At 45.2% G+C, this 72,089-nt stretch overlaps 1 protein-coding gene across 1 annotated transcript; it reads right to left on the bottom strand.

The window, feature by feature from the left end:
• Positions 1-31,945: 31,945 nt before the first annotated feature.
• LOC308323490 (lysosomal alpha-glucosidase-like) lies at positions 31,946-65,331 on the bottom strand (the record flags this gene model as incomplete). The annotated part of the gene is made up of 20 exons (XM_080775218.1): positions 31,946-32,011; positions 33,078-33,230; positions 34,757-34,921; positions 35,772-35,870; positions 36,894-37,035; positions 37,758-37,906; positions 38,731-38,882; positions 39,739-39,872; positions 41,018-41,135; positions 41,340-41,424; positions 52,927-53,040; positions 54,797-54,907; positions 57,626-57,757; positions 58,238-58,356; positions 59,715-59,834; positions 60,928-61,024; positions 61,746-61,911; positions 62,925-63,073; positions 64,233-64,681; positions 65,202-65,331. 20 exons carry the CDS (start codon positions 65,329-65,331, stop codon positions 31,946-31,948), a joined length of 2,850 nt encoding a protein of 949 aa, XP_080631344.1.
• Between the last annotated feature and the right edge of the window lie 6,758 nt (positions 65,332-72,089).

The following is a 72,089-nucleotide window of genomic DNA, read 5'->3' as shown; positions in this document are numbered from 1 at the left end:
CAGCTGCACATAGCGGTGGATGGTTAATCCGGCCCTGAGGAGGAGGATAACGAACGGCAATGGGCAGGAGTATATTGGACGTGATTTCTCTTAAAGGGATTGTGACTGTTTTTTTTTTAGCTTTGCCTCCACTCCTGTGTCTGTCCCTGTGTCTGTATGTTTGTCCCTGTGTCTGTATGTCTGACTGTCTGTCCCTGTGTATGTCTGTATGTCTGACCCTGTGTCTGTGTGTCTGTATGCCTGTCTCTGTGTCTGTTTGTGTATCTGTATGTCTGTCTCTGTGTCTGTATGTCTGTCCCTGTGTCTGTATGTCTGTCCCTGTGTCTGTATGTCTGTCTCTGTGTCTGTATGTCTGTCTCTGTGTCTGTATGTCTGACCCTGTGTCTGTATGTCTGTCCCTGTGTATGTCTGTATGTATGCCTGTCTCTGTATGTCTGTCTCTGTGTCTGTATGTCTGTTTGTGTATCTGTATGTCTGTCTCTGTGTCTGTATGTCTGCGTGGGGGTCCCCAGGGTGCGTTCCTCACTTCACAAGGGTGTGATTTTTTTTACTAGGTTTTCTGAGCTCAATTGCACCCAAAAACTTTTAATATTCAGTAGATGTTCTTTGGTCTGGGGTTTTCTGGCTCCAACAAAGTGCTCTGATTTTCCTGATGTTTGTGATGTCACAGCCTGCAAATCCCATATATGTCAATGGGATTTGAATCGACTGCACTTGTTCTGATGTGCCAATAGATGTTAGTATAGGGATGTGGGGTGTCAAACCTCCCTGTACAACCATCATATTTGTTTAACCCATTCTGACCTGAGATCAGATTCATACGAGGTTTCCACTGGACACACACTGGTCTGATTAACCCATTCTGACCTGAGATCAGATTCTAAAAATGTCAGTCGTTCTTCGATTTTTCAAAAATAGAAGACCTACAAGCTCGTAGCGCGCCACTCGGTGGCGCGCTATGACCTTGTAGATCTGCTATTTTTAAATAGCTAAAGCATAACATGATGCTAACACCAAAATGGGTTCCCGTTCAGAATGGGTTAATAGACATTTGTTCCCTTCATAGAAAGTGCTGTGCTTGGATGAATGAGTCATGTCTCCCCTGGATGAATGAGTCATGTCTCTCAAATAATTAGAAAGAAGAAAATGTCACACTTTTTTTTCTTGTTTTTCTTCTTCGTAATTATTTCGTCCAAGATATTGTGTTCATTGTCATAATTTGTCACAACTCGAGGTCTTTAAATAAAAACATTTTGAAATGTCTATGGGAAAAATGCATTGGGAATTATTTCCTGGGCCTGGCGTCGTCATGAAAGGGGGCGGGACTGGGCCTGGCGACGTCATGAAAGGGGGCGGGACTGGGCCTGGCGTCGTCTATGATACACAAAATTAGCAGGGACCATTTACCTGGCGTAGACCCGCTGTTGGGACTTTAATCTGCTATTTTCGACAATGATATTTTGTGTGTGCGTGTCCATGCGTGCGTGCATGTGTGCATGTAGGCTCCGTGCACTCCAGCCCCTTGGCCGAGGTGAAGGTGGATCAAGGGAACTGTCCAATGTCCTGGTTCAGCTTTAACGCTCGCTGCTACAAGTTCATACCTACACGCCTGACCTGGAACGACGCAGAGAAGATCTGCCAGTCTCAAGATGCCCACCTGGCGTCCGTCCACAGTGGAGAGCAGCACGACTTTCTCCTGACCCTGATCGGGAACGATGCCCAGCCCCCCCCCCCTCCCCCAACATGATCTGGACCTGGATTGGACTGAATGACCTGTACGTAGAGGGTGAATGGAAGTGGTCTGACGGCTCCCCCGGGGGAGCCCTTTGTGTCTCATCCTCCGCAACACCCATTCTCATACACCGCTATACCTTTAAGTATGTTGCGGTAGAGAGAACGTCTGTTTCGGTAATGATAATTTATTAATGTCAGACTATATTTTTAAATAAATCGTGTTTATATTTAAATCAACTATTAATTTAAATATTATTCATTAACTAGATATTTTCTATTGAAAATAGTTATAGCCAATCGTTTTTTGAATTTTAGATTTTTTTTTAATCCTCGTTTTTCATCATTTTGGACCATGGGCTATAGCCCATATCGTACGGCATACTATAGCATGCCGTTTTTCATCATTTTTGAGGATTTGAAAAAGATGAAAAAAACGATGGGTTATAGCCCATCGTTTTTTTTTTTTTTTTAATATATTTTTATCCTTGTTTTTCAACATTTTGGACCATGGGCTATAGCCCATATCGTACGGCATACTATAGCACGCCATTTTTCACTACCTTAAACATGTCCATTATGATGGAGGCCCAAGAGGGTGCATGAGTGTGCATGAGCTCAAGTAAGTTGGGAGTGCTGTTGATTGATCGTACCGCCTCAGAGATACGTAAACATGTGAGTTGATGTAATCCAGGTTGTGGGGCTGACCACTCGTGTGTGTGTGTGTGTGTGTGTGTGTGTGTGTGTGTGTGTGTGTGTGTGTGTGTGTGTGTGTGTAAGTGCCAAAAGCCCTTGAATATGATGCCAGGGCTCTAGCAGTGATTCTCATTTTAATTTGAAGGATGCCCAGTTTGACATGCATTAGGCTACTACTGTAGGCTACTGACGCCATTTATATCTGGGATCTTTAAAAAAGTTATTTTTTTACTTTTTCTTGAAATTCTCCCAGGGGCCACAAGGGGGCACCCAACCCTAAGGTAAGCCCTAGCACACTAAAGCAGTAGTAGCCTACCCAGGGATAAACTAAACTAATACTCTTCCCTATCCCGCCACGTTACAGTGCTAACAAAACAAAGCCCATGAAATAAATCACATAAAAAATAACCAAAGAAATAACCAAAACAAATGTGGTTTATTTAATTCAAATAATTATTTAAGGGTATTGTTTAATTTACGTTTGCCGGAACCAAAAGCAGTGGGTAGGGTAGGGGTCTAAGGGGGACACAGTTAGTGGTGACACTGTCCCTTTAAAGAGCAGAAGCGGGCTCCGTCTTATGGCTCCGTCTTATGAGCAGATTTAGAACTTCCGGTCTGAGAGCTAGCAGATTTAAGACATCCGGTTGCTTTCAGAATAAAATAAGGTTATTTAATTCGTTAATTAAATATTTTTTACATTACATTATTAGTATTATTATTACATTACAGTTATTGTAAAGACACACATTATGTTTCTGTGTAAAAATAAGTAATTAAATAACATAAAAAAGTTATCTAAATGGATAAATGCTATTCACTGGAGTGCATGGACTTTATAAAGTGGACACTGGACAAAAGACGGCTCCGCGAGGCAACTATCTGGACATACCCACGCGTCCGGGGAGATGTCCTCTACCACCCCACAGTCTCCGCTAAGCGGGAGAGGTGTAAAATTCACAGCAGCAGAGCTTCTACTGGGGTCAATGCAAAAAAATGTACCGTTTCCGGACCCAGAATGGACACTGGACAAAGAGGCCTCCGCGAGGCAACTATCTGGACATACCCACGCGTCCGGGGAGATGTCCTCTACCACCCCACAGTCTCCGCTAAGCGGGAGAGGTGTAAAAATCAGAGCAGCAGAGCTTCTACTGGGGTCAATGCAAAAAAAATTACCGTTTCCGGACCCAGACTGGACACTGGACAAAGAGGCCTCCGCGAGGCAACTATCTGGACATACCCACACGTCCGGGGAGATGTCCTCTACCACCCCACAGTCTCCGCTAAGCGGGAGAGGTGTAAAATTCAGAGCAGCAGACCTTCTATTGGGGTCAACACTCAAAAAAGTGCCGTTTCCAGACCCAGAATGGACACTGGACAAAGAGGCCTCCGCGAGACAACTATCTGGACATACCCACGCGTCCGGGGAGATGTCCTCTACCACCCCACAGTCTCCGCTAAGCGGGAGAGGTGTAAAAATCAGAGCAGCAGAGCTTCTACTGGGGTCAATGCAAAAAGAATTACCGTTTCCGGACCCAGACTGGACACTGGACAAAGAGGCCTCCGCGAGGCAACTATCTGGACATACCCACGCGTCCGGGGAGATGTCCTCTCCCACCCCACAGTCTCCGCTAAGCGGGAGAGGTGTAAAATTCAGAGCAGCAGACCTTCTATTGGGGTCAACACTCAAAAAAGTGCCGTTTCCAGACCCAGAATGGACACTGGACAAAGAGGCCTCCGCGAGGCAACTATCTGGACATACCCACGCGTCCGGGGAGATGTCCTCTACCACCCCACAGTCTCCGCTAAGCGGGAGAGGTGTAAAAATCAGAGCAGCAGAGCTTCTACTGGGGTCAATGCAAAAAAAATTACCGTTTCCGGACCCAGACTGGACACTGGACAAAGAGGCCTCCACGAGGCAACTATCTGGACATACCCACGCGTCCGGGGAGATGTCCTCTCCCACCCCACAGTCTCCGCTAAGCGGGAGAGGTGTAAAATTCAGAGCAGCAGACCTTCTATTGGGGTCAACACTCAAAAAAGTGCCGTTTCCAGACCCAGAATGGACACTGGACAAAGAGGCCTCCGCGAGGCAACTATCTGGACATACCCACGCGTCCGGGGAGATGTCCTCTACCACCCCACAGTCTCCGCTAAGCGGGAGAGGTGTAAAATTCAGAGCAGCAGACCTTCTATTGGGGTCAACACTCAAAAAAGTGCCGTTTCCAGACCCAGAATGGACACTGGACAAAGAGGCCTCCGCGAGGCAACTATCTGGACATACCCACGCGTCCGGGGAGATGTCCTCTACCACCCCACAGTCTCCGCTAAGCGGGAGAGGTGTAAAATTCAGAGCAGCAGACCTTCTATTGGGGTCAACACTCAAAAAAGTGCCGTTTCCAGACCCAGAATGGACACTGGACAAAGAGGCCTCCGCGAGGCAACTATCTGGACATACCCACGCGTCCGGGGAGATGTCCTCTACCACCCCACAGTCTCCGCTAAGCGGGAGAGGTGTAAAAATCAGAGCAGCAGAGCTTCTACTGGGGTCAATGCAAAAAAAAATACCGTTTCCGGACCCAGACTGGACACTGGACAAAGAGGCCTCCGCGAGGCAACTATCTGGACATACCCACGCGTCCGGGGAGATGTCCTCTACCACCCCATAGTCTCCGCTAAGCGGGAGAGGTGTAAAATTCAGAGCAGCAGACCTTCTATTGGGGTCAACACTCAAAAAAGTGCCGTTTCCAGACCCAGAATGGACACTGGACAAAGAGGCCTCCGCGAGGCAACTATCTGGACATACCCACGCGTCCGGGGAGATGTCCTCTACCACACCCCAGTCTCCGCTAAGCGGGAGAGGTGTAAAAATCAGAGCAGCAGAGCTTCTACTGGGGTCAATGCAAAAAAAATTACCGTTTCCGGACCCAGACTGGACACTGGACAAAGAGGCCTCCACGAGGCAACTATCTGGACATACCCACGCGTCCGGGGAGATGTCCTCTCCCACCCCACAGTCTCCGCTAAGCGGGAGAGGTGTAAAATTCAGAGCAGCAGACCTTCTATTGGGGTCAACACTCAAAAAAGTGCCGTTTCCAGACCCAGAATGGACACTGGACAAAGAGGCCTCCGCGAGGCAACTATCTGGACATACCCACGCGTCCGGGGAGATGTCCTCTACCACCCCACAGTCTCCGCTAAGCGGGAGAGGTGTAAAATTCAGAGCAGCAGACCTTCTATTGGGGTCAACACTCAAAAAAGTGCCGTTTCCAGACCCAGAATGGACACTGGACAAAGAGGCCTCCGCGAGGCAACTATCTGGACATACCCACGCGTCCGGGGAGATGTCCTCTACCACCCCACAGTCTCCGCTAAGCGGGAGAGGTGTAAAATTCAGAGCAGCAGACCTTCTATTGGGGTCAACACTCAAAAAAGTGCCGTTTCCAGACCCAGAATGGACACTGGACAAAGAGGCCTCCGCGAGGCAACTATCTGGACATACCCACGCGTCCGGGGAGATGTCCTCTACCACCCCACAGTCTCCGCTAAGCGGGAGAGGTGTAAAAATCAGAGCAGCAGAGCTTCTACTGGGGTCAATGCAAAAAAAATTACCGTTTCCGGACCCAGACTGGACACTGGACAAAGAGGCCTCCGCGAGGCAACTATCTGGACATACCCACGCGTCCGGGGAGATGTCCTCTACCACCCCATAGTCTCCGCTAAGCGGGAGAGGTGTAAAATTCAGAGCAGCAGACCTTCTATTGGGGTCAACACTCAAAAAAGTGCCGTTTCCAGACCCAGAATGGACACTGGACAAAGAGGCCTCCGCGAGGCAACTATCTGGACATACCCACGCGTCCGGGGAGATGTCCTCTACCACACCCCAGTCTCCGCTAAGCGGGAGAGGTGTAAAATTCAGAGCAGCAGACCTTCTATTGGGGTCAACACTCAAAAAAGTGCCGTTTCCAGACCCAGAATGGACACTGGACAAAGAGGCCTCCGCGAGGCAACTATCTGGACATACCCACGCGTCAGGGGAGATGTCCTCTACCACACCCCAGTCTCCGCTAAGCGGGAGAGGTGTAAAATTCAGAGCAGCAGACCTTCTACTGGGGTCAATGCTCAAAATGGCTCTGCATGCAATGCACACTCACACACACACAAAAAAACATCACAATTTGTCTTAATGTGGACTGAGAAGCTACTTTAATAGTTTAGTAGTCACAGATTTGATAAATAAAACTTTGGAAAATAAACAAGTGTACAGACCACAGCTACTAGTATCAGTTTGTGTTATGAAATGAGGGCAACTGTCATAACTCTCATATCTAAATGTGATAGCCATACCTCTACCATGAATTGCAAAATACTGTAAGGCTAAGTATTTTTGCAGTGGACCAAATACATTAACCAGTTCTTGTTCAGGACTGAATCCATTAGAACAACATCCAAGCCCTTACCAAAAAGCAGTTTATAAAAGTGTACTAAGTATACTTAAGGTAAAAGGTGCTTGCTTTAAAGGTATTCAACTAATGTATTTTCACACACACATTGGCTTCTTTGGTTTTTGGCTTTCTAGTCTAGTCCCGTTCATATTTGTTTGGCAACGGTGATATATACAAAATGTCACCAACTATATTACCAACTCATAGCTGGCTGCATGCAATTGCAATTGCAAAGTAATACTAATTATTTTGGTAATTACTGGTGTTTGAACACTAATGTCAGCATGAATAACAATGTCATTCACTATGTAGATGGGCCATTAACAGTAATAGCTTATTTTTACAGTGCTGTACATTCCTGCCCCAGATATAGATGAGGTGACAACGATTGATCGTTGTATTACAAAAGTGATGAGATGTCTTTGTTCAATGATCAGCTCCCATTTGCTGTCATCCAAAATGGGAGGGTCCAGTTTTAATATAAATTGAGGTCACATAGAACCGACTTTTATTTCCAAGTTACTTGCGACATTGCGTGTAACATGGACGTTTTTGGCAAGCGTCACACAGCGCTTGAATGGCCATCCTCCAAGGTTTCCAAGAACAAGTCTCACAGGACAGTGATTCCCGCTTAGCGGAGACTGGGGTGTGGTACAGGACATCTCCCTGAACGCGTGGGTGTGTCCAGATAGTTGCCTCGCGGAGGCCTCTTTGTCCAGTGTCCAGTCTGGGTCCGGAAACGGTAATTTTTTTTGCATTGACCCCAGTAGAAGCTCTGCTGCTCTGAATTTTACACCTCTCCCGCTTAGCGGAGACTGTGGGGTGGTAGAGGACATCTCCCCGGACGCGTGGGTATGTCCAGATAGTTGCCTCGCGGAGCCGTCTTTTGTCCAGTGTCCAGTCTGGGTCCGGAAACGGTACATTTTTTTGCATTGACCCCATTAGAAGCTCTGCTGCTGTGAATTTTACACCTCTCCCGCTTAGCGGAGACTGGGGTGTGGTACAGGACATCTCCCTGAACGCGTGGGTATGTCCAGATAGTTGCCTCGCGGAGGCCTCTTTGTCCAGTGTCCATTCTGTGTCTGGAAACGGCACTTTTTTGAGTGTTGACCCCAATAGAAGCTCTGCTGCTCTGAATTTTACACCTCTCCCGCTTAGCGGAGACTGTGGGTGTGGTACAGGACATCTCCCTGAACACGTGGGTATGTCCAGATAGTTGCCTCGCGGAGCCGTCTTTTGTCCAGTGTCCATTCTGGGTCCGGAAACGGTAATCTTTTTGACCATTGACCAGAATGGACACTGGACAAAGAGGCCTCCGCGAGGCAACTATCTGGACATACCCACGCGTCCGGGGAGATGTCCTCTACCACCCTACAGTCTCCGCTAAGCGGGAGAGGTGTAAAATTCACAGCAGCAGAGCTTCTACTGGGGTCAATGCAAAGAAATGTACCGTTTCCGGACCCAGAATGGACACTGGACAAAAGACGGCTCCGCGAGGCAACTATCTGGACATACCCACGTGTTCAGGGAGATGTCCTGTACCACACCCCAGTCTCCGCTAAGCGGGAGAGGTGTAAAATTCACAGCAGCAGAGCTTCTACTGGGGTCAGTGGAAGGGCTCCAGCTGTGAATTTTACACCTCTCCCGCTTAGCGGAGACTGGGGTGTGGTACAGGACATCTCCCTGAACACGTGGGTATGTCCAGATAGTTGCCTCGCGGAGCCGTCTTTTGTCCAGTGTCCATTCTGGGTCCGGAAACGGTATTTTTTTTGCATTGACCACAGTAGAAGCTCTGCTGCTGTGAATTTTACACCTCTCCCGCTTAGCGGAGACTGGGGTGTGGTACAGGACATCTCCCTGAACACGTGGGTATGTCCAGATAGTTGCCTCGCGGAGCCGTCTTTTGTCCAGTGTCCATTCTGGGTCCGGAAACGGTACATTTTTTTGCATTGACCACAGTAGAAGCTCTGCTGCTGTGAATTTTACACCTCTCCCGCTTAGCGGAGACTGGGGTGTGGTACAGGACATCTCCCTGAACACGTGGGTATGTCCAGATAGTTGCCTCGCGGAGCCGTCTTTTGTCCAGTGTCCATTCTGGGTCCGGAAACGGTAATCTTTTTGCATTGACCACAGTAGAAGCTCTGCTGCTGTGAATTTTACACCTCTCCCGCTTAGCGGAGACTGGGGTGTGGTACAGGACATCTCCCTGAACACGTGGGTATGTCCAGATAGTTGCCTCGCGGAGCCGTCTTTTGTCCAGTGTCCATTCTGGGTCCGGAAACGGTAATTTTTTTGCATTGACCACAGTAGAAGCTCTGCTGCTGTGAATTTTACACCTCTCCCGCTTAGCGGAGACTGGGGTGTGGTACAGGACATCTCCCTGAACACGTGGGTATGTCCAGATAGTTGCCTCGCGGAGCCGTCTTTTGTCCAGTGTCCATTCTGGGTCCGGAAACGGTACATTTTTTTGCATTGACCACAGTAGAAGCTCTGCTGCTGTGAATTTTACACCTCTCCCGCTTAGCGGAGACTGGGGTGTGGTACAGGACATCTCCCTGAACACGTGGGTATGTCCAGATAGTTGCCTCGCGGAGCCGTCTTTTGTCCAGTGTCCATTCTGGGTCCGGAAACGGTACATTTTTTTGCATTGACCACAGTAGAAGCTCTGCTGCTGTGAATTTTACACCTCTCCCGCTTAGCGGAGACTGTGGGGTGGTAGAGGACATCTTCCCGGACGCGTGGGTATGTCCAGATAGTTGCCTTGCGGAGCCGTCTTTTGTCCAGTGTCCATTCTGGGTCCGGAAACGGTAATTTTTTTGCATTGACCCCAGTAGAAGCTCTGCTGCTGTGAATTTTACACCTCTCCCGCTTAGCGGAGAGTGGGGTGTGGTAGAGGACATCTCCCCGGACGCGTGGGTATGTCCAGATAGTTGCCTCGCGGAGCCGTCTTTTGTCCAGTGTCCACTTTATGAAGTCCATGCACTCCAGTGAATAGCATTTATCCATTTAGATAACTTTATTATTATTATTATTATTATTTAATTACTTGTTTTTACACAGAAACATAATGTGTGTCTTATAGCATCATTTAAATGCTTAATTTGTAGTTTTAATGTGCAAATTAAACTTTTTTTCAATACTCTAGAGGTACTCTTATTTTGAAGAGATCGTCCACCGGAAGCCTTAAATTAGCTCACTAGATTAGCTCACTAGACAGTGCCGCAGAAGCGGGCGACGCGGAAAGTTTGTTGTTGTTCTCAGTTTTAATTTAAACGTCCAAATGTCTATATTAAATCATTAGTATTGGTTGACGGACTATAATACCATTACCGTTTGGTTTGTGTGCGACTGCGTTGTTGTGGACACGGTTTGAATTGGACTCATTTCCTTTAGAGTTGTTTCTGTATGCAGACAACGACGAGGTATGTTTACTTTAGTGCTTTTTACCTCCTTTATGATGAATTCCTGTTCTGTTCTTTGACTAAATAGAAGTGTATATGTGTACGTCTATAAATGTTTTGATGAATTGAACAAGGTGGTAGGTGGACCCTCTTGTAAACAAGTGTAATGCTTTATGGTGTCGTCCACTCACAGTTAACAGTCTTTGTATTGAGTTGTGCTTGAAATGTACTGTAATTCTGCAAACTGTTAATGCATACTTCAATCAATCAATGCAACGGTTTGTTGTACAGTATTTTGGCTATTCATGTTTGCTTTGTATAGTGCAGTTGGTTCCCAAACTTGTTCACATCAAGGACCCCCAAATTGACACTAATTCGGACCCCCAAGTGAAAAAGATATGCCAGGGAGGGACCCCCACAAGAGAATAATGTTATGGCTCTAGCAATGATTCTCAAGCCGTTTAATTATAAAAAGGACCCCCCAGTTTGGACATGCATTATAGTCTACGGACCCCCATTTAATGGCATTTCTATCTCTGGGACCCCCCATTTATATTGTAAAATCAATGTTAATTTAGGTTCCATTTGTACACTCTCAGAGTTGCAGACCCATAAGGGTCCATTTGGTTTCCAAACTATCATTTAGCTGGGTACCCCCTGGAACTCCCTCAAAGACCCCTGGGGGTCCCCGGACCCCACTTTTTTGAACCAGTTGGGGGCTGATATATGCTCAGCCTGGATTGGATTTAAACATTCAATACATTTCATTCTGATGAATTGAAAACTGCATATGTGGACCCTATTGGAAACGAGTGTAATGCTTTATGGCGTCGTCCACAGTTAACAGCTTTTTAAAGGGAAACTTCACCCTTTTTGCACACTACTGCAGAGATTAAAATAGGGTGCATGTTACATCCCAAAACACAGTTTATAGTTAAGGGATGCAATAAAACAACAACCTCTGCATCCACGGGATGCACTACTGTACTGTTTTTTATTCTAGTTTATTTTGCTAGCTTTATTTATAATAATAATTTCTTCTTCTGTTTTCTACATGAATATAACCACATTATAACCATATAAAATGAAATGGGAGTTAAATGCTGCGATTTGTAAACATGGCAAAATATGACTCCTAAAGTGGTTGAAGTGGGACTCATCAAATGTCCCTGGGACTCATTTCTAAAAGACCATCCCTGCATCCTGAGACTCATTACATTGAAAATGTAACTAACATACCGGTATTAAAACCTCCATCTTCCTCAGACTCACGGAAATAATGGCATTTCACGGTACACAAGGGCAGTTGTTTTAAAGCCACATTAACACATCAACAACAGTATTCACAATCACAGGTGAATAGTTGTAATTTGTCTGTTGATTATTAAATCTCCCTCTGGGATGTTGTCGTTGCATCTCAGGAGGACCGGTACACCACCAGTGTACCACCGTCCTCACTAGGAGACTGAGATGTTTAAGGACTCCGGCCATCCCCAGAAGGTCTTAGCGGGCCTGAACAGGCTGCGGCTCAACGGTGCCTTGTTGTGTGATGTGATTCTGTGCTGCGAGGGACAGGAGTTCCCCTGCCATCGATACGTACTGGCCTGCTTCAGCTCACACTTTGAGGTAAGACAAGCACACACTGACCTGCTGTTTAGGGAATGATATTTCAATTCTACCGTGGCTTCACATCAAGTGTTGTTTTTGGCTCTTGAATAGTTTTCACTTAGCTTTAGTCACATTTTAATCACCTGGAATGTTCTAGTGTTCAGTCCAGTTTTAGTTGACTAAATGTCATACGATTTTAGTCGACTAAATCTACAGTTGATTCAGTCGACTAAAATATGTTTTGACAGGCCCTGATGTCGTCGTAATGGCAGATTACGGCAGCGTCGCAGCGCGTTGTGAAATTGTAGATCTGCTATTTTCAGCATGCAACCTAGCATAAAAGTGGTTCTCTTGTCCACTAGTTCCTCCCTAACATTTTAGTCTAGTTATTTTTTTGTTGATGAAATTGTCAATATATTTAGTCTTAGTTTTAGTCATCATAGATTCGTTTTTTATTTAGTTTTTATTTAGTCAGTGAAAAAAGGTAGTCGACGAACATTCTTCGTCTTAGTTTTAGTCGACGAAAATGACACTGCTTCACATGAACCTAACATGCTATATATGTCTAATTAATATTGCTGACACAATGTAAACTAGAACTGCACTCTGCCGAGTGCATACTTGCTTGTTGCACACTAGTAGGCCATAAATGGGCTACTAGTGCGCAAGCAGAGCGCGCAAGTACTTTCGACCGCTGGAAACTATCACATCTCAGTATCTCTGTGAAGGAACGTTTGAAATGTATAATCATTACGTGTAACTATTTGCTACCTAACTACTTTTTTACAGAAAAATGAATCATTGATATGTGATGAAAAAAAAAAGGTATATAAACTGAATTAAAATATTTTATACAGTATAATTATTTTATTACTTATTGTAAATTGTCAATTGTTTTAAATGTATTTCATTTTGTACTATAGTGATATTAATACTAAATCATGATCAGAGTAATATGTGCCTCTAACTTCAATTTCTGTAATAATACTTTCAAATTTGTTGAAATATACATGATCTAAAATACTTCCGAAATCTGTAGTTGGATTTGTATCTCAGTGATGACGTAAGAGAAATGGTCAGCTGTGTAATCTGGTCCCACCAGATACCACATTACGTCATCGTTGAGAGCTGGGACCAGAGTACACGGTGTGTATATGTATGACTAGCTCTCAGTGATGACGTAAGAGATATGGTCATCTGTGTAGTCTGGTCCCAGCAGACCAGGCACAGATTTACAAATTACAAATCACATTACAACTACATACAGAGTATGTAGTTGTAATTTGATTAGCAGTATACTGTGGTTACTTGGTTCCAAAAAGTGAAGCCAAGTTTTTTTCAACCGTAGGTTTGTGCCTGGTTTGCTGGGACCAGTTACAACATTACGTCATCGTTGTGAACTGGGACCAGAGTACATGGTGTGTATATGACGTAATGTTGTAACTTGTAACTTGTAACTAGTCCCAGCAAACCAGGCACAGACTGTATGTAGTTGTTCTAGTTACAACTACATACAGAGTATGTAGTTGTAATTTGATTAGCAGTATACTGTGGTTACTTGGTTCCAAAAAGTGAAGCCAAGTTTTTTTCAACCGTAGGTTTGTGCCTGGTTTGCTGGGACCAGTTACAACATTACGTCATCGTTGAGAACTGGGACCAGAGTACATGGTGTGTATATGACGTAATGTTGTAACTTGTAACTTGTAACTTGTAACTTGTAACTTGTAACTAGTCCCAGCAAACCAGGCACAGACTTACGGTTGAAGAAAACTTGGCTTCACTTCGAAGAGACCAAGCGAAATGATTACTTGCGCGCTCTGCTTGCGCAAGTAATAAGATAGGCCTAATAAACCCTGAGCACTACAGGCAAACCATTCCCCTTTTCACCCTGCACAGGCCATGTTTACATCTGCCACGAGGGAGTCCACACCGGAGAGGGTGACCATCAGTGGAGTGGAACCTCAGATGATTGGTGTGTTGGTGGACTACGCCTACACTTCAAAGGTGTCCGTCTCCACAGCGAATGTGCAGGTACTGCATTATCATCATGAACCTTTATTCATTGTCTCCATTGTCTCCCCTCTACATCAGGGGTTCTCAACGTTTTTGGCTGGGGAAACCCCCGGAAATGCTTTGGCCATATCTCGCGACCCCTCCAAAATATATCATAAATGAATACCGAAAGCAGATATAATCATTAAGGAAAGGTTATGCATGTACTCTATGTGCACTATGTGTACTAGGCAAACACATTTCCATTTTTCAGCCATTCAGTTGCAAAAATAATAATAATTTGGGGACCCCCCAAAATTATTTGGCGACCCCCCCCCCCCCCCCCCCATCTCTATATGATTAGAGATGGCATCCAAGTTCTCCTTCCATCCACTTGCATTAAGATGCTCAAAAGCGCATGAGGCGATTTCACTCCTCCTTCTGGCTAGTAACGGAGTGCATTCTGGGGTGGATTGGGCCCAAACACATGAACGCGCGGCCTTTGTACGAGCACGAACGCGCACGAACGTGCTGCCGTCGTGAACGTGCACAATGATAGTCAACGGACCAGCGCGTTCATGTGTTTGGGCCCACGCTGCAATACCACATTCGGCCACTATGTCCATTTCGCCTCAGGGTTTCCTCTGGGTGCCGTCTCTATTCATATATATATACTCTAAGGTTGTGACCCACGGGTTGAGAAGCCCTGCTCTACATAACATTGGTGATGCTTGACAGATATTGTTGTTTATTTGGTCTACTCTAGGCCCTGCTGGCAGCATCAAGCATGTTGGGCGTCACGGCTGTTGGAAATGCCTGCCGTGACTTCCTGAAGCGTCGCATGGATGTGAGTAGCTGTGTAGGGATTTACTGCTTTTCTGAGGAGGACCACTCGTTTTAGAATGTTGGAGAAACTCACCCGGACCCAGACAGGTCAACATGCTAGCTGGAAAACCAACAATCTTATCTTGACGATAGCAATAGGAAACCAATGTGTTTAATATTTCCATTAAGCTGTCACTGACTGACTAATATAGAGAGTATGCAAATGCATGATTTTCCCATCAGAACACCTGATATGCCCCTCATTTAGACTGAGTGGCAAAACATTGGGCAGCATGGAGGGTTGGAGTACAGAAAGTAGCTCATAACGTTTCTATGGTGGATTTTTATGAAACAATAACTTTGCAGATAGAAAGAGGATAATTGAAGGTTTTCGTACAGCTGAAATGTTGGTGAGTTTAACATTGTTTAATGCAATCAGACAGGACTTTTCTGTTTGGATGAATGGGCTGTCAAGGCCAGAAATTAGTTTTTTTTTTGCCACTCAGTGGGCATTCCCGCATAACTTCCAGGTACGATGTCACGCGCATACCCTCTATACAAGGGAAAATGGCATTTCAACATGGTGGTACGCAAAAGCAGTTTTAAAAACCCTAGGTTCCATCCTGGCTTCATTTATAAATTGATTTATAAATCTCCCTCTGGGATGCTGTCGTTGCATTTCAGGAGTCCAGCACCTCCTCACAGGAGGCTGAGATGTTTGAGGACTCCGTCCATCCCCAGAAGGTGTTAAAGGGCCTCAACAGGCTGCGCCGTACTCCAGGCTCAACACACACGTCGGGGATCAAGGAGGGACTTCCAGAGGCTGATAGAGTTGTGTGGGGGGTGGTGAAGGCAGGTGGAGGACGGAGGCAGCCTATCCGCATGGCTGCGCTACGAAGTCCCTTTGCCTCCCCCAACACCCAGAGACCGAGACCCAAGCAAAGGCCGAAGGACGTAGAGAGGGCCTTGTTGTGTGATGTGATTCTGTGCTGTGAGGGACAGGAGTTCCCCTGCCATCGATACGTACTGGCCTCCTTTTGCTCATACTTTGAGGTAATTTCACACATTTGCAAAATTTGACCGTGGCATTCACTTCATTTACAATTTAGGCATTTAGCAGACGCTCTTAATCCAGAGCGATTTACATTGAGCAATAACAAAAAGCATGGCATACATCACATACATAAAAAGTAGTTATCATGAAACATGCGTAAGCTAAGAACGTAACAGTGGAGTATCTATGTAAACTATACATATAAGCTATACATGTATACTATACTATACTATACTATCCTATCCTATCCTATACTATACTATACTATACTATACTATACTATCCTATCCTATCCTATCCTATACTATCCTATCCTATACTATACTATACTATCCTATCCTATCCTATCCTATACTATACTATACTATACTATACTATACTATCCTATCCTATCCTATCCTATCCTATACTATACTATACTATACTATACTATACTATACTATACTATACTATACTATACTATACTATACTATACTATAAAGTGAACCTAACATGCTATATCTAATGTATTCATTGTTGACACAGTTTAAATGAGAAAGGCCTAAATCCTGAAAACATCACCTTTTCACCCTGCACAGGCCATGTTTACATCTGGCATGATGGAGTCCACACAGGACCGGGTGTCCCTCAGTGGCGTGGAACCTGAGATTGTTGGTGTGTTGGTGAACTACGCCTACACGTCAAAGGTGTCCATCTCCACAGCGAATGTGCAGGTACTGCATTATCATCATCGTCATCATGAACCTTATTCATTTGTCCTACGTGCGTGCTTACTTCCCATTCTGGGCGGGAACCCCCTTTTGGTGTTTTAAGCATTGTCATGCTTTAGCTATTGAAAAATAGCAGATCTACAAGCTCTTTACGAGCTTGTATAGATCTGCTATTTATTTTAAATCGTGAAAATGTGGCGCAAACCTTTGAATATATATTCTTTCAGAGCGAACATTTTTAACTCAAATCTTTGCTTCTGGTGGATGAGGTCCCTGGAATGACACATGTTCAGATGGGGGTCGGCGGCCAATTACATATATATATTTGGGGGTCCTTGACATGAAAATGTTTGAGAACCACTGAAACATCAGGATTAGGAAACATTTGTAGAATCTGTTCTCAGGTCTAAATGGGTTAATAAACACATGTTTGGTCTACTCTAGGCCCTGCTGGCAGCAGCCAACCTGTGGGACATCACGGCCGTTGGAAACGCCTGCGGTGACTTCATGAAGCGTCACATCGACAGGAAGAACTGTGTAGAGATGTTCTGCTTCTCTGAGGACCACTCCTGTGGCACGTTGAAGAAACGCAGCATGGACTACATTCTGGAACACTTCTGTGTTCTCTACCGACAGGTCAGTCATAGAGCGCCGAAGTCCTGACGCCAGTCGCTCGTCCCCTCGATTCCCCTGGTTCACGGAAGTAATCTCTCTATGGAGAATAGCATGGGGTGATCTTAATATTGTGCGTCGCAGTCCCGCCCCCTTTCATGACGACGCCAGGCCCAGGAAATGATTCCCAATGCATTTTTCCTCATAGACATAGTATTTATTTAAAGACGGTTACGTCGCGGACAAAGCCAACTCGAGTTGTGACAAATCATGACAATAAACACAATATTTTGGACCAAACAAATAATTACAAAGAATAAAAACAACAAAAACTGCTGTTTTTTTCTAATTATTTGTTCGGCCCAAAAAATTTGTGTTTGTTGTCATGATTTGTCACCACAAGAGTTGGCATTGTACGACACGCGGGGAATCATTTTCTGGGCCCTGGTAGGGGGCAGGACTGCGACGCTCTATAAGCATTGTGGTCCAAAAATATACAAGCTGTCTCTGCGTTATCGTCAGGGAGGTTTATGACAGTCAGTCATTCATTATGATAGTCTGTTTCTAGCGAAAATGTAGCTAATTCAGCAGCAGTAACATTAGCGTTTTCTCTCAGTCAGTTGATTCTTCATATCCATATGAGTGAAACGGCCGGGGTGACATGTTTATTAACACAGTTATTATATGAGACGATCTAAAATCCCCCTATGGGGATTACAATGCAAATAAAAAGTACATGAACCCGTGGATTTGCGCCCTCTACCGATATTGACGTCAGACTTCAGTGCTCTATTGAGGCATCATACATTTACCAAGTTGTTTTGTTTGTTGGCTTTTACACCCATGACTTTGTTTTATTACCATTTCTCCAAGGTGTCACCAGTAACTGACCTAGACCTGGGTAGAAACATCAGTCATGTCAACTGTCTGTGACCAGTGTTGATTTTGTAGACTTAAACTAAGACAAAAAATGTCCGTCGGCTACCTTTTTCCACTGACGAAACCTAAATGAAAACTAAGCTATGATGACTTAAACTATTACTAAATATACTGACAATTTCATCAACAAATAAAAACTAGACTAAGTGCGTCGCAGCGTGACGCGTTGTGGGCTTGAAAAAAAAACTGTCTTACGACGGCATCAAGGCCCACCAACATACATTTTGTACTATATCAACTGTAGATTTAGTCGACTAAAATCATATGATATTTTGTCGACTAAAACTAGACTTAACACTAAAACATTCCAGGTGACTAAAATGTGACTAAAACTAAATGAAAACTATTCAAGAGACTAATGACTAAAACTAAAAATCTAAATTTGCTGCCAAAAACAACACTGACTGTGAGCACTTCAGAGGAGGAAAGTTCCCTGGAGTCATTTCATCTTTTAGATATTAACCACCTATGTTTTCTTCTACCAACAGGTCCCAGAGTCAGTTCATCTTTTAGATATTAACCTACTGTGTTTTCTTCTACCAACAGGTCCCAGAGTCAGTTCATCTTTTAGATATTAACCTACCTGTGTTTTCTTCTACCAACAGGTCCCAGAGTCAGTTCATCTTTTAGATATTAACCTACCTGTGTTTTCTTCTACCAACAGGTCCCAGAGTCAGTTCATCTTTTAGATATTAACCACCTTTGTTTTCTTCTACCAACAGCCAGAGTTTCTCTCCCTCTCTGTGGAGAGACTGACAGAGATCCTCTCCAGTGATCACCTGAATGTTCCCAAGGAGGACACGGTGTTTGAGGCTGCTATGATGTGGTTCGACAAGTGTCCTGCTACCTGCAGGCACAGCTTTGGAAAGGTCAGTCTTTTCTTATTCTCACATCCTGGACCTATATGATATTGATACTACTACTACTACTACTTTTTTTCTATCATTTTTATCCCATTTATTTTCACCCAGTGTCAATTATCCAATGTAATCCTGGGCGCTACACTTCCTCTGCCAACCTAGGGGGTGGGGGGCAGCGGACTGACCTCATGCTTCCTTCTATGCATGAGGAATCCAAGCTGCTTCTTTTCACCTGACAGGGGGGAATTTCCCCGGACGGACGTAGCGTGTGGTAGGAACAGGAAGGTCCTTTCAGGTGCCCCGGCTGGCCAGGGGGAGGTAGTTTAGAGACCAGGATTACTGCATTACTTTTTTGTGAGTAGGCCTACCTACCCTAGGGGAGAACATGCAAACTCCACACAGAAAGGCCCTTTTGCCAACCCCACCTCGGTTATGGGCACTGATGACGCGGAGGAGAGGACACGCCCACAGCGTTCCCAGCGGGAATCGAACCCAGGACCTTCTAGCTGTGAGGCGACAGCACTACCGACTGTGCCACCGTGCCCCCTGTTACTACTACTTATTGATACTATGTATTATTTTATTTTTTTTATTTATTGTTATTTTTATTACTTGGACGGCGCCCGTCTTGGAACAAAACCTTTGATTTATTGTTTTTTAACTTATTGTTACGAACTTGGCCATTAATCCAGGCGCAGACGTCACTCAAAGTCTGGCACATACGTCCGGGACTGAGATTCTGTACGAGAACACATTTTCTGTACGCAGAAGACACAGGATTTTGTGTCTTATAACAATCATTTGAATAATTGTTGTTTTACCCAATGTCCAGTTGAACTAATAAATAATCGGTGTTCCACTTTATTTTAATTTTTAAGGTACTAGAGCACATCCGTCTTCCTCTCGTCAGTCCCTCCTACCTTCCCACTGTGGTTCTGTGTCTGGATGTGGTGAAAGAACACGAGGGCTGCCAGAGGTTCATCTCTGAGGCCAAGAAGGAGAGACCCTACCGTAACACAGCACGCCCCCGCAGGCCCACAGGTACCCTACTGTAACACAGCACGCCCCCGCAGGCCCACAGGTACCCTACTGTAACACAGCACGCCCCCGCAGGCCCACAGGTACCCTACTGTAACACAGCACGCCCCCGCAGGCCCACAGGTACCCTACTGTAACACAGCACGCCCCCGCAGGCCCACAGGTACCCTACTGTAACACAGCACGCCCCCGCAGGCCCACAGGTACCCTACTGTAACACAGCACGCCCCCGCAGGCCCACAGGTACCCTACTGTAACACAGCACGCCCCCGTAGACCCACAGGTACCCTACCGTAACACAGCACGGCCCCACAGGTACCCTACCATAACACAGCACACCCCCGCAGGCCCACAGGTACTCTACCGTAACACAGCATGCCCCCGCAGGCCCGCAGGTACCCTACTGTAACACAGCACGCCCCCACAGGCCCACAGGTACCCTACCGTAACACAGCACGCCCCCGTAGACCCACAGCTACCCTACTGTAACACAGCACGCCCCCACAGGTACCCTACCGTAACACATTACGCCCCCACAGGTACCCTAATGTAACACAGCACGACCCCACAGGCCCACAGGTACCCTGCTGAACACATGCATGTTAAAACCAATCTACTCTATCTCACCTTGTCCTTCTCTCCTGCTTGTTGAAGTGTCTCACCTTGTCCTTCTTCTCCTGCTGGTTGCAGTGATAGTGACGGTGGGAGCAAAGTGTAACAAAGGTGGTTTTCACAAAGTGGAGAGCCTGGATCCCCTGAAGAACAACAGGAAGACTCTAGGATATCTGCCCTTTAAAGCACATGAGTATGCTGTGGTCGCGTCAGGTGAGGATTACCATCAGAGGACTGGATCCTATACTCTGAATTGTTGCACCAGAATTACATTTGGATGATGTCTTGAAGGGTACAATTGAAGCATTCAGATTAGAAGACTCTCTTATCCATAGCTGTAATTACAAGAAAAATGAAAAAATATGACAATGTCACGCAACCTTGTCAACTAACTAACAGTGTAAATAGTCACTTAATGGAGTGCAAAGAAGAAAGAAACATATAAAAGAAACTAGGACACCAGGTAAACATACACCTAACAACTGGGAAACATACACCTATCCCTGTTGAGGGATACTGGGAACGGGGTTATTACTTGCGCAAGCAGAGTGCGCAAGTACTAGTTTCGCCCAGGACGATATTCGATGTGTAGCAAACAATGTGTATGCACCGTCCCAGCAAACAATGCATATGCACCGTCCCAGCAAACAATGCATATGCACCGTCCCAGCAAACAATGCGTATGCACCGTCCCAGCAAACAATGCGTATGCACCGTCCCAGCAAACAATGCGTATGCACCGTCCTAGCAAACAATGCGTATGCACCGTCCTAGCAAACAATGTGTATGCACCGTCCTAGCAAACAATGCGTATGCACCGTCCCAGCAAACAATGCGTATGCACCGTCCCAGCAAACAATGCGTATGCACCGTCCCAGCAAACAATGCGTATGCACCGTCGCAGCAAACAATGCGTATGCACCGTCCCAGCAAATGACGTAATGACTAGTTCATTGAGAGCTAGTTATACCAGTTATACCCTGACGTCATATGCTGGGACGTGCATACGCATCAAAAGTGGAGCAAAGTAACCACAGTATACCGCTAATCAACTTACAAATGACATATACATATACATAGAGGCATTTCCTTTAATCCACCCGAAACTGATCGACTTATTTCAGTTTATATACCTTTTTTTCCATCGGATATCGATGATTTTTTTCTTCTTTGAGAAACTAAAAAGGGATCCAGAATAATTCTAAATCAATAAAACTGTATTTCTTTTATAGATAGAAACTGGTACCATACTTCATCATACTACTTTTTTACATGCATAAAGTAGGTAGGTAGCAAACAGTTAAACCTAATAATTCAACATTTCAAACGTTCCTTCACAGAGAAGCTGAGCTTTGAAAGTTTGTAGCGGTCGACAGTACTTGCGCTCTGCTTGCGCACTAGTAGGCCATTTATGGTGCAACAAGCAAGTAGGCACTCGAAAGAGTGCAGTTCTAGTTTGACTACTGTAATTACTGATAGCTCACAGGCAGGGTGTTGTTGTTTTCTTTTTTTCTTTTTACTACAATAATATTAGCTATAGTGCAGCCAGTGGTGAGGTTGGTATACTACTGTATAGCCCACAGCTTATGTTACAACTATCTTGGTGAAGTTCTGTAAAAGTCTCGCCTTTTATAAGTGTACCACGGTGATGTAAATAGGTTTTCAATGTAATGAGTCCCAGGATGCAGGGATGGTCTTTCAGAAATGAGTCCCAGGGACATTTTATGAGTCCCACTTCAACCACGTTAGGAGTCATATTTTGCCATTTTTATAAATTGCAGCATTTAACTCCCATTTCATTTTATATGGTTATAATGTGGCTATATTAATGTAGAAAACAGAAGAAGAAAGTATTATTATAACTAAAGCTAGCAAAATAAACTAGAATAAAAAACAGTACAGTCGTACAGTAGTGCATCCTGTGGATGCAGAGGTCGTTGTTTTATTGCGTCCCTTAAAGGGACACTTCACCCTTTTTGCAAATAAATATATGTTAATGACGTTTAGAAGCTTTAGAACACTTTCCTGGGGGTCTTTATGTGTGTAATATGTGGTTTTAGATATTTTAGATTGTAGCAGTGAGCCTGTTGTCTCTGATGTCATGGACACTGGGCTCACTTCCTTCCTGGACTACATGTTGTCTCAGTAAGACCGCTCTCCCCCCATTATCCACAAGGAGGAGCAGTGCACCAAAGAATTATGGGAATTGTAGTCCAGGAAGGTAGTGAGACCAGTGTCCATGACATCAGAGACAACAGGCTCACTGCTACAATCTAAAATATCTAAAACCACATATTACACACATAAATTCCCCCAGGAAAGTGATCTAAAGCTTCTAAACGTCATTAACATATATTTTTTTTGCAAAAAGGGTGAACTGTCCCTTTAACTATAAACTGCGTTTTGGGATGCAAAATGCATACTCACAATAACATAGAAGATGGAGAAAATAAAAAGATACGTGAAGACATTTCAACTTGTGTATTAAAGCATATTACAATCTTTATTTCTTTTAACAATGGAGGAATGACTGGTTTTAATTCTGCTCTTCTCTCACCAGGCTCCACTCTGTATTTGGCCGGAGGATATCTTGAAGGTTTGGCCATTAAGGATCGTTCGGCCAGTAAGGAGGTGTGGCGCTACGACGTTCACCATAAGTCATGGCTGAAGACGGCTCCCATGAAGACGGCCCGCTATGGCTTCAGTAAGACTGTCACTCAGTTCAACCACGTTAACCCTGGACTCCCTGTTCTGGTTATATATCATAGGCAAAAATAATAAGATAATCATCATTTGTGGGATGAGCAGTGCTGCTAAGTGGGTTGTGCGGTTCCCATGAAAAATGCCCTCTTGCCAACACAAACTGTGGTATTGGGATCTGATTGGATCGGAAAAATCGGGAGTGTGTATCCCTAGTTCTAATGATCTTTTCTTTGTGTGTTTTTCTCTCTGCCCAACCCCACCCAGGCCTGGTGGAGCTGGATGGATGTGTGTTTGCCGTGGGGGGCTCTGGGAGTGAAGAGAGTAAAGTCTCCATAGAGCGCTACGACCCCCAAAACAACACCTGGAAGCTCCTGAAGGATGCCGTGCCCGAGGCTTGTCGTGCCAAAGCTCTCGTCTCGTCTCCGCTTGTGGTCGCACGAGGAAGATGGCTCTATTTTATTGGTACGGACGGGTTAATTAAGGCCCCTGTTCACGTCTTTACTTCGGTAGACTCGATGCGAATGAATGGGCATCATTCTTGCATCATTCTTGCATATAAAATTTGCCTTCTGCCTTAGTTTGCCCTCTCACTGCGCTGTCATCCGCAGCAATTTGCAACGCAGCAGGGAACTTTATCAATGTGTTAAATTCATAAACTACACAGTGAAATCTATAGTGTTTTTGAGTGGTGCAACCACTCCAAGGAACAGCAATGTCTGTGTTCACCTATGTGTTGGTTCACCTATGTGTCCGCCTACCTATGAGTACCAGTATGTGTGTGTGTGTGTGTGTGTGTGTGTCTCTCTCTCTCTCTTCTCTCTCTCTCTCTCTCTCTCTCTCTCTCTCTCTCTCTCTCTCTCTCTCTCTCCTGGACCCTAGGTCATGATCCAGTCCAGGTCTCCAAGTACGACCCTGAAAAATCGGTGTGGAAAAAGGTCACTCCATCTGGGTCCCTTCCAATGCATAGTGATCCGTCAGCTGCTTGTGTTCTGAATGGAAAGATCTATGTTACAGGTAACATACCTGGTCTTATAGATCTATGTTACAGGTATCGTACCTGTTCTTAACACATTTAGACCCGAGATCCATTCTACCAAATGTTTTCTGAAAAACCCATTTCCTTTTTCATGTAAAGGACCCCCAGAATTATCTGTAATTGGCCATGGACCCCCAGAATTATCTGTAATTGGCCATGGACCCCCAGAAGCAAAGATTTGAGTTTTCAAAAATAGCAGACCTGCAAGCTCGGCTTGTAAATTTGCTATTATTCAATAGCTTGCTAAAGTATAAATGCAAAAAACACCAAAAGGGCCCTGTATGGGTTCAAATCTAAGTAAAGCAAAGCAACATCAAATAAAACTCCAAATAGTTGTAATCGTTTCGGTTCGGTCTCTATCCTTGTATTACTCTATGACAGGGGTTTTCAATAGGTGGTCCGTGGACCACTGGTGGTCCGTGGAGGTGTTCCATGTGGTCCCTGACCATACATTTAGTAATGTAGGATCTGTAGATTCTTTCCACTCTTCCTGGGGTCCAGAAGTAACTTCCTGGGGTCCATGACATACATAGAACACAACACAATAAAAATAACACTGCACATATAAAACACAATTGTACAATTGAAATTAAACAGGTTGAGAATCACTGCTAGAGCCGTAACAAATCTTCTCTTATGGGCGTCTCCCTGGCATATCTCTTCCAACGGGGGTCCACAGGCTGATATATGTCGATTTAGGGGTCCTTGACATGAACAAGTCGGGGAACCACTGCCATAAGTAAAGTAATAGACTCACTTCAACTTCACTGCAGGTCGGTCTCCCACACCTGAGGTGTTTCTAGACCATGCTTGCTTCATGGCGTGCTTCAACCCAGAGACCAACCGTTGGACCATGTGTGACGCCTTACAAGGTCACGCTCAAGAGCTACGCTACGCGCATAGCCTGGCTGTGGTGGACGGACAGATCTACATTCTAGGAGGCGTGGATCGCGAAGAATTTCCGTCTGGTCTCATTTCATGCAGAAATGTGAAGAGCATGGCGCGCTACTGTGAGGAGACCAACAGGTGGGAGAGCATGGAGTCTGGTGCTGGTGGTGCATTCCACTGTGTCACTCTCAGGCTGAGGAAGGATCACGTACCCGTGGCTGATGACGATGATGAAAGCTCTGATGATTCTTCCGATGATGAAGATCCAAATGGTTATGACACTGATAACGCTTATTATCAACGCTGGTTGAGTGAACGCTGGCGCGACTAGCTGCCGCTGCTCTCCGGTTGTTTTTAAAGCTTTTTTTTATGATTCCACGCATCGCCTACAGCAGACCTTACTTATATGGAACTTGGTATTGCTGATCTCCACCATGGGCTCATCATAGAAGCATACTGTATCACCAGTATTGTTTTCTCCGTTCAAGCTCGTAGCGTGCTGGGGTTCCTTACCTGGAATACCTGGTTACTGCTGCTGCTGCTCGGCTCACCAGACACCAGCCCGTGGAGACCATGGCGTGGATCTACAAGCTCGCTGTGAGCTTTGTGCTCGTGTGGACAGTTTTGTCCCTTTTAATCCATCCAGCGTCTGCATTGATTCAGTACATGAGCGCGGAGCTCACCCAACTCCGGTTCCTCCGCCCTGCCGCTCCCCCGTCTGTACTGCACCTCTTCCCGGTCATCTCTCGCCTTCCTCCCCGTCGGAGATACATCCACCGCGGTTCCGGACGGAGTTATAACATCGACGACTCCACTGCCATTCCGTCGCTCTGGTCCTCCGGCCGCCGCCGTCCTCCCAAAAACACCAACAGGAGGGTGGATCACAGAACGCTAGCCAGCCTAGCTAGGTCGGCTAACGTCATCTTCTCCAACCAACACTCCGACGTCAACTTTGGACTCCTCAACACCCGCTCCCTCACTGGCAAAGGGCAACTACTCCAGGACCTCCTCATCGATCACAAACTCGACTGTCTCTGTCTCTGTGAGACCTGGCAAACCCCGGATGATTATTCACAATTAAATGACTGTATTCCACATGGCTTTGTTTACACCAGCAAGTCTCGTCTATCCGGAAGAGGAGGCGGTCTCGCGATTCTATATCGCGAGACTTGGAAAGTGTCTACTGTTACCATGCCAACAGTGTCACAATCATTCGAGGCCGTGGCTCTTCAATTGAATGGACCCACTCCTACCATTCTAGTCAACATTTACCGCCCTCCCAAACCAAACAAGGATTTTATTACTGATTTCACTACATTTCTCGCTCATATCTGCACACTTTCACCCAATATAATTTTGCTTGGTGACGTAAATATTCATTTGGACAATAACAATCTTGCTTTCACTAAGGACTTCATCTCATGCCTGGACAGTTTTGGTCTCAAACAATTTATCAATTTCCCCACACACTGTAAAGGTCATACATTGGACATAGTTTGCTGCTCTGGTATCACTCCTCTCAATTTCTCTGCCTCCGACCTCCCTTTCACTGACCACAAACTCATTTCATTTAACCTCAGTCTCACCTTGTCCAAAACCAAACAATCTCGTACCATAACCCTCCGTAACATCAAAAACATAAACCCAGACGACCTCATAACAGGCATTGAAAATCTCCCCACCATCACCCCCCCATGCACCCCAGATCAGTTAGTCAGTATTTACAATGATGGCCTCCACTCCCTGCTAAATACACTTGCCCCCCTCAAAACCCGGAACATCTCATTTCGCCACTCTGCCCCCTGGTTCTCCCCCCACCTGCGCCAGCTGAAGGCCAAAGGCCGTCAGCTTGAGCGACTGTACACCAAAACCGGACTCACTGTACACAAACAAATGCACCATGCCCACATCCTCCAATATAAAAATGCCATCTCCTCAGCCAAAACCCAATATTTTGCAGACAAAATCACTGCCGGTGCCGGGAACACCCGGGCTCTGTTTTCGGTGGTTAACAACTCCCTCCGCCCCCCTGATTCCCTCCCCCCACACTTCTACTCCACTGACCACTGCAACGCCATAATGTCATTCTTCAACGCCAAAATATCCACCATTCACCATCAACTAGCCCCCCTCACGTCCGGTTGTCCTCCTCCCTCTGTTCCTAATCCCCCAGTCTCTGCACCTCTCTCCTGTTTCCAACTCCCCTCTCCCTCAGACCTTTCCAAACTCATCCGGACTTCCAAACCTACGACCTGCCAACTTGACCCCCTGCCATCCCCCCTCGTTATAGCCTCCCTTCCCTCTTTACTCCCTCTGATAACAGCCATCATTCACTCCTCTCTCACATCTGGTTCCATCCCATCTCCACTGAAAACTGCCTCTGTTACACCCTTATTAAAGAAACCTGGTTTAGACCCCAACAACTTCAGTAATCTCCGCCCCATCTCCAACTTACCTTTTTTAGCAAAAATCCTAGAAAAGGTTGTTGCAACTCAGTTACAGGCCCACCTCTCCAACAACAACCTATATGAACAATTTCAGTCCGGTTTCCGCCCCCACCACAGTACAGAAACAGCCTTAATAAAAATCACCAACGACCTCCTGTTAGCAGCCGACTCTGGACAGTTATCCATTCTCATCCTTCTCGACATGACTGCAGCCTTTGACACCATCTCACACTCCATCCTCCTCGACCGTCTAGCCTCCATTGGCATATCTGACACACCCCTACACTGGTTCCACTCCTATCTCTCCGACCGCACTCAGTTCATTCAGCTAAAATCTTTCATATCCCACTCCTCTCCCCTCTCCTCTGGTGTTCCCCAGGGCTCTGTCCTTGGCCCCATATTATTTATAATATACCTCCTCCCACTTGGCTCTATATTCCGCAAACACAACGTCAATTTCCACTGTTACGCGGACGACACCCAGCTCTATGTCTCCTCCACACCTACCTCCACCCTCCCACCACCCTCCCTCTGTGCCTGTCTTCATGAAATTAAAGACTGGTTCACCTCATCCCTCCTCAAACTAAATGGCAATAAAACCGAGTTAACCCTCATTGGCACCAAATCCTCACTCACCAAGCACCCCAGTTTTACACTCACCATAGATAACTCCTCGGTTTCCCCTTCCCCCCAGGTCAAGAGTCTGGGTGTCGTCCTCGACAGCACCCTATCTTTCCATACCCACATCAATAACACCATCCGGTCCGCCTACTTTCACCTCCGCAACATCAACCGCCTCCGCCCTTCACTCACCCCCAACAACACTGCCATCCTAGTCCTTTCTCTGGTCACCTCCCGCCTCGATTACTGCAACTCCCTTCTCTTCGGTCTCCCCCACAAACTCCTCCATAAAATCCAACTGGTCCAGAACGCTGCAGCCCGCATCATCACCAAAACCCCTGCCATCTCCCACATCACCCCCGTTCTTCACCAACTCCACTGGCTACCCATCACATACCGCATAGATTACAAGATCCTCCTCAACACATTCAATGCCATCCATAACCTCTCCCCCCCTTACCTGTCTGATCTCATCCATATCAACACTCCCACCCGGTCACTTAGGTCTGCCTCCTCCACCAACCTCACTGTTCCCCCAGCTCGTTTGTCCACCATGGGGGGTAGAGCTTTCAGCCGCTCTGCCCCTCGCCTCTGGAACAGCCTTCCCCCCGACATTCGAAACATGGACTCACTCCCCACCTTCAAATCCCACCTCAAAACTCACCTTTTCAGACAAGCCTACTCCCACCTTGAGTAGAAGTCTGCTGCAGGCCTTTGTGTGTATTTTAAACTTGCTTTATTGTATTGTATTTCTTTTCTGTTTTGTTTTGTTAGGCGACCTTGAGTGACCTGAAAGGCGCCATATAAATAAAATGTATTATTATTATTATTATTATTATGCTGATTATACTCAGGAGGAGGAGGAGGAGGAGGATAACGAACGGCAATGGGCAGGATGGCAAATGGCACGTGATTTCTCTTAAAGGGATTATGACTATTTTCTTTTAGCTTTGCCTCCACTCCTGTGTCTGTCCCTGTGTCTGTGTGTCTGTCCCTGTGTCTGTATGTCTGTCCCTGTGTCTGTATGTCTGTATGTCTGTGTCTGTATGTCTGTGTCTGTGTCTGTATGTCTGTCCCTGTGTCTGTATGTCTGTATGTCTGTGTCTGTATGTCTGTGTCTGTATGATTGTCTCTGTGTCTGTATGTCTGTGTGGGGGTCCCCAGGGTGTGCTCCTCACTTCACAAGGGTGTGATTTTTTTTTACTAGGTTTTCTGAGCTCAATTGCACCCAAAAAAACTGAACTTTTAATATTCAGTAGATGTTCTGTGGTCTGGGGTTTTCTGGCTCAAACAAAGTGCTCTGATTTTCCTGCTGTTTGTGATGTCACAGCCTGCAAATCCCATATATGTCAATGGGATTTGAATCGACTGCACTGGTTCTGATGTGCCAATAGATAGGCATATAGGAAAAGAGGATAATTTTCAACTTCCACTGGGATAATAAAGCAGAGACAAAGACTGTGACACAAGAAGTAGCACAAGTGTTTTTCCTTCCACTTCCACCCTGCCTCACATTCTTAGAGTTATAAAATATAATACATGTTTTTAGAGTGTGCATGCATGTGTGTGTGTGTGTGTCTTAGAGTATATATTAATAGAGACGGCACCCGGAGGAAACCCTGAGGCTAAATGGACATAGTGGCCGAATTTGGTATTGCAGCGTGGGCCCAAACACATGAACGCGCTGGTCCGTTGACTATCATTGCGCACGTTCATGATGACACGTGAACACTGAACGCGTGCAATGATAGTCAATGGCCAGCGTGTTCATGTGTTTGGCCCATTCAATCCCAGAATGCACTCTGTTCCTACCCTACCCGGAAGGAGTGAAATCGCCTCATGCGCTTTTGAGCAACTTAATGCAAGTGGATGGGAGGAGAAATCCGGTGCCATATCTCTATTAATATATACTGTACTCTAAGGTGTGTGTGACTGTCAATGCAGTCAGACAATAGGAGAACAGCCATTTACAAAGTTCATAGAATGCAAAACATTCGATTAAAAGCTGCCAATATATTATTTAAATCTCACACACTATTAAGGGAGCCGGAGGTTCCATGTGAAAAGGTGGACTTTCCCCTTAAGCACTTACCCCTCAAGATGTCTTCACGCCACTGGCCTTGCTAGCTGCCTGGCCCGCCTTTTGGAAAGGCTGGCCATTTCTAGGCCCCTCACAACCAACCTGTGCACATGCCCTAAGGCAGTGATACTCAACCTCAGGCCATTATGACTGGCCCACCAATGAAAATCTAAAAAAAAGAAGAAAAAAAGATCTGGAAAATGAAATAAAAATAAAAAAATCTGAATGAAGTTATCTTTAAATACATTATTATAAGTAATACTATTAGAGTTGTACTATTACTCGAACGAAAATAAAAGCTTGGGGGGTGGGGGGGGGGGGAGAGATGCAATGCAAATGAAAGACATATACTGTGTATCCCTATTCCCTGACATAATTTTATAGCTAAACGGACAGAATTCTATTTTATTTGAATGATGAAACCCAGCTGCCATTAATAGTTGGAAATGGAAATGGAAATTGCGGAAATGGAAATTGCGGAAATTGTAATTGCGGAAATGGAAATTGCGGAAATGGAAATTGCGGAAATGGTAATTGTGGAAATGGTGGAAATGGAAATTGCGGAAATGGTAATTGCGGAAATTGCTCTTCAGTTATAGCTATCTATTTTCAGGATAGCTATTGTAATTGCGGAAATGGAAATTGCGGAAATGGAAATTGCGGAAATGCGGAAATGGAAATTGCGGAAATGGTGGAAATGGAAATTGCGGAAATGGAAATTGCAGAAATTGCGGAAATGGAAATTGCGGAAATGGAAATTGCGGAAATGGTAATTGCGGAAATTGCTCTTCAGTTATAGCTATCTATTTTCAGGATAGCTATTGTAATTGCGGAAATGGAAATTGCGGAAATGCGGAAATGGAAATTGCGGAAATGGTGGAAATGGAAATTGCGGAAATGGAAATTGCAGAAATTGCGGAAATGGAAATTGCGGAAATGGAAAATGCGGAAATGGTAATTGCGGAAATTGCTCTTCAGTTATAGCTATCTATTTTCAGGTAGATTGTTTTATTTTACTCAGTCAGCCATATCACTACTCATTTTTTTTCATGAAAAAGGTCATAGCTGGGTAATCTATTTTCAGGCAAATTGTGTTTATTGTATTTTATTTTACTCAGCCATAACAATTTATTTTCTGTTAACCAACTTGCTGGCTGGCAGGCAGGCAGACAGCTACTCATAGACAGGCAGACAGACAGACAGACAGACAGCTACTCATGGAGAATTGGACAGGCAGGCAGTCAGACAGCTACTCATAGACAGGCAGACAGACAGCTACTCATGGAGAATTGGACAGGCAGGCAGACAGCTACTCATGGACAATTGGACAGGCAGGAAGGCAGACAGCTACTCATAGACAGACAGACAGCTACTCATGGACAATTTGAACAATTGAACAATTTGGACCGAAATGTCCACCATAGCCCAGCATGACGACGATCAACTGTGGCACACAGCGGTGACATTGCAGTCAGAGAAATGCAAACTGAGACTTATCTAATGTATTAAAATAATTTATTCAAATGAAAAAAATGAAGAAAAAAAATTGGGCTGCTGTGCTGGGACTACTTTCATTCACAGTCCATCCAGACTGCGGTGGTTTGAGAGTGGAGGAGGCCATGAGGTCCTGGAGTAACACGGTCTAGTGGATCACAGAGTCCACTGGACTGTGAACATCTGTGACATCGGCAGGGCCAGGCCAGTCACTGTCAACGCCTGTAGTGAGACAGAAAGAGAGACAGTGAGAGAGAGAGAGTGTGGACATAACATTTCAGACTCCATAGAGCACCGAGGTCCTGACGTCACTTGGCAGTAGAGGGCGCCAGTCGACAGGTTTGTGTACTTTTTATTTGCTTCTTCATATAAGAACTGTGTTTGAAAAATAAACCGAACATCCCGGCCTTTTCACTCATACTGAGTACTCAGACTGAAGGTGGAAATGTACAAATATACCCAAAGAGTAACAAAATAAGCGCTAGAAACGAGTAAAACAACCCAGAGACTACATTTACGGGTAGACGGGTGGCTGCAGCTGCCCGTCGCACAACATAAACTGACATGTTAATTACGTTCTTTTAAAAAATATCATTAAATATGAAACATTAGTAGAGTCGAGTCACCACCAGTTGAGCTTACGTCAACGAGGAATCTCAGGAACGCAATGTGTTGACAGCTGGGCGTGACGTATATTAGCAGTGACATTGCTTTCATGTGTAGTTTCAAGGCTTTTGCGGCCAAATTTATTCCATTTTCTCCAGAAACTGGCTGTATCAAATATTAATGGACATCATTAACGACACACAGCCACCCCCCTGACAGAAAGGCCGGGATGATCGGTTTATTTTTCAAACACAGTTCTTATATGAAGCGACCTAAAATGGGGATTTAAATGCAACTAAAAAAAGACATGAACCCGTGTACTGGCGCCCTCTACAGAAAGTGACGGCAGACTTCGGTGCTCTATGTACTCAAACTTTTAGAACAAGTCATTTTTTATTATTATTATTTTTGAAGATATTTTTTTGCGGCTTACGCCTTTTATTGGTTTTTGAAGGGACAGACAGGAAACGGGAGAGAGATGGGGGGGGTGACATGCAGTAAAGGCCGTGTCGAGCTCGGGAGTCGAACCCGCGGCCACACTGCGACTGGATTACCAGTCGGGTGCCCAGACGGTTACGCCACCGTCTGGTCATTTTGGCCGTGCAAAACACCGCCACACACACACACAAAAACAAAGAAATTGCTGAAACGTTTGAGTAGCGCCGAGACAGCCAGACTTCACCTTGGTGTCGGAGCGGTACGTGAAATCCAGGACTTTCTCCCCGTTGGCCCAAACGTAGCGCGGCGCCGAGGGCAGGCCGAACACCCGCAGACCACCCAGAACCAGGCCGTCTAACGCCCCGCTCAGCCTGAGAGGCTCACTCACCACCTGGGACTGGAGAGAGAGAGAGAGAGAGAGAGAGAGAGAGAGAGAGAGAGAGACTCACTACCTGGGACTGGAGAGGAGGGCGAGAGGGGAGGTCACTGTTTGGATAACGAAAATCAACAGAGTGACATGGGTTGTGTATCGAATCTATCGATGATCCGTGTGACATATTGGTAACGCCAATGCAAGGCACGATATTGTTATGAATCTAAATCAATAATTCAGGTTCATGTTGTATGCAGCACATAATGTATCCGAACAAACTCTTCCCCGCTACCTTTTAATTAGGTTGTCGATTTATTTCTTGCACTGCACTGCACCTTTATTCACTGTATATTTAGTCATTTACTTGAGCTTACGTTCGATCCGTTCCAGTACAACCTGTACCTGTTCCAGTATAGAGCGTCGCAGTCCCGCCCCCTAGTGTCATGGTGACGCCAGGCCCAGGAAATGATTCCCAATGCATTTTTCCCCATAGACATTTAAAAAATTATTTATTTAAAGACGGTTACGCCACGGAAAAAGCCAACTCGAGTCTTGACAACTCATGACAACAAACACAATATTTTGGACCAAACAAATAATTACAAAGAAGAAAAACAACAAAAAAAGTGTTGTTACCTGCCGTTTTTTTCTTCTTTCTAATTCTTCGTTCTGCACAAAAACATTTGTTTGTTTTCTCACAACTCGAGTTGGCTTTTTACGAGGCTTAAAAGGTCTTTAAATAAATACTTTTTGCAAAGTCTATGAGGAAAATGTAACAGGGAATCATTTCCTGGGCCCTGGTAGGGGGCGGGACTGCGACAACTCTATACAACCAAATTATTGCCTGGTTCTTTAACAAACAAGATGCAAACACCACATTTAGCAGATGCTCTGGACTGGAGGACAACCTGGTGACACCGACTGCAGCGGACCTTTTTCATGAAAAACCCAATGTTTCTATATCAGTCGTTCTCAAACATTTTCATGTCAAGGACCCCCAGAATTATCTGTAATTGGCCGCCGACCCCATCTGAAAATATGTTTTTCCAGGGACCCCCCTCCAGATCGAAGCAAAGATTTCAGTAAAAAACGTTCGCTCTGAAAGAATATATATTCAAAGATTTGCGCCACATTTTCACGTTTTTTCAAAAATTGCAGACCTACAAGTTCATAGTGCGGCACTCTGTGCCGCGCTATGAGCTTGTAGATCTGCTATTTTTCAATAGCTAAAGTGTAACATAATCCTTGAAACTCCAAGAGGGGTTCCTGCCCAGAATGAGTTAAGTTGGGCTTGATTTCACCAGAGCCATAGAGTATAGACAGAGTTACGCAAACTCCGTTCACTTCATGGGGCTTTAGTCCTACATATACTTCTATTGGTTTGTCCCTGGTTTTCTGCCCCCTCAATGTCACAACTCTTCTATTAGACAGCTCTGTAGAGTTTCACGGATTTCACGGAGGGCCCTCTGAATTTCAGAACGACCGGAGTCTTCTTCGACTCCTCGAAAGCACCCGTTTCTATAAAGACGCCGTTTTGTTTCACCACTGACCTGTCCCGCGACGAAGAGGAGGTAGCAGTAGCGTCCCGTCTGGAAGGTGTCCAGACTGTCCCCGTCGTCCCAGAACAGGTCCCCCCGGGCCCAGCCTCCTGCAGACAGCGCCACCGTCAGGAAGAAAGGGTTCCCGCGCGAGGCTGTGGTCGTCAAGGCTGGCTCCTATACACATTAAAATGTCAACATAATTAAACAAAAAGAAAAAAGAAAACTCAACTTCTGGTTTCATGTTGACAGACATGTAACAGGCCCTTTACTGGTCCAAAACAGTTACTTTGCAGGATTCAAATTTTAAATTAAAAAAAATAGCAAAAGCTGGACCTTGTGGATCCGCTATACTTTTGTGTGACACTGTAGTATTATTGCATTAATTATGGAGATATTAAAGGACCACTTCACCACTTTTCAACCTATCTTCATATAATAGGTCCTCACTAATAATCATGATAAAATGGCACGATTCTTTTCTACACAGTCTGTGTCTCATATAGGAGGGCTGTGGGCAGTTTAGAAACCTTCCAGTGACATCATCATCAGGCAGACTTTTTTTTAAACAAGAACATTTTTACAAAAATGTTTGGATTTTCATTATCGTGAGAACGATGGCTTCCATTTTCGCATTGCAACTTTTCAGGACTAGAAAGCCTGCAGTTTCTATTAGCTTGTATTCCCCATCGATGATGTCACTGGAAGACGGTTTCTGAACTGCCCACAGCCCTCCTATGAGACACAGACCGAGTAGAAAAATTATTGCGCCATTTTTTCATGATTATTAGTGAGGACCTATTATATGAAGATAGGTTGAAAAGTGGTGAAGTGGTCCTTTAAGAGGTTTCTGCCCGACAGCAACGATATCAAATGGGGATCATCCCTCGCTCAGCGATGGAGCATACAGGCTGGGGCGTCCAGGTACATATGACCTGCTCTGGGACAATGTGTCTCTCACATGGTACATATTGAACCCACCTGCTGTGGGATGATGTGTCTCTCACATGGTACATAATGAACCCACCTGCTCTGGGATGATGTGTCCTTCTCTCACATGGACATTGATGGTGTCGAGAGGGGCGGACAGGAGGAGGTACTGCCCCCTGCTGTAGAACGGCTGACCCTGCAGGACAGTAGGAGTATTATGGGAGGGTGGGGCGATACGGAAAAATGTAATACCACGATTATTTTTTTCAAGCAGCATCACGATCCACAATGTTATCACGATTCCTTTTCATGTTGGTTTTCATGGTTATTTTTCCAAGATACTTAAAGGGATAGATGAAATACCTGCCATTAATATAGTGGTTGCAACTGTATCCATTGATTAGTGGAACTTTTGTTCATTTTTGACCCCTCTATCACATTATGCTTATGCTTTTTGTGTCCATATTACTACGCCCCAAAAAATAGTTCCATGTGATAGAGGGGTCAAAGTTGAACGAAAGTTGCGGTAATATTTTTGAAATAGGTCAACAATACAAATGACGTTAGTTTTGTGAATTAATTTACTTTTACTGCGTGGCCCCAGTGGCCCCCCCCACAAAATGACCGGAACTACTTAATATTGACCAAAACCAGAGCAGAACAAGGGGAATTAATTAATACAGTTGCAACCACTACATTAATGGCAAGTATTTCATACAGCTTAAGTTAAAATCGGAACTATCACTTTAACACTTCGGATGCCCAAATTGATCGGGTGATCAAATTAAAGCCGCGGGGTGCTAAGGACGTGTGGGCACGTCTTGAGGTATTTTTTGATCGATATAATGCTAAAATAAGTGCTAAAAAATGTTTTGGGGGGGAGAAACGGCCGTTGCCTTGCTCCGTCCCGCCCCCCGCACCTGTTTGGCTGCCCTTTGTCCACAGCCCCTCCCATTTTCTCAGAATCTACGCTGCCTCCAGCGTAGATTGATCATAACAGCAATGTTGTCATGTCCTCATTTCTGACTTCATGATGCATCAGGGTTACAATATGAATGCTTCTAAAGAGAGATCAAACTTACTAAATGTAATATTTCACCTCCCGGCTTTGGGAGGAATACTTAGAAAGGCGGAGGTTTTCAGAGTGACCACTGGCGTATACATCGTGCAGACTGCACCAAGTGCCAGGGGGCAGGTAGTAGGTACGGTGTATACTTACATCGTGCAGACTGTACCAAGTGCCAGGGGGCAGGTAGGCAGCCAGCTCCACACTGCCCTGGTCTAAGACGGGGCTGATAAGGAGGGATTTCCCCCACATGAACTGGCGCTCTATGGTCTCACAGTTGGGGTCGGTGGGAAACCTGAGGAGGAAGACATGCATGTGATGTTCTGTTGTTTAAGGTCGGGAAACAATGTATTATGTTTTCCTACAATATTATAATGACAATAAGTACTATGCTAAAGCAGTGGTTTTCAACCTTTTTTTATATCAAGGGTCCATTATTTATTCAGCATTTGAGCCACGGACCACCATTTGATGAGGTTTTGCCAAGCACACCCGTAGCTAAAGAATATTTTGTAATTGTTGGATAAGATTTTTGCACAATTCCATTCCGTATGCATGTAGTACCATATAGGATAGACAGCAGGCAAAGGTATTTTACATGCTCTAATTGTGTAGACCTGAAAATTAAATAGCCTACAGGTGTTTAACCCCTTTTGGTGTTTTAAACATTGTTATAATTTAGCTTGAAAAATCATGAACATGTGGTGCAAAGCTTTGAATATATACTCTTTCAGAGCGAACGTTTTTAACTCAAATCTTTGCTTCTGGGAGGTGGTCCCTGAAACAACACATTTTCAGATGGGGGTCAGCGGCCAATTTAATATATTTTTGGGGGTCCTTGAGATGAAATATTGAGAACCACTGATATAGAAACATGAGGTTTTTCAGGAAAAAAAAGACATTAAAAAAAATAATAATAATCGACGTCAGGCCTAAATGATTTAACAGTGATTTAACTCTTGAGAGCATTAAAAGAGTCCACTTGGTTTCATTGTACACATAGCAGAGCAGACCCACTCCATGAAGAGAGGCCGGGCCACGGTCTCAGCTGCAGTGTGAGCGTGGTGGAACAGAGTGTAGAGCAGAGGAAGGAGGGAGTAGCGGAGGTTCAGCGCGCTCCTCATGGCCTCCTGAGCCCGCTGCCCAAACACATACGGCTCCTGAGGCTGGGAGGGACGCACGCACGCACACACACACACATGCACACACGCACACACACATGCACACACACACACACACTTTAGGACGCCATTGAAGATAGCCAAAAGACGGTTAAATAATTAAATAGTCAACAAAACAGCTGAAAGTAGCAGATGTGAGTTTATAGATTAGCTAGTGTTCGGTGCGTGACATCGCACAGACCTATGTGTAAAGTAATCTCCCAACACAAATCCCTATTTGAATATCAAATCATTAACCCCAACACCAAACATGAATATTTTCATAATTGTAAATCTAACTATATGTTTTAACCATAAACCATATTAGAGACGGAAACCAAAGGAAAGTATGCATATCTCTAAAAAAAAAAAAAAACGTTCAGGTGCTGAACTAAAGGATACGTACAGGAGAAGGAGAAGGAGTCTGCACACTGTTTCGTAGCTACTGTACCACCACAGGATATTTATTTATAAATAAATAAATATCATGTGGGAGCTACGAAACAGTGTGTGGACTACTTCTCCTTCTCCTTCAGACCAGATTAAAAAAAATGTCTTCTACATCCTGACAGTTTTCTGAAAAAGCTATGTTTCAGTTGATTTTTCAAAAATAGCAGACCTACAAGCTCGTAGCGTGCCACTCGGTGGCGCGCTATGATCTTGTAGATCTGCTATTTTTCAATAGCTAAAGCATAACATAATGCTAACACCAAAAGGGTTAACCATAAAACAACCATTTATCTAGTGAGGACCAGGAAAACGCGCGCGCAGTCGCGCTCACACACACACAGACAGACAGACAGACAGACAGACAGACTAGGGTGTCTCACGGCGTTGGGCCTGTCGTTGTGGTTCCTCATGAAGGGATAGAAGGCTCCCAGCTGCATCCAGCGGACACACAGCTCCTCCGTGGCGTCTCCCTCGAAGCCGCACACGTCCGCCCCCACCAGAGGCACCCCGAACAGGCCGAAGCGCAGGACGGCTGCATGGGGGGGAACATCAAAGGAACATCAAAGGAACATCAAACTAGAGCTTAAACCCATTTAGACCTGACGCTCTGAAAGAATATTGATTTGTTTTGGGCCGCATTTTTCAAAAATAGCAGACCTATACAAGTTCAGTCGCGCGCTATGAGCTTGTAGATCTATAGCTAAAGTATAACATAATGCTTAATTAAAACACCAATAGGGGTTCCCGCCCAAAATGGGTTAAACCTATTTAGATCTGACGTCGACATTAAAAAAACAGTTTTCTGAAATACAGTTTTCTGAAATACCTCATGTTTCTATATCAGTGGTGCTCAATATATCATGTCACCCAAGGACCCCAACAATTATATTTAATTGACTGCCAAGCTTGGAGTTAAAACTGTTCACTGTGAAGGCATATATTCGGTGCCACGCTATGAGCTTGTAGATCTGCTATTTTTCAATAGCTAAAGTATAACACAATGCTTTAAAACACCAAAAGGGGTTCCCGCCCTGAATGGGTTGAACCCATCTCTTCCATTCCTTCTGAATAGCAACACTGTGGTGTCTCAAAATGCTTAATTTCAAGTACCCCCCAGTTTTGGTATGCACCAAAAAATATCGGTGTTTAGTTCAAAGTAGGATTTAGACTTTTAAGGCAAGGTTTTCCCCAAGTAGAAATAAACATTATTCTACATTTCTGAAGAAATTGAAATTAATTAAAACCGATAGTTAGTTAGATAGACTTTTATTTTCCCTAGTTCCTAATTATCAATAATTAGGAACTGCTGGGGTACTGCATTAAAAGACAGATTAGAAGGCCCTGAATTTCGATTCAATCAATAATGACGGGCGTTTGTTCCTCCTCACCAGGGATGGAGTGGCGCAGCTGCTCCCAGTCGCTGCGGACGTCTCCCGTCCACACGCCGGAGAAGCGCCCGATGCCCGGGAAGGACGAGCGGGACAGCACGAAGGGACGCTTCCCACAAACCTTCACCAGAGCACTGAGGAATGGAGGCATACGCACAGTCATGTACATTATATACTGTACATATACCTTCGCTAGAGACCTGAGGATGTAGACACACAGTCATGTCTCTTCACACTTTTGGGGCAGCGGTGGCGGAACGGTTTGCGGAGCGGTCTTGATATCGGAAGGTCGCTATAGTTTGTATCCCCGGACCGGCACGTTAAAATTACCACCACTGAAGTGCCCTTGAGCAAGGCATTGAACCCCTACCATGAAATGTTCTATGAGCAGGGCCTGGCTGTAAACAAGTTCTTGAGCTTAGTCCAGTTACCCTGCAGGGTAAACATAGTACCTTTCCTTTCCTTACACACAACTGTTGCTCCTCCTCTCCATCTAACCTCATAGTCAAATTTGCAGATGACACAACAGTACTTCAACCTGACGCTGCCAGATCCAGGAAGCTTGCTACACAAATTTGTTTCACAGCTTATTGGGATCTGGGATCTCGGGAGCAAATTCGATGACGGGGCTGTTCCTTTTTTTCAAGATACTTGGTAGATGATTGGATGGGACCGTCTGTCTATCACCGTGTGGCCGTGCAAACACAACCAATCATATTGACGTGTCTATATATAGCGTCACATCCGGTTTCGCACATATCCCGCCCTTAGCTCACGCTGATTGGTTCGAACCGGAGCTGTTCGGTGTTAGCTCAATCCCCTGAGCGATCTCAGATGCATGCCGTGTTGGGGAACATGGTTACCCAATACCGCCCCCATCTGGCAGAGTCAGGTTAACAGTACTTGGCCCCGATGTTCAATCAGTGAGGTCGTGCCTGACCTGTGGGTGGCGCTAGCCTCCGTCAGCCCATAGAGGTTGTGGAGGTTGTTGTAGTGAGTGTGTCTGACCTGTGGGTGGCGCTAGCCTCCGTCAGCCCATAGACTAGAGGTTGTGGAGGTTGTAGTGAGTGTGTCTGACCTGTGGGTGGCGCTAGCCTCCGTCAGCCCATAGAGGTTGTGGAGGTTGTTGTAGTGAGTGTGTCTGACCTGTGGGTGGCGCTAGCCTCCGTCAGCCCATAGAGGTTGTGGAGGTTGTAGTGAGTGTGTCTGACCTGTGGGTGGCGCTAGCCTCCGTCAGCCCATAGAGGTTGTGGAGGTTGTTGTAGTGAGTGTGTCTGACCTGTGGGTGGCGCTAGCCTCCGTCAGCCCATAGAGGTTGTGGAGGTTGTAGTGAGTGGACAGCTGTTGCTGGGCAGACATGCAGAGTGTGCCAGAGTTCAACCGCCCTCCGACCACTCCTGTTTGTGAAACCACACACGCACACACTATAAAATATAGTAGCTATACTAAATATTAAATAACAGAAAGAATTACACAGTATGAGATTAAAGTAGTACTTGTGTAAATACTATAATGGAGTCAGCACACACACACACACACACACACACACACACACACACACACACACACACACACACACACACACACACACACACACACACCTGGCGTGTAGGGAGGGTTCTCCAGGTCGGTGTCAGGACAGCCATCCACCGAACCCTGGACAAAACTGGCTGGCTCGTTCATATCCTGGAAGGAGAGAGAGAAGGACTCGTTCATATCCTGGAAGGAGAGAGAGAAGGACTCGTTCATATCCTGGAAGGAGAGAGAGAAGGACTCGTTCATATCCTGGAAGGAGATAGAGAAGGACTCGTTCATATCCTGGAAGGAGAGAGAGAAGGACTCGTTCATATCCTGGAAGGAGATAGAGAAGGACTCGTTCATATCCTGGAAGGAGATAGAGAAGGACTCGTTCATATCCTGGAAGGAGAGAGAGAAGGACTCGTTCATATCCTGGAAGGAGAGAGAGAATGACTCGTTCATATCCTGGAAGGAGAGAGAGAATGACTCGTTCATATCCTGGAAGGAGAGAGAGAAGGACTCGTTCATATCCTGGAAGGAGAGAGAGAATGACTCGTTCATATCCTGGAAGGAGAGAGAGAAGGACTCGTTCATATCCTGGAAGGAGAGAGAGAATGACTCGTTCATATCCTGGAAGGAGATAGAGAAGGACTCGTTCATATCCTGGAAGGAGAGAGAGAATGACTCGTTCATATCCTGGAAGGAGATAGAGAAGGACTCGTTCATATCCTGGAAGGAGAGAGAGAAGGACTCGTTCATATCCTGGAAGGAGAGAGAGAAGGACTCGTTCATATCCTGGAAGGAGAGAGGACTCGTTCATATCCTGGAAGGAGAGAGAGGACTCGTTCATATCAAAACATGTATGAAGCACATACAATACTACCATAAGACATATGGCAGTGAGATCACAGATGCAACAAACCTGTTATCACCACTGATAAGTGTGAGGCTGAGTGTAGGCCTACTGTAGTGTGTGCACTAGTCTGTTTACAGAAAACTAAAATAGAAAGTGTTAGAATAATGAAACTATAAATAAAAACTCAAATGAACAATGCAAAACTAACTTGATTTAATTGAATGGTAAAGTCACATCCTTTAGTTTTCCTACCATCATATCCGAAGTCATGGCTTCTTTAATCCCACCCTTTTCAGCTTCTATAAATATCAAACCTTTCCAAATAATACCTTTGGAATAAAATAAAACTAGAAAAGTGTCTCCCTCAGAGGAGCTCTGGTCTCCGCTAGGCTGGGTTGCCTGTAACCAGGGTACGCTAACTAGTCAATTAGAATGCAGTCTGACAAACACGTCTTGATCACATGACCACATAGGTGTATACTAATGTGGGTGAGGTTTGAACAAAAATGGTGGTAGTAACAAAAAGTGTGTTGTGCAAAAATCTGCCTCCCGGTGGCAGGCTCATGTGAACACTTTGGGATGGAGGTTCTTCCTTGGCTTCCCGGGTGCAGTACTTAGTTTAGACAGTACTTAGTTTAGACTAGTCATTTGGTTAGACCAGTCATTAGTCCTACAACTACAACCTATATCAAACCCTCACCATAACCCTAACCTCCCACGGGGCAGCACACCTAAACCTAACCTTAACCCATGTCTAACCAATGACTAGTCTAAACTAAGTATGCACCCCGGCCTCCCGGGAGTGTGAATACGAACAGGAGCGAAAGCCTTATTATAATAGTTCCCATGGCCTGCATATCTCATTTCCAAGAAGTAATTCTGCAATTCAGCGTGCTTCCTCTTTCACTTCTCTCACCCCAGTGAAGTGGTCACCCCATGTGATTTCTGACGTGACAGCTGAGAGGCCAGCTGTGGTCAAATGGACCTCCCTGAAATGACCCTTCATTCCTATGTTGAGTAAACCACTGAAAGGACGATTGTGGTATGTACTGTAGATCAGGTAGGATTCAATATTCCAATTCCTTATAGTGTTCTAGTTCCAATGTTGTCTGCTCATTTATTTGCGTCATCACCACCGACTGCATTTGTTTACTCTGCGCCCTATATGGGTTCTGTTCTCTATCCTGATTGGATAAAATTGGTAACCTGACCTGAAAATGCATTTTCTGTTTAATAAGGAGCTATAGCGAGACAGGGAGAGGGAGCAATGAGTACCATCAGAATATAGAGCCATTTAACAACCCTATTTTAACCAAAGACTTACCCTAAATTAGTTGGTATATATCACACTTTTACATTTTAAAAAGGCAGATGTACAAGCTCAGTGATGCGCTGCGTGCAAGCTTGTATATAGCTTGTATATCTGCCATTCTAAAATTCCAGTTGTAATGGGTTAATGGGCTAAACCAGTCAAATTCTCGATATTTCACAAATAAAAGCACCAGCCTGTATGAATTAACCCATTCCCATTTTGGTGTTTTACCCACTCAGAACGGGAACCCATATTTGGGTTCTGTACAGTATGTACAGTATTCAAAAATGTAAACATTTTGATTCTGCTATATATTTGAAGTTTTTCAGAAACCTTAGGGCAGGATTTAGAGGCCTCAGGCCTAAATGGGTTTGCCCACCACATTAATTCGGTCCCACTACCTTTAAGGAGCTTAAGACTTGCAGTGAGAATATTTGTCAATACAGGTTTTATTTTAGTCCACAATATCTCTCCCATTTCTCTTTTTTTTTAAAGATACATGTATTTATTGTGTATGCAATATATTTTAATTGATTGATTCTAATATATATGACCATCCCAAGGACTCAAATTCAAAAATAGTACACTAGCTAAGAGCGGGTCTGTTTGTTTTTCTTTTTTTCCCCTACCCAACCCCAGAGAGAGAGAGAGAGAGAGAGAGAGAGAGAGAGAGAGAGAGAGAGAGAGAGAGAGAGAGAAAGAGGGGTGTGCAAAATCTTTGTGTGATGGGGACTGTTTTTACTTTATCAGAGAATACACATCAACATGAATCAAACATAATAATTTAGAAAAGATATATAAACAAACAAAAGGCTATCTATGGATTCTATGCGATCTATGAAAACTTTCATTCTGCAACATCATTTTATAAAGAGACATGAAGCAGCTGGACTGCTTCCTGTCTCTCTCTCTCTCTCAGCTAAGATGTCCTTGGTCTGAAAAATGTTGAAGACCCCTGGTGTAGTAGAGTAGTGGTTCCCAAAGTGGAGTCCGGGGACCCCCAGGGGTACTTGAGGGAGTTCCAGGGGGTCCCCCCACAGCTAAATGATAGTTAGGAACCAAATGGATCCTTATGGGTCTGTAATTTTACAATATACATTGGGGGTCCCAGAGACAGAAATGCCATTAAACGGGGGGTCCGTAATGCACGTCAAACTGGGGGTCCTTGAAATTAAAATGGTGGAGAATCACTGCTGGAGCCGTACAAATCTTCTCTTATGGGGGTCCCTGGCATATCTTTTCAAATGGGGGTCCGCGGGGTTAAAGGAGAATTCCATGCTAGAATGCTTTCTTATCTTTCTCACCTTTCTTTGTAGTAGTTACGTCCCCACCAAAGAGGTCCAGGTGTTTTTTTGTGCAAAAACTCCTGATTGGCTATTTTCCCTACCATAAGCCCTCAATGAATTACATTGCATTGAATGGGAATTGAATGGGGCTATGGGGTGTTATGCTAATTTGCTTATTTCCATCGAAAGAAGTAGTAAAGTGTGCCGCTTGGGATATTATTTACATTATGAAGAGAGGATATATACAAAAAATATATAATTTTGAGTGATGGAAATAAGCGAATTAGCACAACAACACCCCATAGCCCCATTCAATTCCCATTCAATTCATTTAGGGCTTATGGTAGGGAAAATAGCCAATAAGGAGCTTTTGCACAAAATAACACCTGGACCTCTTTGGTGGGGACGTAACAACTACAAAGAAAGGTAAGAAAGCCTTTTAGTATGGAATTCTCCTTTAATTAGTGTCAATGTGGGGGTCCTTGACGTGGAAAAGTTTGGGAACCACTGTAGTAGAGCACAAACAGTATGAACCGAACTGACTTGTCATACTGATATAAGATATAATTTGATAAGAATGATGAAACATGAAGTTGATGACTGTCAGGGAAGTGAAACAGGCTAAATGGGGATGTTGTCCACAACCTTTTGTATTTCTGTGTACAGCTTCACTTTTACATACTTTATTGTCCCAGCAGGATGATGACATGGGACAAGTCTGTCCACACATAAGTCTATAGTCTATAGGGTACTGCAATTTTGCTGTAAATATTATTAGAATGTATAATTATTTTTGTATTTGATTGGGTGGTTTTTTTTTAACTATAGTGTCACTTTCTTTTTTTAGAAAAGTCTCCTGTGGACAAGTGGTGAAAACTAGCACATGTGCTAACACACTGTAAACGATGCATCTACAATTTGTGCAACTGTGCAATGAGCAATGTAATTGTTATGTCCATATCAAATATATAAACAAACAAACAGGGATAACGCAGGGGTATGTGGGTCGCCAAATTATTTGTGGGGGGGGTCCCTAAATTATATAAAAAAAGAAAGACAAAAAAAGTTGTTTCTTTTAATGGCTGGAATATGGAAATGAAGAGTTTACATACCTGTAGTACACATAGTACATGCATGAACTTTTCTTAATGATTATATCTGGTTTCAGTATTCATATATATTTTCTCTATTATAAGGTTATTTTTGCAGTCAGTTTGTGTTGGGGGTGGGGAGGGGTATACATGAGCCATGTATACTGAACATCTATGTAGAGTTAAAGGACCACTTCACCTCTTTTCAACCGACCTTCATATAATTGGTCCTCACTAACTAAAAGTTCATGATACAATGTGTCCTACTCTGTCTGTGTCTCATGGGAGGGCTGGGGGCAATTCAGAAACCCGCCATCATCGATGGGGAACAAGTTAATAGAAACTGCAAGCTTTCTGTTCCTGAAAAGTTGCGATGCGAAAATGGAACTGTGGAAGCGTTCTCACGGTAATTGTTACAAAGTCCAAGAGACATGACAGGCACGCTCCCAAAGCGCGTGCATGAGCGCGCCCCGCAGGCAGGTATAGCGAGAGCGCGCCCACCTTTAAATTAGTAGTCTAACAAAGTGACGCCAAGAGACTGTTTTCTCCCGTCGGAGTTTATCTTCTCACAAATTCACCACGGACATTCCTGTTCATACTTATATTTATTTCCTTTACCTGTGTGCGTCTTTGAACAGTGGTGAGTTGTGCTACATGTTTCTGTGATGTTTGACTTATTCCCGAGTGCTACTTTCTTTCTGTCATTTTATTATATGACGATGGTCAGTGTGCTCATGTGCTGATCTGCAATATGGACATATAGCTATTTAGGCTGTCTTCTGTTATTTTCTGACATTGTAGCCTAGTTTACCTGCCTGGATTATTCAATAGCATTACCTTGGTTGTGTATTGTTTACAGTTTGTTTGGAATGTATGTTTACTGTCTATATATATATATCCCCCTCTTTACGTTTGCGGGTGCTCTGCATCCGCAATTTAATCATTGCCAATAATTGCCAACAGCTGCTACAGTGGCCGCCTCGCGGGCGCTTTAGTTTAGTAACTTAAACGTAACCATGGTTAATTTAGTGACGTCAGTGGCTTGGAATGAAACTCCTGTGTATTGAACATTATTAATTATTAATGCATCTGTATGCCGTCCATGCTACCACCTTAACCCCCATTAAAACCATTGGACTCTGTATCTTGCCTCATCATCCAGTGTTCTGACCGACACTCCAGAGCGAGTACAAACTGTTTCCCCAGCACCTATCCTTTACCCTATATACCTTTATTTCAGTAATATAAATCTAAATATATATTTGTAAAATAAATACAGTTTCTGAACTGCCCACAGACAACAATAAATGTTTTTTTTTCATGAACCATATAGTGAGGACCAATTATATGAAGATAAGTGGTGAAGTGGTCCTTTAAAGATCAAATAAAAGGCTACATGTGCAGTGTAACCGTTTTTCTGTTGTGTCCCCTTTAGATCATCAATGCTGAACAGTGTTGTCACCAACCAGTGTCCACAGCAGAGTCACTCCACCAAAAGTACCCGACAGTTGACCCAGTTGAACACAGCCATGAAGCTACAGACAGGAAGCTGCCATTGTTTCTCCTTCTTATTTCTGTTGTTCACGCTTCATCTTAGTCCCACACTGGCTTACTTCCTGAAACACTGCACTATCCATTACTCTGAAAATGTCACTGAGGGTGTTTCAGTGGACTGTTCCGAGAGTGGTCTGTATAGGATACCAGATGACATTCCTGGATATGTTAAGGAGTTAAAACTGGAGTGGAATAGAATCCCAAAGATAAGCAGTGCAGATATTTTGCATCTATCAAATCTAACGGTGTTGGACCTGAGTATCAATTTAATAACTCATGTAGATGACAGGGCTTTTGTCCCTTTGGTGCAACTTAAAGTGCTCCGTATGGACAATAACCTACTAACAACACTGACAGACAATATGTTTCAAGGACTGTCAAACCTCTCACTACTGAGTTTGGAACAAAACTATATCCAATTTGTCGACTCTGCTGCGTTCAAGTTACTCCCCAATTTGCAGACACTAAGCATGACACCCAATCAAATGATGGATATCATCACCATCTTACAACAACTACCACGCTTGCACGTGTTGAAAATATCAAGTGATGAGTTAGAGTCTTTCCAGTCAAAATATCTGCCATTCAACATGACCTCTGAGCTCAGGGAGTTGATAGTTGATTATGCACCGTCAATGAAAAAGTTTAGCATTACAACAGCTGTATTTCCACATCTCGAGACAATCGACCTGGCCGGTGGCACTGCCGATGGATTGGAGTGGGACATACCAGACAAGTATTTTCTCAGGAATATAACTAAGGTGTCTTTTAATGGTGGATTTTCGTTTAACTCCATCAGAAAGGCTCTACAGAGCCTTGATTCACTAGCATACCTACAACTGGATATCATGGATATATGGATCCAAAGAGGGCTCTTAAATATTGCCTGCAAAATACCCACTCTGAGGACACTCAACGTATATAACAGCATGGAAAACCAAACTGAAAAACTGTCACCTTGTACTCAGCTAATTAACCTGGATCTATCGGATAATGACCTGACTGAACTGTCAAAGGGTTCAATAACACAAATGAAACAACTCAGTCACCTGAACCTCAAATTCAACATGCTTTCCAAAGTGCCAGACGATGTTAAACATCTCCCCATGCTACAAATCCTAGACCTGCGTCACAATCATATTAATGATTTAAGCTGCTCGGACTTCTTAAATGTAACCAGACTCACACACCTTCATCTAGATAACAATGACATCTCTGAACTCAAACGGTGCTTATTTCAACATCTTAATGAGCTAAAGGCTCTGACTTTGCATGACAATTCCATTTGGACGATTGGTGACGCGTTCAAGATTGGTCTGCGGAAACTAGAATTACTGGATTTAAATAAGAATGTTGTCTCAAGGCTCAGCCAGGGGGATTTTATAAGTCTGAAATCGCTCAAACAATTAGACTTGGGATTAGGTCAAGTGCGTGAGTGGGATACCTATTGTGAAGGACTAGATGCACTTGAAACACTTGGTGTAATTTTTTATGTCTCCCCCTATATACTGTCACCGATACCTCCCCATGCTATACTGAACAGACTGAAGACATTTACCATAACATTTATTCCACAACGTAATAAACTACTCAAAATCGATGTCATATCAACCTTTTTATCGGCAATGAAAAAGTTGGAACATTTTACAGCCGAGAATGTCTTTTTTGATCTACCACACAGAGACACATTTAAATATGTACCACAGCTGAAGTCTCTTACTTTAAGGAGTTCTAATCTGCCACACCTGGACCCAGAGCTGTTTTACCCGATTCAAAATGTAGAGTCCGTCGATCTCTCCAACAATACATTGAGGTCCCTGGACTTCCTGGCACAAGCCAACCTGACACGAGTCTCTTGGCTGGACCTGAGCCAGAATGAGTTGGCAGTGATCAATGTCTCTGTGTTCAGTTTTCTCCCTGCTCTCCGGTATGTTAACATGGGTGAAAACCCTTTCGCTTGCGATTGCTCTAACTCCGACTTCCAGCAGTGGATGCTGAACAACAGCCAAACGCTGGTAGCTGGTGCTCACCGCTACACTTGTGGCTTTCCTCTGGCAAAAAAAGGAACCAGGTTTCTGGACTTTGACTACCACTCCTGTTTGGCGGACGCTAGCTTAATCTGCTTCGTTTCCTCCACCTGTGTGATTGTGCTGACTCTGCTCACATCCTTCACCTACCACTTCCTGCGGTTGCATCTTCTCTACGGCTACTACCTCTTCCTGGCCTACCTTTACGATGCCACGCGAAGAAAGAGGGGGTCTCCTCAGCGCTACGACGCCTTCATCTCCTACAACGTTCACGACGAGCTCTGGGTATACAGAGAGATGCTTCCAGTGCTGGAGGGAGAGCAGGGCTGGAGACTCTGTCTGCACCACCGAGACTTCCCACCAGGTACAAACTAGGGCATTCACTTCTAGTCATTTTTACTAGTTGCCTAGTTTACAGGTCGACTAGTTGTTTAACTATCTGTTATGTAAAAAAAGAAAAAAAACGTTTAAATTCTTTTTTTTTTTTAAACTGTGTACATTGGTGACTATAACTATAATCTACCTGATCTTGAGGCCTACAAAATCAGGGGAAAAAAATAAAAAAATAATTTGATTATTTTTCTTAACTAGTCAACTATAGTACCAACAAAGTCGACTAGTGGATTTACTAGTCGACTAGTAAACTAGTCGACCAGTTTCTTAATGCCCTAGCACAAATGTGTCTCTCACTTATACTGTATAAACAACATACGTCTCTTTCTATCACCAAATCACAACAAGATGTGTCAAGAGACTTTACATACAGAGCAGAAGCCCAGCATTGTCCCGCCACCCGGAGCTAGCATTTTGCGACGGCTTGCCTCAAATAGTTTTGAATCTCGTTTGCGATAATGTTTGTGTGGTTTGTTCCCAGGTAAACCCATCATAGAGAACATCACAGATGCCATCTATGGCAGCAGGAAGACCATCTGTGTGATCAGCCATCATTACCTGGAGAGTGAATGGTGCTCCAGAGAGATCCAGATGGCCAGGTGGGGGCTGTTCAGTCATTCATGTATTTAGTGGTTTTTTTGGGGCAGGAACCCCTTTTGGTGTTTTAGGCATTGTTATAATTTAGCTATTGAAAAGTAGCAGACCTACAAGCTCAAAAAGCGTGAAAATGTGCCTCAAATCTTTGAATATAATATTGTTACAGAGTGAACATTTCAACTTAAATCTTTGCTTCCTGGGGGGGTTCCTGGAATAACATATATTTTCATTTGGGGGCGGAGGAATATTACATATAATTGACATATACTTGACATGAAATATTGACCACCACTGTAATATTTCAGAAAACTGTCAGGATTTAGAAGACATTATTTTTACATTTTGACAGGCCTAAATCGGCTAGTCTGCCAAATTGAAATGGATGCATAATGAGTACTTTTTCTTTTGGTACTTTAAGCACATTTTGATACAAATACTTTTGTACACTTTGAATTGCGGGCTTTTACTCGTAACAGAGTACTTGATTGATTGATTTATTTGCAGTTTGCAGAATTACAGTATATTTCGAGTACCACTCAATACAACAACTGTTAACTGTGAGTGGACGACGCCATAAAGCATTACACTCGTTTACAATAGGGCCCGCCATTTTCAATTCATCCAAACAATTAGAGTCGACGTACGAATATACACAACTATACAGTCAAAACAGGAACTCATCATAGAGGTAAAAAGGGAAAAGGAAACACATACAGTGAGGGGAAAAAGGGGGTGGGTGGGGGATTCAGATTTCTATACATTACATACATTTTCCCCCACCACATACCAGTCTGGAGGGAACCATGTTGGCTTAAAGCTAAGAGGTGTTGAAGATAAACTGTGGCACTGTGGTACTTAATTATGGCTTTATTATTAATGTCCTCTCCTCTCCTGTGTGTTTAGCTACCGTCTGTTTGACGAGCAGAAGGACATATTGATCCTGGTGTTCCTGGAGGACATCCCGGCCCACCAGTTGTCTCCCTACTACCACATGAAGAAGCTGGTGAAGAGCCACACCTACCTGAGCTGGCCGCAGGCTGGACGGCACCCCGGGCTGTTCTGGCAGAACCTACGCAGAGCCATGGATGCAGACGCCGATCTGCGCTTGAGTATCTAAATCTATATGTATTAACCCATTTTGACCTGGGAACGATGTGTCATTCGTTCTCAAACATTTTCATGTCAAGGACCCCCCCAAAAAATATATGTCATTGGCCGCCGACCCCCACCAGCAAATATGTTGTTCCAGGGACCTTGCCAGAAGCAAAGATTTGAGTTAAAAACGTTAAAACGTTAAAAAGGATATATTCAAACATTTGGGCCACATTTTCACGATTAAAAGAAAGTATCAGACCTACGACCTATGGCACTCGTAGGTTTAAAGGAACATTCAGTGATTTGAGTGATTTAGAAAACCCCCCCGGTTGGATGAAGGATTATCGCCAAAACATAAATTCTACAATCCAGTATGACTCATTAAAGCACAATTAAACTTGTCTAGTGGTTTGGGTTGTGCAGTTGTCTTGCCATGGTTTCTACCGCATGGTAACAGGTTTCAAAGTGAAGATGTAAAACACAAAAAGAAGCTTATCCTTTTTGTGTGGCCTCTCCCGCAAACGTTGAAAGCCAATCAAATGAATGTTCAGCCCTTAATTAACCAGCAGTCCATTCCCACATAGTTGGCCTGCTGCCCTAAATGTCTTTTTGTAATTGTATTCATTGTATGTACAATGAAATTGTAAGAGCTATACATTCACGACTGTCTTTTTTATACAGGCCTAACTTTTGACCTTATATTATTCAATCACAAAGTTAATTCACCTGTTTCAGTCTGCATGTCGTCCTTGTTATATTTAGAAAGTTGTAACTGTGTGTCCGTGTCGGCACAAACAAGGGACTAAAATTAATGTCGCTCCTATGCCGCCAAAATGTGGAACGCCCTACCAACAGTCATTGAGACATGCAAATCCCTTGACTCCTTCAAAACCGCCCTCAAAGGGCACCTATGGACGGCTGCAATTAGAAACTGACCCCCGTAAAATCTGAATCCCCAGGCACCCACCCCTTTTTCCCCTCACTGTATATGTTTCTTTTCCCTCTTTACCTGATTTCTTGTTTTGACTATATAGTTGTGTATATATTCGTATGTTTTGATGAATTGAAAATGGTGTTCCCTATTGTAAACGAGTGTAATGCTTCATGGTGTCGTCCACTCACAGTTAACGGTTGTTGTATTGACTTGTACTTAATTGAAATGTACTGTAATTCTGCAAACTGTTAATAAATCAAATCAACCAATAAAAAATAAATGTATCTCACATGTGGACAGCTGGCCTCTAGACATTGGCTAATTGAATGGAATGCCACTGCCTCTCACCCGTTTATAAATAACCTGTAGCCTGTGTTTCTTTATGACCCGACGAAGATGTAATCTTACGTTGAAACCTTGTTTTCGTTCCATGCTTTGCATAAAAAGGTGAAAATAGTCCGAACTGCTCCAGTACCTTTTTGGAGGCCCAGAGATGCGGCGTGACGTCACAGTATATATACTCACAATCCACAGGCCGTCCACCGGGACTTTAGAGTGGAACAGAGCGATGCAGTCCTCCCACCACTGGGTGGCGTCTGGGTTGGTGAAGTCAGGGAAGGCCGTTGGGCCGGGCCACACCTGGACATAGTACAACATGGAACTCAACATTTTAAATCCTTTTTTTCCCTTTTATCTCACATCTATGGCTAAATACAGGCACACGTACAGGAGGAGTATACAATCCTTTGTACTCTTTGGTGTCCACATAGGCCTCGCTCACACCTAAGGGCCGATTCATACTCCTATTTTAGAGCCGAATAAAAGTCGGTTCGGCGCTGTAGAGCCTACAATTTGACGTCATTTGAGGTTCGGGGGGGGCGGGTACCGTCCTAAAGTCGGCTCTTCGGTGCTACTGAAAATTTCTGACGAGCCGAAATCATTTCGGCACTACAGCGCCGAAACAGCGGTAAAATAGGAGTATGAATCGGCCCTTAGACACACACAAGACACACTTGTGTTCCTGTGTCTTCTGTGTGTCATGGCCGCGCCTCAATGCATTTCCAATGGGAGTCACATGGTTTGAACTTTGAAGACATAACCTTGTTGCATGCCCAACTATCAAAATGTAAAGGATAAAGCAAAGCTCTGCACGTACTGTGAGATAAAACATGTCTATGACACGGAAAACTATGTACTGTATAATCTGTAAAAAAATAAACGATCCTTGTGTGCCTAAATTAGAGCTGGCATACTTGGTCTGCATATTGAGACAGGTAGATATGTAGGCACGGTTGGGTTGAGGAGGATAGAGTATGTAGTCTGTGTGATCTAAAGGAAATTGAAAATGAAATGCATTTTGCTTTTTTTTTTGTCCATTCTACAACTCTATTAGGGAGAGACTTTTTAATAAGATAGATCCAAATCATGAATTTATATGGATGGAGGACTTCGAGAAACTGAAACGCCTATTTCAAAAGTACACCTTTTCATTTGCCTCATTCCTTGAAAAGGCCTGGTCAATGAGGAGGAGGGCCATTTACATGTAAAATGGCCACGTTTATTTGTTTTCGTTTTTGTTCAAATACTGTACCAAATATGTATTCAATAATGCATTTTGGAATTTGAACGGGAAGGACTGTTTCAACGTACTTTGTTAAATGTGTCATGTAATCCCATATGGGATGGGCCAAAGTGGCATGACACGGAAATAAATATTTAATTCATACACCACCAAAGTTTTATTCATTACAACTTGTCCCAGATTGTAGCTTTTTAACATGAATGCACATGATGTATGCACACTAGGTTTGGGATCTGGACATACATTTGAATCGGGAGGAACCGGATCCAACCGGATCCAACATGACGGAACCGGAATGGGTTCCATCACATTTGGAAGCGTTTCTGGAATATTGAAAAAAATAGCAGATCTACAAGCTCATAGCGTACGTATGTGGTGCAAATACTTGAATATAGCCTATATTCTTTCAGAGCTAACGTTTTGAACTCAAATCTTTGATCCTGGGGGGGTCCCTGGAACTACATGTCCAGATGCGTTTGAGAACGACTGACATAGAAACAGGTTTTTGTGAACACTGTCAGGATGTAGAAGACATTTGTAGAATCGTCCTCAGGTCTAAAATGCGTTAAAGACATATTTGTGGTTATGTGAACTTCACGTCTGCTATACCGGCGGTGGTGGTTGTCAAACTCTTTAATTTCATGAACCACCATAACTCTGAGAGTGTGGACAAAATGGGACCAAATGGACCCGTTTGGTTCCATTTGTACACTCTCAGAGTTACATACATGTAAGAGTCCATTTGGAGCTCCCCAAAGGAATCTGTAAGGAACCCGAATAGGCGCGAGCGCACGCACGCACTCACACACACACCTTGCCAATGAGCGTGTGTCCCGTGAGGTTCTTGATGAAGACGTCTCTCTTCAGACCATCGTCAAAGGGAGGGTAGGTACCTGGAGGGCTGCTGCTGCTGATCCCAGGGTCCTGGAACACACCTTGTTCATCAAACTAATACCTTTATTCAATGCATTATGAAGAGATTTTAATAGACATACACAGCTATTTATTTATACATATACATACGTGTGTGTGTGTGTGTGTGTGTGTGTGTGTGTGTGTGTGTGTGTGTGTGTGTGTGTTTTAGAAGATTGTAGAGCAGCTATTTTTGCTATTTTGTTTGTGATAGATATTGTTGCATGACAAAGTGGTTGTTCATACTAATTCATTAATTAGTACATTAGTATACTAATTGATTTTGTTTTGGTCAAACTTTACATTGAGTCACTGATGTATAAAGAAAACCATTATACATTTTTTTTTGTGTTTCTCTATTCGTCGATTAATTGAAGAAGTATCTGTAAGAAAACAATGTATAGTTTCAGACCTGAACGCATGTAAAGGCAGTGACGTTTGATTCAAGGTGCAAGGCTGACATCTCCTGGACAAATATGGTTACTGACTGAGTGTCAGTCAGCTTTCCTCTTGTTCCAGCAGAACTAACTGCACTAATCATCGATAATGAGGTTTTTATTGGATTTTATTGCTTTTATTACAGCTTCAGCTTTCTTTCTATTTTGAACAGATTGTATGCTTCTTTTGTAGCCCCTTGTTTTAATAAAGTTATTCATGTTGTTTTGTAAAGCATCGTTGAGTGCCTAGAAAAACGCTCTACAAGTTTGATCTATTATCATTCTTGCTGCTATTGTTATTATAATAATAATAATAATAAATATAGCTGCGAGCAGCGATAAGGCGGGACCAAGGAGAGGGAGAGAGAGAGAGGAGGGTGGAGAGAGAGAAAGAGAGAGAGAGGGAGATAGATATGCACAAATAAGAATGACAGGCTGAGTTGTCACTACCCAGATTTGAACCAGTGACACTGTGGTCCAAAGGCGAGAGCTCTACCGACTGAGCTAAGCAGACACTGTCAGTTGACTCATTCTATACAATAACATCATGCAGTATAGGTATTAGCTGCCAACCGTATTTGGAAGACGTATTAGTTGCATGAGAGGTTTCACAAAACAGCATTTTCGTTGGCTCATAAAAACTTCATTTTTTCACTTAAAATAAATCTGTTACGATTTTTTGTTCGTTTAAGTCCAAAGTTCAAGTGTAGCCGTTTTTGTACATTTTGATCAAAAATTCTGGGAGGAGATAGATTTGAAATGGTTTTCATATAATTCAAAATGGTGGGTAATGTAAAGGTCAGAGGTCAAAAGTCAGAATACGAAAGTTGTTCACCATGAGGAGACAAATATGTGTATCAAAGTGTCATTGCCAACGGTCAAACGGTTCATGAGATATGCAAGTTCAAAGTTTGCATTTTCAGTGCTATAGCGCCACCATTTGGCCAATGGTCATGGGCTTCACATGGTCACTGTTTGGCATGGCCCTCTACCAGATTACAGAGTTTCGTAAAAACCGACTGCACGGTTCAGTCAGAACAGCTATCACAAAACAGCATTTTCGTTGGCTCATAAAAACTTCATTTTTTCACTTAAAAGAAATCTGTTACGATTTTTTGTTCGTTTAAGTCCAAAGTTCAAGTGTAGCCGTTTTTGTACATTTTGATCAAAAATTCTGGGAGGAGATAGATTTTAAATGGTTTTCATATAATTCAAAATGGTGCGTAATCTAAAGGTCAGAGGTCAAAAGTCAGAATACGAAAGTTGTTCGCCATGAGGAGACAAATATGTGTATCAAAGTGTCATTGCCAACGGTGAAACGGTTCATGAGATATGCACGTTCAAAGTTTGCATTTTCAGTGCTATAGCGCCACCATTTGGCCAATGGTCATGGGCTTCACATGGTCACCGTTTGGCATGGCCCTCTACCAGATTACCGAGTTTCGTAAAAAGCGACTGCACGGTTCAGTCAGAACAGCTATTTTTGGCGGAAGAAGGAGAAGAAGAAGAAAAAAAAACACAAATACAAGAAGTGACCAAAGTCACTGCGTGTCTTCTTGGTCCCTTAATAATTATTTATTAAAATTAAAGGAATTTATTATGTTCTTTGTTGTCCCTTTTGAAGACGTCTTAGTGGGATTAGAACGCACTTTAACCCATTTTAGGCGGGAACCCCTTTTGGTGTTAGCATTATGTCATGCTTTAGATATTACAAGCTCAGGTCTACGAGCTTGTAGGTCTGCTATTTTTGAAAAATCAAAGAACGACTGACATAGAAAGATAGCTTTTTCAGAAAACTGTTTTTAGAAGGATTTAGAAGACATTTTTAGAATCTGATCTCAGGTCAGAATGAAAACTTTCAGGATGTAAAAGACCTTTTTAGAATCTGATCTCAGGTCAGAATGAAAACTGTCAGGATGTAAAAGACATTTTTAGAATCTGATCTCAGGTCAGAACTCAGAATGGGTTATTATGTTACAGACGGTTAGGGTTATGATGATAGCCTGAGCTAACGTGTTCTAGAAGGGGCGGGTCGTGGCACACCCTGATTGGATCTCACTGATCTTGTAATTATTTGTTTGGTCCAAAATATTGTGTGTGTCGTCATGATTTGTCACGACAAGAGTTGGCTTCGTACGACGCTTAAAAGGTCTTTCAATAAATAAAATTAAGAAATGCCTATGGGGAAAAAATGCATTGCGATTCATTTCCTGGGCCACTCGTCGTTCTGAAAGGGGGAGGGACTGCGACGCTCTATTATGACGTATGAGGTCAAGGTCAAGGTCTATCTCACCAGGATCAGGACGTACTTCATGCCCCTCTGGTGGAGCTCCTGCACCATGTCTGGGAGGTCCCCAAATCGCCGGGGGTCAAAGGTGAACACCCTGCGTTTATCCGCGTAGTCCAGGTCGTTCCACTGGACGTCCTGATGACGCAACGCGACACAACACAATTTAGGCATTTAGCAAGACGCTCTTAATCCAGAGCGATTTACAGTAAGCAAGAACACCACACGGTAATAATACGTCCAATGCATCACAACACAACAGCAGCATTTCAGAAGAAGTGGCTGCTCATGAAAACCTCTCAAAGTGGCAGAGCCGACCTTGTGCCAGTATAACAGAGCACACCTGTATTCAATCAGTGTGCACAAAGCACTGAGTGAATTAAATAATAGTTTATAAAAACCTTTTTTATCTAGATGTTATACAGGTATATTGAGCAATAATAATGTGTGGTTGTTGTCAAGGTACACCCGGACTTGTCTCACAGTGAACTGTAAGAGTTCATCACATGTAAACAATTTATTAGAGCTTATACTATGATGTTTACCAGAGGCATGCGCTGTGCCACCTCCTTACCAGGGGCATGTTGGCATGGTGCATGCGCTGTGCCACCTCCTTACCAGGGGCATGTTGGCGGCGTGCATGCGCCGTGCCACCTCCCGCGTGGCGTTGGTGGTCCGGTAGCCCCAGCGACACAGGTGGAAGCCCAGAGACCAATATGGAGGCATCATGGGATAGCCTGTGAAGACGACAAAGCCAGGCCCTCATTTCAATATATTTTTTGAAACCATTTTGACCCGAGATCAGATTCTAAAAAAATGTCTGTTTGAAAATGACAGTTTTCTGAAAAAGCTATGTTTCTATGTCAGTCGTCCAAAAATAGCAGACCCACAAGCTCATACACGCCACCGAGTCTGCTATTTTTCAGTAGCTAAAGCATAACATAATTGTTGGAATTCAAAATGCTTTTTTGTTTATTTTGTTTTATTTATTTAAACAAATGAATGATGAGTATGATGTGCGCTTCTTATATCATGACGTCATGGCAATCAGTCAGTCAGAATGGTGGGTGGTTGTCATGGAAACCCTTATTACCAGTCACTGTGATGGCACTCAGGTACGACAGGGGAAGACGACACAGCTTTCGACCGTGCGTGGTCGATGGTTCAGTTTGTTGTTTGTCTGTAAGTTTACACCGTTTATTTAAAGTTTGAATACTACTGCTGCGAATATGGATGTTCTCAATAAATGGATTGACATAATCCAAAAGAGATTCAACGACTGGATATTGAATTAATCACTGCACGCTTCAAACTAACGACTGGATATTGAATTAATCACTGCACGCCGTCAAACTAAAGTTCAACCCAGTCGCCCTGCTGTTTAGCCTAGAAGTACAGGCTTCACAATAATGCTAACACCAAAAGGGGTTCCCGCCCCCAGAATGGGTTAAATACACTCATCATAGGAGAACTTGTGATGAGATGCCCCTCATTTAAATACACACACGTGCACTAACAGTCCTTTAGTATGCATTATGTCTACAATACATTAACCATGTTAAAAATGTCAAAAGCAAATTGGCCTGGGCCGTGGCTCAGCGGTCCAGGCACCTCGGCTGGTAATCCAGTCTGGCAGTGTGGAGTCGAGGGTTCGACTCCCGATCCCGGCGGCCTTTACTGCATGTCACCCCCCCCCCCATCTCTCTCCCCATTCCCTGTCAGCCTACTTTCATCTATCCCTCTACAAAAATAATAAATTAAAGGCGAAAGCCACAAAAAAAAAAAAAGGAAAAACAAAATGTCACACTAATTACAACATCTGGCAACTGGACGCAGGTGTGGACCCGAGACCCCTAGTCTGAATCTGCCCTTAAAAGATACTTTTTGCAGCTAATAGCTCTTTTGTTAAAAAGAAAAAAAAGTGAAAGTGAGTGAAAGAGATATGGGGTGAAATGGGGCAGGGATGGAACCCAGGATGTTTTTTGATTTAGTGGGAAGTGTGCACTGGTTGAGAAACATGGTTTTGGCTGACAGAGCCCCCGATAGGTTCAGTCAGTGTGTGTGTAGTTTTGACCACCGCACGCACGTGACGCACCGATGACCTGGAGGTACTGTCGGACGACGCTCTGGGGGTCAGGACCCAAGAAGACGTAGAGGTCCAGGATTCCACCGATGGTCACCCAGGTGAGAGCAGGAGCAGGCTGCAGGATCACCTCTGTACTCACACAGCACAGGAATAACTACATTACAGGCTGCAGGATCACCTCTGTACACACACACACACACACACAGCACAGTTAATAAGTACATTACAGGCTGCAGGATTACTATACAGAACAGACATTCAGTTCAGACATTTACATTAGTAATAATGACATATCCTCATACTAGGGGTACATGAACAGCACTAATATGGGAATGGGAAGCTCTGGCAGAGAAGGAAGACTATACTCATGACATTAATGAAGATATCCAAGCATAAAGTGACATCCCAGTAGTACCCATGACATTATTAAAGTGATGTCCAGGTTTACCCATGATATTAATAAGCGGATATTCAGGTACCCATGACATTAATAACGTACCCATGACATTAAAGGACAACTTTAGTTTTTTTCAAGCAAGGTTCATGTTTTAGGTTAGGTTATTAGATAAAGTAAAAGATGAGTGTTAATCTTTTTTCATTTGCTGCTTTCTTTCGTTTTAGGGATTTTAGCTGTTTTTGACAGGGGGTGGGGGCATTCGAGCATGGGGCTAAATATGTATTTTTTAACACAATTTTATGGTGATTTATTTTTTTATGGTTTACTATAGTCCTAATAAACGCCAGGAAATTACATCTGGCCACAGAAGATCACAGGATCTACTGAATGTGAAGGTAGCCTACTGGGGGAAGGCTTATACTGTGTGTGTATAGGCTCAATATGTCAGTTTGTCACATTCAATAGATCCCGTGATCTTTTGTGGCCAGATGTAATTTCCTGGCGTTTATTAGGGCTATAGTAAACCATAAAAAAATAAATCACCATAAAATTGTGTTAAAATATACATATTTAGCCCCATGCTCGAATGCCCACGCCCCCCCTGTCAAAAACTGCAAAAATCCCTAAAACGAAAGAAAGCAGCAAATGAAAGAAAATGAACACTCACCTTTTAGTTTCTCTAATAACAACCTAAAACATGAACCTTGGTTGAAAAAAACTAAAGTTGTCCTTTAATAAGCTGATATCCAGGTACCCGTGACATTAATAATGTACCCATGACATTAATGAGCTGATATCCAGGTACCTGTGACATTAATAACGTACCCATGGCATTGCTGTTGAGCAGGAAGACTCCGTGGGCCAGACCATCCTCCTCTTGTACCAGGTAGAATGGATGGGAGCCGTACAGATTAGCACCGCTCTACAGACAATAACATGAAATAAACAACTATATCTGTACCGTACCTTTCTTTTAAATCAGAACGTGGAATGGTTCATGCTGATCATTTAGCAAATACGATTATTTCTGTTATATTTCACACTGCTTCGCTTGTCACTAAAGGTTCCCATTGAGATCAGAGATCTCTTTTACAAGAGACACTGGATATGGAGAGATGAAACGTCACGTGACATGAACCCATTTTGGCGTTTGGTGTTGTTTTACTTTAGCTATTGAAAAAATAGCAGATCTACAAGCTCATAGCGCGGCACCGAGCTTGTAGGTCTGCTATTTTTTAAAAGCCAGTGCAAATCTTTGAATATATATTCGTTCAGACGTTTTTAACTCAAATATTTGCTTCAACATATTTTCAGATGGGGATCGGAAAATTGTCATGATTTAGGAAGACATTTTTTAAATTTCGACGTCAGGCCTAAAGGGGTTAAGAGATGTGCATTTGTTGTGGCGCCAACTCCACAGACTCACGCGCTGTTGTCAGATTTGGATTCAGATTTTACGGGGGCCAGTTTCGAATTGCAGCCGTCCGTAGGTGCCCTTTGAGAGCAGTTTTGAAGGAGTCAAGGGATTCACATGTCTTAATGACTGTTAGGTAGGGCGTTCCACATTTTGGTGGCATAGGAGCGAAAATAATTTAGTCCCTTGCTTGTGCCGAATCTGGGTTGTACATGGTTTGTTGACTCACGTGAGGGGCCATGTCTCTGTTCCACAGCGTGAGGGAGGTCCAGTTGAGGTCCAGGACGAGAGGGGCGTAGTGCTCCCCCAGGCCAGTCACCAGCGAGGAGGCCAGAGCGGTGGACAGCTGCAGGTACTGGTCAGCAAACAGCAGCGGAGCCACCGTGCTGTTCACGCTATAGTGACCGCCGGTCCGAGACGCAACAGGAAGGACACACGCAGCAAACAGGCAAACAGGAGAGATACATTAACTGTCTTCTAAATCCAACCATTTTTTTCCCCTGAAAAACCCATGTTTCTTTATCAGTTGTGTTCACACCATTTCATGCCAAGGACGCATAGAATGATATATATTTGGCCACAGACCCCCCCCCTCTTAAAATATGTTGTTCCAGCGACCACCACCCCACCCAGAAGCAAAGATACGAGTTAAAAACGTTGGCTGTGAAAGAATATATATTATATATATTCTTTCACAGCCAACGTTTTTTCGTTTTTCGTTTAAAAAAAATATATATACACTCGGTGCCGTGCTATGAGCTTGTAGATCTGCTATTTTTCAACAGCTAAAGTATAACATAATGCTTAAAAAAAAAAAAAAGGGGTTCCCGTCCTGAATGGGTTAAAACCTCACTGCAGAAATGTGTCATGTGTGAATCTCAATAACCTGAACAAGTACTGTACGGAACCAGTGTTGTTTTTGGCAGCAAATTTTGATTTGAGTTTTTAGTCATATTCTCTTGAATATAGTTTTCATTTAGCTTTAGTTACATTTTAGTCAACGGGAATGTCTTAGTGTTAGTCTAGTTTTAGTCGACTAAATCTGCAGTTGATTTAGTCGAACAAAATGTATTTTGGCGGGCCTTGATGCCGTCGTCGAAAATAGCCGATCTACAAGCTCACAACGCGTCGCGTTGTGAGCTTGTAAATCGGGCTATTTTCAGCATGCAACTAATTGTAAAATGACATACTGGATCTCTTGTCCACTAGTCCCTTCCTAAACATTTTAGTCTAGTTTTTAATTTGTTGACGAAATTGTCAGTATATTTAGTCTTAGTTTTAGTCATCATAGCTTAGCTTTTATTTACTTTCCATTTTGTTTTTGTCAGTGGAAAAGGGTAGTCGACGAACATTTTTCGTCTTTAGTTTTAGTCGACGAAAACAACACTGTACGGACAACAGTACTTACATGACCCGTCCATTGGATCGACGGCGTACGAGGAAGCCAAAAGGTTCAGGTTGGAATTCAACGGTGTAGAGGGGGTTCTGGACATCAGTATGAATGTCATCCTCATGGGGGAGAGGAACCTCGTATCGCTGAGATGAAGGGTCCTTTATCTGGAGGGGAACACAGCACGGTAACTTGTTAACCCATTCTGACCTGAGATCAGATTCATACGAAGGTTTCCACTGGACACACACTGGTCTGATGAACCCATTCTGACCTGAGATCAGATTTAAAAAATGTCAGTCGTTCATCGATTTTTCAAAAATAGCAGACCTACAAGCTCGTAGCGCGCCACTCGGTGGCACGCTATGAGCTTGTAGATCTGCTATTTTTCAATAGCTAAAGCATAACATGATGCGAACACACAAATGGGTTCCCGTTCAGAATGGGTTAATATGCCTTTCCAGCTGGGAACACCTCTGTGTCATTTTAGTTGTTGTCGGTCAGAAACTAATTATCTCCGAGTTTGTTTGGTTTTAACAAACTTAACACCCTACTTGATCGTACTACTTTGTGGGGGCGGGCGGCTGTGGCTCAGGAGGTGCCAATGCCAATGATCCGTGGGTCGGAGGTTCGAATCCCGGCTCCTCCTGTCCACATGTCGAAGAGTCCTTGGGCAAGACACTGAACTACACTGCCTCCAATGAGTCGTTCGGTGTGAGCCTTGCCACCATTGGTGTGTGAATGTGGGTAGTGAGGACGCTGGTGCTGACTGTTCGCCGCTTCACCTCCCAATGTATGAATGAATGAACTATTGTAAAGTACTTTGAGCACTTGGAAAAGCGCTATAAAATGCAATTCATCATTATTATTACTACAGCGTCCCGCAAAAGTATCAAAAGCAGCAGATCTGTGAGCTCAAAATGCGACACATTTTGAGCTTGCAGTTCTGGCACTTTTGATACTTTTGTGTGATTCCTGAAAAGTAACAGATTTGGAAAACGGGGTGTCTTTTCGTGCTTTGAATAACTTAAGTACTCTTTTATACTTATCCAAAATGTTTTAAAAAAAATAGTAAAAGTGACATATACAAGCTCACAGTCACAACACGTCACAAGAAAATGTAGATCATCCTCACAGAAAGATAACAATATCGATAGAGGTATTTTGTAAAACAGATAGTGAAATGTTTGTGATTTGGTCCCCCATTGACAGGCCTTAGAGATTACTGTATAACAGTGCGTACTCCATCTCTTTCTGAAGTAAGGTAAGAATAATATAGGGCAGAGATAAGACAGCCAGACCCTACAGACAGACTGACAGACTCACGGTGAGGTGCAGGCGACCGTGGCTTTCCTCCATGACCTCCAGACGGAGGGTGGCGACCTCCCCGGGCAGGTAGGAGGTGTGGGAGGAGCGCGTCAGGGCGGCAGCCTGGCCTCGCGCGGTGGGGGTGAGGGGTCCCATGCCGTAGCCACCGGCGTACGCCCGTGGATAGAAGCACCACGGTGGTCCTCCTCCTCCACCACCACCAGACAGAGGAGCGAAACAGCAGCCTCTCCCTTCACACTCCCCCTGGCTAAGGGCTCTGTCCCTGGCACAGTCAAACCTGTCCTCCAGGGCCATAGCACAGGTGTCGTCATCATCGTCGTCGTCGTCTCCACTGGGACTATCACGAGTGTGGGTTCGCCCTGAGTCCTGTGTGTGCTGGTGGTGCTCAGGACCGGGGCCAATGTTGTTATCCAAAACATACCCTCTCTCGTTGCTCTGTAGTTTTGCTGAATGGATCAGACGTCTCACAAATGCAACCACAGGGTTTTGCTGTGCACTGGTTGACTTGATCTGTCTGATGATCTCGTGTTCAGGACAATATCTGATGTACAAACATGTCAATAATAATGTCAAAGTGAGCAGGATCATAGCTGGGGCCGGCGACGAAGACAATACAGCCATGCTGTGAATATTCTGTGCACTCAGCATGTATAAACTGTGTTTAATAGTTTGAGTAACGTTTAGGAATGTGGAACTATTTTACTGTTACAGGTGCAATCAGACACTGCTGCTGAAGTTGGCTGTCGTCATTAGCTCCCCCAAACATTATAAACGTCATCATTCCACTATTCCAACAGAAGACAAGATAATTACATCTGTATCAGACTGCACTTTGTATATTTACGTGTCGACGCAAAAGCAGAACTTATAAAGACCATTTAATTCTGTTAAGCATGACCAAAACATCCACTTAGCTTGTGGCGTAGTGCCAGCCTGCTAACAAGCTACTGTCTAGTGAGCCTCAACTGCGCATGTTTCCTTCCATGGAGCAGTGGAGCGCCATGTCGTCGCCCCTACGGTCTTCTCTCTTCTCTTCGCGTCTCGTCCTCTTTAGAGTCAGACAGTCCTTGTGTGTAGGGAAGCCACCGTCCCCCATTGAATGGTGAGAGGAGACTTCTGCGTATTGTGTTCTATTCCCCCTATCAGGTAATTATGTGTGGGGGAAACTAGGGGTTACGTATGTAACCAAAGTTATATAACAGCGAGCAAGGCTGCTCACTTATGGGAGTTTGCGCCCCCTAGCGTAAACACAGAAGCATTATATAAACTCACAGACAATTTTGGCTGGGACTTTGAGACGTGATGACGTTGAGAACCGCCCACCGGTGCGCTAGTATAAAAGCGCGTCAACGTCCCTTAGTCTCCATTCGATAACAATTGTTCTCTTCTCAAGCAACAAGAAGGGAATCCTAGTGAGCAGCCTTGCTCGCTGTTATATAACTTTGGTTACATACGTAACCCCTAGTTATATTAATCAGCTTAGCAAGGCTGCTCACTTATGGGAGACTTTATTAACTCCCTTATTGTCATCGCGAAGTCTGGACCCTTAGGGCCCGTACCATCTGTGAGCAAGGACCACAGTACGTCCCCAAAAGGACTACTGCCCCTCCTTGGGAAAGCCAACCAGGCCCAGGTCTGTCATAAGCGCCTAAGAGGAGCCGACAGAACAACCAGCTCAGCACCCTGGAGAAAACCAATGTCCCCCCAGGGAGCCGAGTCACTCCACTAACTGGAGGCCACGCTCAGGACCGCATGCGCCATCGGCGCTGCTGTCACATCCAGCCTATAGAAGGTGGCAAAAGTGGAAGACGATGCCCAACTTGCAGCGGAACAAACATCCTGAACAGAGACCCCCCTACAGAGGGCCCAGGATGACGCCATACCCCTCGTGGAATGCGCCTTCAACCCTATGGGAGGCACTATATTCCTACCAGAGTAAGCCCGCTCTATAGCCTCCACGATCCACTGGGAAAGCCTAATCTTCGAGATAGGCAGTCCCACAGTCTTGGGATCCCAGGAGACAAACAGCTGTGTAGTCTTCCTTGTCGCCTTAGTTTTGTCCAAATACAACCTCAATGCCCTCACCGGACAGAGGTTATGCCTCCTCCTCTCCTCCTCAGAGGCAAAGGGGGGCGGACAGAACGCCACCAGGTCCATCGGTACCAGGGTAGCCAGGCGGTTCTTAGGTAAAAACGCCGGATTGGTCTTCATGACCACCCTAGCATCCCCATTAAACCTCATGCATTCCGCACTCGTGGACAACGCATGGATATCACCGACCCTCTTAGCGGTCATCAAAGCTTATTAACAACGCTGTCTTCAGCGACAATAGCTTCATACCCAACTCCTCCAAGGGCTCAAACGGTGGTCGGGACAGAGAGTCCAGAACCAAAGCAAGGTCCCATGAAGGGACCAAAGACCTAGTCACCGGAAGGAGACGACTAGCTCCCTTCATGAACTGGCGTACCAGCGGGAGCTGGCCCACCGTCTTGTCCTCAAACCGATGTGGCAGGCAGAGATAGCAGCCAGATACACCTTGACAGTACTAAAGGCTCTGCCTTTATCCAAGAGGTCCTGGAGGAACGACAGAACGACCCTCACTGGCGCTTGAAAAGGCACCACTTGAGCTGGTGAACACCAGTCCTCAAACAATCGCCATCTCAAATCATGCGCAACAGAACCCTGCCCGCGAATATTTGAAGTGAAAACACCACCAAATAGCCGTCCAAAGCACCCAGGCCTAGAAGCGGCCTCACGCCCCCCCCCCCCCTTTCTCTTGCGAGAAAGCAGCGGGGTAACACCGGTGCCGTCCTGCCCTATGGACGCCCCATGAATAGCCCATCCTCTCACAAGAGGTGGGTGCACAGGAGCCCTCATTCACCAATGAAAAAGCAAACGGGCGTGACCTACCGGGCCTGGGACAGCTCCCGTAGGAAACTGACCCAGTCGTGGGTTATACCACCCCACACATCGGCTCACGCCCTCCAAGAAGTTTCAGGCGGTGACAGCGTCAGTTCTCATGTATTATTTATTCAAGAAAAAACAATACAGAGCAGATACAGAAAACAGAAAAACAACAGTAATACTACAGAAAATGTACAGGGGCTAAGAGCGTGCACATTTCCTGATCAACCTCCATTCTCCCTCCGAGGACCGAGGGTGGGGCCCGAGACCCCTACCCTTATCGAGGTCCCTCATAGGGGAAGGAGGTGGGGCCAGTCCCGACCGGCCATTATCCCTAGAGCGTGGTCCAAAAGGCGAGGTCCGAGACCCCTCCCTGACAAGCCCGGGACCGCAAGGCGGAGGGGAGAGAGGCAAAGACGTCCAGTCTGGCCCCCTACAGCTGCCCCCATCGGTCGTGCCCCTCAGGAGAGCACGTCCCGTAGGACGGGGAAGGGCGTCGGCCCCCCACTCCGAGACGGCCCTGATGGCGCATCACGGTCGGAAAAGCCACGCCGTCCACTCCAACAGCCCTCCTGGTCGAACTTAGGGGGGTTATGGGGACCCCTCTCAGTCTGCCCTGGCGGAGGGCGGGGGTCACTCTAGCCTGCACCGTCGACCCACGTCCTAGGAAGGCCACCGCAGCGACCAGAGGGAACGCCACGGCCCCGTGCAGCAGGGGCGAATCCACCTGTTGCACGTCATCCACGTTCCCCTGCCCGGCGACGTCGGCCCTGTCGAAGGCGACGGGGACCCCGTTGTACGGCATCCCCTCATCCATCACATCCACCGGTCGTGGGGGAAGAGACGGCGCGTTGCGGATGCCGGTCCGCGGGGCCGGGATGGGCCCCGCCCGGGGGGCAGTCGTCCTCGGAGCCGCCCGAGGCAGTCCTCCGAAGAACCTCGCCGTGGGTTTCGGGGTTCCGACGACCTGCCGATTCTCCGGCCTGTCGAAGTGCATCCGCACTTCACGGAGGCGCGACTCCCTAAGGCCAGGGGACCTCATGCTGTTGCACGGGGTGCAGGAGGGGCCCTCCCCCGTGAGGGCATTCTCCGCGTGAGCCGTCCCCAAGCAGTAGAGGCAGAGACTATGTCTGTCTCCTCCCTCTATGAAACCCCTGCAGGCCTCCAGTGCGCAGGTCCTCCGTGGAGGGCCTCTGCGGGACCCCCGTGCCGCAGACATTCCGCGCTGGGCCTCATCCTCTTTGATCTGGACGAGGGCGTCCCGTTGGGCCTGGTATGCCCTCTGTGTACGCTTAATCCTACATCGTACGATCATGTCAGAGAAATCCAGGCAGTGTGTACACCGCCCCGGTTTCTCCATCGCCTCCACGGCGTGGCCGTAGCCCAGACAGTACAGGCACTCGTCGTGCCTGTCGGCCCGGGCGATCAGGCCCGGGCACGACCTGCAGGTCTTCTGCGGACGCTGGCTGTCGTCGTCCTCATGGGCGCGACGTTGCCGACGGCGGGCTCTGGTTGCCACAGACATCCTCAGCTAGGATGTAAAGGAAACAATAAAGCAGGTTAGTATCCAGTCATGTAAAGTGGGTAGGACAGAGCTATCACTAGCAGTCGCGAAAGCCGTCACCTTATTGAACAAGATACAAGCGGGGACTCAAGACAGGGCTGTCGCCAGCTACTGTAGAGGCGCCGCGGGCGTGTGGGGGCTTAGCAGGGCCCACAGTCCGTCACAGCATGGGAACCACATTGCACCAGCCCTGTGCTGCCCGGGTCAGTGGGCAGACACGTTAGGTGGAATGCTAGGAATGAACATCACTAGCTGGAGCAAAGGAAACCGAGGTCACGAGAGTGATCCCCAGGTTCGGTGAGCAGTTCCCGCGAGGTCGTCCGCCGATGGGGGGGGGCCCGAGTTTGGCGAAGCCAAGACAAGTGTGCGGTCATCAACCAGGCAAGCCAGCCACAGACCTCCGGTCATAGGCAGTCCCCACCAGCAACAGCCCGACTCACAGGCTAAGAGCCCGTCCATAGCCATCATCAGACCGTCACACAGCGTGGAAATCAATTGTTTCCTGAGGTCGCCCATCCGTGGGGGACCGTGCTGGCATTGTCCAGGTAGAAAACCCGGGGCAAAGTTGACAAGTCGGAGGCAGCCACCTTCCCCTGGAAACCAGGAGGCACGTGACGGGAGCCGTAGACCAGACTCGCCGGTGTCACAGGAGAACAGGGCCATCCATGGCCGTTCTCACAGACCGTCACCCGGCATGGAACCAAGGCGGCGACGTCTAAGTGGAAGCCGGGGCGAAGCCGTCAAGCGCCATTCATTCCTGTCAGCCAGGAAACACGCGACGGAGGCGGTAGCCAAGCATTCGCCGGCCCATAGAACGAGGGGTTACGAACGTAACCATCGTTCTAGCCATAAGCGAGCGGCCTTGGTTACACATGTAACCTCTAGTGGCGGCCAACCGGCAGCCACGTTCAGTGAGGGTCCAGGCAGGAAGTGGCATGCCGCTGCGAGCAGCCGCCTCATCCTGTAAGGTCAAGAGAGGCGTGGGCGGACATCGCAGGCAGGGCTCGCCGATTAAGGAGCCCTAGTTACGTCAGTAACCTCCGCTTCAATGGCCGCTCTTACAAGCTAAGTGCAGCGATAGCTGAGTCGCAGACCGCCACATCAGTGGGGTGCGAAGCAGCAGCCCGAGCCATCAGCCACGTAGGCGGAGGCTCCGTGGGCGAACACGCTACCAGCATGGTTCGCTGATTCATGCCACCCGGGTTACTAACAGTACCCTCGAGTTTTATCAATCAGTTTCACAGGGCTGTAAGTTTCAGACAACACGCTGCCGTGGGCTCGAAGGGCCGCGGGACGTCGTGTGTGGAAGCTGGGGAAAGAGCTATCACTAGCTGTTCACCCAGATCGTCAGCACAGCGTGAGAGCTAAACAGGCATATCACTATATGCTGTTTGAATCATCGGGGCGTCGGAGAGCGGCGCCTCCATGCAGGGGACCAGTGCCTGGCTCCTTGTTTCAGAGCGGCAGTGTAGGCCTTCTGTGCAATAGAGGTTGCCATAGCCCAGGCAGTAGAGACACTCGTCATGCAAGTCGTCATGGGCGAGCAGGCCCTTGCAGGTCTTGCACGCCCCTTGTATGCACTGGCTGTGAGCGTCCGCCCGGGCGCGGCGGCGTTGGCGACGGGTTGTGGTCGGGGACTCTGCCATCACACGAGGCTTAGAAGCACGTGGAAACGAAGAGCAGAGTTACAAGCAGCCACGTAGGTGGAGGCTTCGTGGGCGAACACGTTACAGGCAAGGCTCGCTGGTTCATATAACCCTGGTTACAACAGTAACTGCGAGTTTAATCAATCAGTTTCACAAGGCTGCGCGTTTCAGATCACCACGCTGCCGCGGGCTCGAAAGGCCGCGGGACGTTGTATGTGGAGGCCGAGAGAAGAGCTATTACTAGCTGTTAACGCAGGCCGTCAACACAAACGTGAGAGCTAAACAGAAATATTACTATATGCTGTTTAGAATACACGGCGCCACGGGCTAGAAGACCGCGGGGCGTTGTATGTGGAGGCCGAAAAAAAGAGCTATTATTAGCTGTTAATGCAGGCCGTCAACACAAACGTGAGAGCTAAGCAGAAATATTACTATATTTTTGTGCAGCTCACCACGCCGTCACGGGCTTCGGGGCCGCGGGACGTGCGTGTGCTGTGTCGGCTACACTAGCTGTTAAAGCAGGCCGTCAACACAGACGTGAGAGCTAAGCAGAAATATTACTATATCTTGTGCAGCTCACCACGCCGTCACGGGCTTCGGGGCCGCGGGACGTGCGTGTGCTGTGTCGGCTACACTAGCTGTTAAAGCAGGCCGTCAACACAGACGTGAGAGCTAAGCAAAAATATTACTATATTTCGTGCAGCTCACCACGCCGTCACGGGCTTCGGGGCCGCGGGACGTGCGTGTGCTGTGTCGGATACACTAGCTGTTAAAGCAGGCCGTCAACACAGACGTGAGAGCTAAGCAAAAAATATTACTATATCTTGTGCAGCTCACCACGCCGTCACGGGCTTCGGGGCCGCGGGACGTGCGTGTGCTGTGTCGGATACACTAGCTGTTAAAGCAGGCCGTCAACACAGACGTGAGAGCTAAGCAAAAAATATTACTATATCTCGTGCAGCTCACCACGCCGTCACGGGCTTCGGGGCCGCGGGACGTGCGTGTGCTGTGTCGGCTACAGCGGGCTAATGGTAGCAGCCACCGATGCCGGCACCCGTGTGGAAACTAACAAAGGGTCGAGGCCGTTTCTAGCCCGTCACACGTTCGGGACCTTAAGTCACCGAAGTTTGTGTGGAAGCAAAAACACGCTATTGCTAGCCGTGTCAAAGACCGTCACACGGGTAAAGAAACTTAGCAGGGCTCGAGCCACCACACAAGTTACATCACCCACCAAGTTATTATTAACCTTGGTTAAGGAAAAACGGACTTACCGTTTTTCTTTACTTCTCGAAGCCTCTAGGAAAGCAGTTTCCGCGGTACCGAGAAGTTTTCTCGTCCTTATGGAAATAACTCAGATGCTAAACCTTAGGGAGACTTCGCTTGCGCTGTGTTACACACATGAGAAGAAACAAATGAATGGAGACTAAGGGACGTTGACGCGCTTTTATACTAGCGCACCGGTGGGCGGTTCTCAACGTCATCACGTCTCAAAGTCCCAGCCAAAATTGTCTGTGAGTTTATATAATGCTTCTGTGTTTACGCTAGGGGGCGCAAACTCCCATAAGTGAGCAGCCTTGCTAAGCTGATTAATATAACGTTATCCTATGGATGCATACTGTTGAATGCCAGGCCTGCACTCTGGGTTTTATGTGTTTTGATGGGGAAAGAACATCATTAGCGTGTGCAGTGTTTTCTCACTGTGACCACAACATATGCATATGAGCTAAGCTAGCTAACGTA

Source organism: Protomyctophum bolini (genome assembly GCF_963924005.1).
Source record: "Protomyctophum bolini genome assembly, chromosome: 11".
Taxonomy (NCBI): Eukaryota; Metazoa; Chordata; class Actinopteri; order Myctophiformes; family Myctophidae; genus Protomyctophum; species Protomyctophum bolini.
The sequence above is the reverse complement of the archived record's forward strand: the minus strand, read 5'-3'. Positions and strand labels throughout refer to the sequence as shown.